Raw genomic sequence first — 72,089 nt, 5'->3', positions numbered from 1 at the left:
CTGAAACCCGGACGTTACAATTCTCTCCCCCTTAGGATGATTCCGTCCCGGAATCATGCATCAGCAAACAGATGTGGATAGCGACTCATCATGTCATCCTCTTTTTCCCAAATGAGATTCGGCCCATTATAATGTTTCCATCGGACTAGCACTAAGTCGACCATCTTGCGTCGTAACGTCTTAGTCTTACGGTCAACAATTGCCTCAGGCTCTTCGATCAGCCTTTTATTCTCATCCATCCTTAACTCTGAGATTGGAATTATGTCAAGAACTTCTCCCGTGAACTTCCTCAAATAACACACATGGAAGGTGTTATGAATACCATCTAGTTCTTTGGGTAATTCGAGCTTGTAAGCTTGGTTCCTAATCTTCTGAAGAACTTTGAATGTTTTAATAAACCTTGGACTCAACTTTCCTCGTTTCCCAAATCGTATAAGTTTCTTCCACAGTGAGACATTAAGCAAAACCGAATCCCCAACTTCAAAGTTCATCGGTCGTCTTTTCTTGTCAGCATAGATCTTCTGACGATCCTGAGCTGCTAACATCCTTTCCCTAATCACCTTTAACTTCTCAGCAGTCTCATGGACTATCCCGGGGCCCATAAACTGCTTCTCTCCGTCTTCAAGCCAACAAGACGACGTACGACACTTCTATCCATGCAAGGCTTGATAAGGTGCCATCTTGATGCTCGAGTGGAAACTGTTGTTGTAGGAGAATTCTACTAAAGGTAAGTGCTCATCCCAGTTCCCTTGGAACTCGAGGGTACATGCTCTCAACATATCTTCCAGTGTTTGAATCGTTCTTTCGCTCTGGCCATCAGTTTGCGGATGGTAGGCAGTACTAAAACACAACTTTGTACCCAACTCCTCTTGTAGACTCCTCCAAAACCTCGACGTGAAATGACTATCACGATCTGATACGATTCTAAGAGGAACACTGTGAAGTCTTACAATTTCCTTCACGTAAGCATTTGCGAGCTTATCCATAGACCACTTCTCGTTGGCTGCTATGAAGTGTGCACCTTTAGTGAAGCGATCCATGACCACCCAAATCATGTCGTGACCGTTCTTCGTCCTGGGTAGTTTAGTCACAAAATCCATGGTGATGTCCTCCCATTTACCCATGGGTACAGGCAAAGGTTCTAAACTCCCATATGGTTTCTGATGTTGTGCCTTAACTCTCGCACATGTTACACACTCAGCCACATACTTCGCAACATCGAGCTTCATCATCGGCCACCAGTATTAGGGTTTTTAGTCCCCATACATTTTAGTGCTACCGGGATGAATTAAGTACATGGTCTTGTGTGCTTCTTCCATCAGAAGATATCTTATTCCTCCCGTCTTAGGTACCCAAATCCGATCTTGGAATACCTTCAGGCCTCGACTGTTTGTACCGAACACTAACGTTTTTCCCAAACGTTCTTCCTTTCGTTCGTTCTTCTCTAAAGCTTCTACTTGAGCTTTCCTGATACTTTCCACAATCATCGAGACGACTTCAATCCTCAACGCTCATGGCCTTTTCCTTTCAAGGTTGACTTTCTGACTGAGAGCATCAGCAACAACGTTTGCTTTACCGGGGTGGTAAAGTATTTCACAGTCGTAGTCCTTGAGTAGTTCTAGCCAGCATCGTTTCCTCATGTTTAATTCTTTCTGATTAAAGAGATACTAGAGAGTCTTATGATCAGTGAAAAGCTTGCACTTTGTGCTGTAGAGGTAATGCCTCCATATCTTTAAGGCAAATACTACTGCTGCCAACTCCAGATGATGAGTGGGGTATTTCTTTTGGTGCTATTTCAATTGTCGAGATGCATATGCTATCACCTTTTCTCTTTGGGTCAGAACACAACCCAACCTGACTCCAAATGCATCACTGTAAACCACGAAGTCTTCAACCCCATCGGGTAGAGAAAGTATCGGTGCTTCACATAACTTCTTCTTTAGCTTCTCGAATGCCTCATCGTGTTTCTCACTCCACGTATATGTAGCTCCTTTGTGAGTCAAAGCTGTTAATGGAGAGGCTATCGAAGAAAAACCTTGGATAAATCGTCGGTAATATCCAGCTAATCCTAGAAAGCTTCGAATCTCCGTGGGACTCCTTGGACGTTCCCACTTCATTACCGCTTCGATTTTTGCGGGGTCAACCATTATTCCCTCTTGGTTAACCACATGACCCAATAATTGAACTTCTTGGATCCAAAAATCACACTTGGAGAACTTAGCATAATGTTTCTCCTTCCTTAACACTTCCAACACATCCCATAGATGCGTGCCATGCTCCTCTTGGCTCTTCGAGTAGATAAGAATGTCGTTGATGAACACTATCACAGATTTATCGAGGAATGGTTTGCAAACCCTATTCATTAAATCCATGAATGTTGGTGGAGCATTGGTTAGTCCAAACGACATAACCAAGAACTCGTAGTTTCCATATCTCGTTTTGAATGCAGTCTTCTCGATATCCTGATCTCTCACTTTCAGTTGATGATATCCCGACCTAAGATCGATCTTTGAGAAGTAGCTCGAACCTTGCAGCTGATTGAATAGGTCGTCAATCCTCGGCAATGGATACTTGTTCTTCACCGTTGCCTTGTTCAGCTCTCGTTAGTCTATACACCTTCTCATGCTTCCGTCCTTCTTCTTTACGAATAACACCAGAGCTCCCTAGGGTGATGAACTAGGTCGAATGAAACCATTATCCAACAGCTCCTGAAGTTGCATCATAAACTCCTTCATCTCCGTCGGTGCTAATCGGTAAGGTGCTTTTGCTATCGGTGTTGTACCTGGTAACAAGTCTATCCAAAACTCCACTTGCCTATCAGGTGGTAATCCAGGAAGATCGTCGGGAAATACTTTCGGATATTCGCACACAACCGGTATATTCTGCACCTCTTTCTTTTCCTTCTTATCATCGGTTACGAATGCCAAGTATGATGCACATCCTTTAGACAAACATTTCCTGGCTTTCATCAAGGAGATGATTCCAGAATTCACTCTGCGTTTGTCCCCGTACACCATAAATGATTCCTTTCCGAGTGGGCTTACCCTTATTATCTTCTTTCAGCATTGACTCTCAGCATTGTTGGCGCTAAGCCAATCCACACCCAAAACGATGTCGAAACCGTTTAGCTCTATGGGTAATAGCTCCTCATGGAATTTGTTTCCATTTAGGTCGATGACTACGTTCTTAAGACAATTACTAACAGGTACGAACTTGCCACTAGCAACTTCTACAATCAGGGCATTATCAAGTTTTTCTACAGGTAATGCTAGTTTTCTACCAAATTTACACGACACAAAGGAGTAGTTGGCTCCGGAATCAAATAGTATATTGGTAGGAAAAACATTTACAAGAAAGGTACCTGAAGCGACGTCTGCTGCCTCCTTTGCAGCCTCGAGCGTCATCTGGAAGGCTCTCACCTTCGGCTTCGGTGGAATGTTGGGCCTTCCCGTATCTTTCTTCTTTGGTTAATCCTTAGCAACATGCCTTTCTTCACGGCACTCGTAGCACACCCTCTTGTTGATGGTGCACTCATTGGCATAGTGCCCCGTTTTCCCACACTTGTAGCAGGTTACTTCCTCGCTACATTTTCTCGAGTGCTTCTTCTTGCACTTCTCACACCATTTAAATTCATTTCCTCCTCCCCCAAACTTCTTTGAACCAAACTTTCTCTTCTTTTTGGTTGGTTTAGCAGACCCTTCAAATTTCCTTTTCTCACCAACCTCGACTTTGCTGGCAGCTCTTCCCTTAATCATATCCTCCACAGACTTGGCAACCCAAATAGCTGCCTCCAGAGTAGGTGCCTGATGCACTGGCACCGCGTACTCCCATGGAAGTCCCTTTGCGTACTTATCGATTTTCATAAGCTCATCCGGAACAAGACGCAAGGCAAACTCCATCTGTTCTGTGAAGTTGTTCGTGTATTCATCGATTGACATGCTTCCATTCTTGAGGGTTAGAAACTGGTTCTCTAGCTCGGGCAGGTTTTGAGATGCGTAATACTTTCGTTTGAATTGCACCAGAAATTCTACCCATGTCAGTTGTAGGGACTCGTTGGGGCTTAAAGTCTTCCCTAAGGTATTCCACCAACATACATCGCCTCCTCGAAACTGACGCACTGCAAAGGTGGTTTGCATCTTGCCTCTGCAACCGCATGTCATGAAGGCTAACTCCATTTCTGAGATCCAATCCATGACACCGATCGGATCTTCGTTTCCCATGAAAGTCGATGGCTTGCAAGTCAGAAAATCCTTGTACTAGCATCCATTCCTCTCGACTTCGTCACCTTGGTTGTTTTGTTGAACTATTGGTGGGTTGGCTTGACCAACAGTCCCACTAAAGTTTCCCTCCTCAGTCCGCCCTTCGTTCAACTCGGGTTGTTCGATCTGAATAGTTGCTTCCTCTTGATTTTGTTGGAGCAAAAGTCTGGTTTCCTCCATTAGACGATCCAACATCGCCTGGATCATCGCTTTCACTCCGGCCATCGTTATTGGCTCAGCAACGGCTACCACAACCGGTATTTGTTCAATCACTGGGGGTTGGTTTCTGTTCCTATTTGCATTCACGTTTCCGCTACGAGTCCTTGCCATCTTGATCTATACACTGAATAAGGTGAATTTAGATCTTTATATAGGACTGATGTTCAAATCATCCTTATCTCTCCGAAACGTTTACATGCTAGTTCTAATATCATAGTCATACGTTTAGAATCCTAAACACATAAGGTTTCCAGATCCGGTCGGCAACAGACCATAGATTCGAATAATTAATAGCATATAAGGCACAAATCATTTAGCACATAAAAGCATTTTAGGTATAATTCATAAAATAAGCTAGTGCTGGCACCTCACAATCATCGCTTAGCATTCTAAGTTTAAGTCTAGAAATCCTACAAATTTCTAGTTCGCTTAAATTAATGCTCTGATACCAACTGTGACATCCCCAAAATCATGGCCAGAAAAGACTGGTTTTGTTTATACTTTATTTCAAAATCAGTTGCGGAATTTGTCCCAAAACAAAATATGATAAAGATTTATCAAAAGCATTTCCATAGAAATGTATTTCATTAAAAAGACTCGGGATGTCATGTTCGATACAGTACATAAGTATTAAAAAAATACAACATAGGCCTTACTACATTATTTCGTATTTACATGTCTAAAATCCATTAATCTCTCATCCCAAGACATCACATCTATGCTCATGCGCCACTACCTGTAATACAAGAAACTGAGTGGGTCAGGCTTGGGAGCCTGGTGAGCACATAGGGTTTTCAACCCACAATAAATAAGTTTATTAACTTTATCAAACCAAACAACCCAATTACCCGTTCCCGTTATCCTCACTTTACGTCCCTAAAACATCTAACACAATTGTAACACCCGAGAATTTGGAGTATATTTTTAACCCTTCCTCTTTTGCTAAATTGTCAAGTTTGACCCTTAAATGAGAATTGTCACAGATGAGTATGTTGGGCGTACAAGGGAGTACGCTGCGCGTACTCATGCGATTAAGTTGGACGCGGAAGCCACACGGTACGCTGGGCGTACCTTACACTACGCTGGGCGTAGTGAGCCCAGACTCAAAAACCCTAATTAAGAAAGGTGACTTATATATAGAATGAGAGGGTCTCATTTCCAGCCGCATACTTTAGTCAAAAACCCTCTCAAACCCTTATATACCCGTTCTTGAGCTGGTTATGGCCTTGTTGAGCTTATATGTGTTCTTGTGGACTCTTGGGAGTTAAGAAGGAGCATGGAAGAGACTGGAATTGAAGCCTAGGCTTTGGATCTGAGATTGCCCGGGGCTAGAGCACCATTTGAAGGTATAAAGTTCCAAGCTTTCCTTTTCTTTTGTGTTGTGCATATTAGGGTCCATTTTAGGGTTTTTGGTCCCAAAGTTTGAAGCTTTGTGAGTTGTTAAACTCCAGAGCCCTTTAACCGACCTTTTGAGTGTTTTTGATGGAGTAGTTTCATAAAAATAAGATCTTGAAGGTTAAGATCAAGTCATGCATGAATGGGGAGCTTAATGAGTAAAGAGAAGGAGTATTCTGTGTGTTGCGATCACTTCATCCATGCAAAGGCTAAAAGTTTATGACTTTATGGAATAAGGACTATTAGGAAGCCTAGATCCAAGAGATGTGCTAAGGTCTTAACGGGTTAAGACACAGAAAATGGATTTAGCAAAATCAAGGTTACGCATCGCGTAATTTCAGTACGCCCGCATACTGGGTTGAGGTCCCCGATCAATCCTTATGTGTTTGTGCGTACGCTGAGCGTACCAAGGAGGTACACCCTGCGTAACCCCTCTGTGGGATTTTGGACTAGACTTGATATTTGGGCTTTAAGTATTGGGCTTGAATCCTTGGGCCTGCGTAGTGGAGCATATGAGCAGAGAATTAATTGATGTCTTGGGCCTCATGTTGGGCTTATCTTGTAGGGTGAGGTTGGGACTTGGGGAAGCCCATTTATTATTGGGCCTTGGTGGACCCAATGGATTTAGGGCAAGAATGGGCCGGTAGATGGTCTGTCTTTAGACATGGTAAGCGAAAGGTTGGACTTAGTTCTAATCGGGTTAATTGTGGGTTTTGACAAAGAGTTAGAGATCGGTGTTTAGCAGCAAGGTGACTAGAGGTTGATTCTTCATGCAAGGTGAGTTTTCTCACTGTACTGTACCCGGAAGGGTTTTATTGTGTGACCAGAAGGTCGGATATGTTATGAGTTGTATGCATTGTATATGATAAATTAACCGTTTGTATGTGCTAAGTATGTTATGCTTGATATGGGCCTGAAGACATTATGTTATGGGCCGGAAGGCATATATGTTATGGGCCGGAAGGCGTTGTGATGTGGACCGTAAGGTTGAAGCGGGTAGGACCGGAAGGTTTACCGAGTCGGGACGGAAGTCCCCTAAGACACATGGACCGGAAGGTCATGGCTCGGAAGGGCGTATGTGCGTAAGTAGTATTTTGGGGAACTCACTAAGCATTTATGCTTATAGTCGTGTGTTATGTGTTTCAGGTACTAACAATGACCATGGGAAGGCGCCGACGTGATCTGTACACACTGACGGAAGAATTGTTTTATGATCTTGGGATGTATTTTTGTTACGATGACATTTGCTAAACATGGGATTTCAGAATATTAAATGATGGTTTATGTTGTTTGAAAAATGAAAAATTGTTTTGAAAATTTACGTTGTTACAAGTTGGTATCAGAGCCTTGGTTTGAGGGATTTGGGTACACCTTCGGGCGTAACTGAACTCAAACCGAGGATTTGAGAAAAAGATTTCCCAATAATAAAAGCATAAAATTTTATAAGAGGTTTTGAGATAACCAAAGAAGGAGCAGTGTGTACGGTCAGCCAGCGCCCGAATGGTAAAATCCCCAAAATACCCTTATGTTAAGTATTATCATATGTGATATGCTATGACATATGAGGAGTTATGTTATGCATGCTAGAGTAGGCTAGGTATTCATTATAGGACTAGAGTGTCCTGATTTGTGATGCCTTAGCCTAGGAGATTGTTGCTACTATGAGATGCCTGAGAGCGAGTGGGTAGCAGTGAGGAGCTTATGAGAGGTTTGCCAAAGGGTAGCCTATGATAGCGAGATGTAGAGTACTTGTGAGTTGGGATCCTGGGAGGAGGACTTGGGGTGAATGTTGATGCGGTGTAGGAGGTAGTATTGGGCCAGTACTTCCAAAAACACAGGATCAATGCGCAGTCCAAGTAAGAATCGTTAGGGTACCAAGGAACAAGTAGGATTGGATGTTCGAGTGCGAGTATACTCGAACGAGTCTCTAGTATCTTGTGTGTTGTGTATCAGAGACATCATGGTGGGTATATGTCACCCAGAGAACAGAGGAGCTAGCGATGACAAGATTCACGGGATGATTCATGAGGAGGTGGATGCAGCCATGCGGGAAAGTTATACCCGAGATATTTGGGTCTATTGAGACCACATTGATCGAGACGTTCGATGAACGGTATGCTGTGGATTTAGATCGTGATGTTGTTGCAGCCATCGTAGCTGCTAGGCCACAGGGGGAGGTGCCTCGTCGCTATACCGATAGTTCAGTAGCACGAAGCCACCATAATTGATGGTACTCAGGGTCCGATAGCAGATTAAGGAGTGATTTCATGGTTCGAGTACCATGCATCGTAACATATTGAGAAGTAATGTTATGGTTCGAGTACCATGTTGCAGCAGATTGAGAGGGGATGTTATGGGTTGAGTGCCATGATTTGTAGCAAATGATGCTTGTGGTTCCCCCGTTATCCAGTCAAGGTGGATTAGGTGGAGTTCGAATGAGATAGGGCATTAGGCCAGAAGGCCATGTTGAACGAGTTTCAATGAAGCATCCCTTGAGAGGGAGGTCGAGGTAATTCCAAGTAGTTGGATGAGATGTCAAATGTAGTCGCAAGACTCAAGGATGAGTAGGAATGATTGTTTTATGCCGGATGAGCCACCGGTGGTTGGGATTCGGTGTTCTAAGTGGGGAGAATTGGAAAATTCTCAGGAGGATCGACAAGAATTAGAGGTTGATTAGCTATTGGGATTTAGCAGTGTTTTAGTTAGCCAAGAGTAAGGGTTGGTATGAGTAAGTGACAAACAAATAGGGCAGGGAGCAGACCACGGTTTTCAAAGAACGTAGTGGTCGATGTGAGGCCTGGGTCTAGGCCATGGAAGGGATTCTGGGAACGGAACGGGAGTTCGGAACCCCAAGGGGGCTAAAACAATATGTATGGGAGAGATTCCTGGGAAGGATGGTTCAGGATGATGTAAGAGAGTTTTGAGCGGTCCGAACAGACTGAAGGCCGGAAGGCATACCAGTCAGACCGAAGGCTCGGGAACGGTCCAGACATGCTGAAGGTTCTGTGAGTGGTCTAGATAGGCTGAAGGCCTGGTAAGGCGGTCCAATCATGCCGAAGACTCTGTATGTGTTAGTGGATCGGTATGAAGAGAATGAAGGAATATGTAGCCAGGAAATGGTAACTGATATGGTCTGGCCCCAAGTATTAATCATGTTTATGGAAAGTAATGCATGCACCCGAGATTCCTTGCAAGCAGATTCAGAGTATATGGAAGTTCGAGGACAACAATTGTTCTATATGGATAAGTAGAGTGAAGTTTAGCTCAGTGGCACGTGCAGGTGCGGTAAGAGTTGTTGAGTGGATTTCCTGGAAAGGAAGGGTGTGTAGCTTCGGAAGGAGTGAGGGTCCTCCGGAAGGGGAGGAAGTGGAGTAAATGGATGACCGACATGCTTTTGTTATTGGTGGTAAGTACAGAGCTTGTACCAGATGTATGGAAGCACCTACGAGTTGGCCGCTCGTGGAGGTAGTGGCAATGTTGTGTGATGCGCAGGCATGTTTTCAGTTCCCTCGGAAGAGGAGGAGGATAGTGGTTCCAGAGTAGAGACTGGAACAGAGGAAGACGAGACAGCGGGTTTACAGACTCGGGGGTAGTCTGGACCGGTGCTAAGGACCATAGGAGGATATTACGATCGGAGGTCAAGGACCTAGAAACAATGATAGGGAGGTGTGAGTGATGCTTGCGAGAGTTGAAGGATGCAGTATTCTGCCCCCGTGCAAAAGATTGATTCATAGGGGGAAACAGGATTAGTTCCAGGTTGCAAGATATCAGAGTTATCGCCAATTCTGGGGCGAAAGGAGATGGATTAGTGTCTTAGCAGAGCTTAGTGGGGGAGTGTGGTATCTAGCGATTCGCAGGTTGCGATAATGTATCCCTGAATTGGAGGGAAGGTATCTTTGGGTGATACGTGGACGAGATGTGGTGCATCGAGGTATCCGAGTTTAATGCCTTGGGTTTTGGATAATTTTGAGTCTTGAGTAGAGACGTAAAGTTATGTGTCTAGCATCTATGGGTCCAGTGGGAGCTCTTCGGCTAATAGCATCAAATGAGAATATTTAGAAATAAGGATTGCAGCAGGGAAAAGTGTTTTGGTTCTGGCGGTTGTTGCTAGAAATATTGATGCATGGTTTGGATGAGTGTGGGCATCTATTTATGTCGGATCGAAGAGCGTGACTTAATGGACGTAGTGTGGTGATGCTACAGGGAGTCGTAGTATTCTCTAGTCAGCGAGAGGTGGTTAGGAGGGAATACTCTTTGATCATAACACGACACATGAGAATTTTAGGGTTGGTTAGCCTTAATGGTTGACTTGTGGGAGCCTGGCGGTCGAACCAGGGGCGAGACTGGGGTCTCCATACTTGTCGGAAATCGCAATATTTCGAATTAAGTTGTCGCTGTCGCATCCAAAGGGATTTAAAGAGGTGGTTTGTACGCAGGGTGCGAGTCATGAGTTATGTGATGGGTGTTTTGTTGGAACGAGTAATTCCGACTTTGGGGCAGCCCCAAACTCCCAAGATGAGTTAGGCTGTGGTGATGCGTCAGGTACGCGGTGTGAGTTTTGGATGTAGAGGTGAATCCCGTGTTAAGAGGGGGGTTATTGCTGTCGCCCAATATTTTTGACCTGAGCAGGGTCAGTCCGTTAGTATGGGATATACCATGGGATACATGAGATGATTCTAATTGAGAAGATAGTAACCGTTTGAAGTAAAGAGAACTTTGTGACTTGTGCATCACTGGGCAAGGAGAGATGATATGAGAGGGAATTTCGTGAGGCGTTGGATCAAGGGATGGATAACCATGAAGGTTCATTGTGTGGGTTGAGGTCATACCTCGTGTGGTGTCAAAAAGGGATATGGGGTCTGAAGCTGAGGCTTATGAGAGTGATGTGTGAGGAAACTTCTGATCGATCATGGTTATTATTTTGTTCTAAGGGAAAAGTGTTAGGGGTTCCTTTCAGATGGGTGCAAAAAGCAGTTAGTGGGTGTATGAGCCCTAGTCAGGGGTGGACCTTTCTGTACTTGGGGCGAGAGTCGGATCATTTAGCAGGGTTGGTATGAGGGAGCGGTAGCTGATTTTGGGTTTCAGTCTCATCAAAGTCAGAGGATCAGTGAGTTATCAGGGTTTGACATTCGAGGATCGAGTATCATGGTGATCGTTGGAGTAGGCAGTCCGGCGGTGGGTCAGGCCAATAGAGTTCCCAGATATTGGGATTGAGTATATCAGCATTAGAGTGGTTGGATTAGTTTTGATTTTCGGAGTTCTGTGTGGATTCAGTTGTCCATGGAAGAAGTTTTCGGTGTGGTATGAGATTCATTCGGTAGGTGCCTTCCATAGATTTAAAATATGTGGTTAAGAAGTGATTTCGAGGGCGAAATCTAACTCAAGTCGGGGAGAATTGTAACACCCAGGAATTTGGAGTATATTTTTAACCCTTCTTCTTCTGCTAAATTGTCAAGTTTGACCCTTAAATGAGAATTGTCACAGATGACTACGTTGGGCGTACAAGGCAGTGCGTTGCGCGTACTCATGCGATTAAGTTGGACGCGGAAGCCACACGGTACGCTGGGCGTAACTTACACTACGCTGGGTGTAGTGAGCCCAAACTCAAAAACCCTAAATAAGAAAGGTGCCTTATATATAGAATGAGAGGGTCTCATTTCCAGCCGCATACTTCAGTCAAAAACCCTCTCAAACCCTTATATACCCGTTCTTGAGCTGGTTATGGCCTTGTTGAGATTATATGTGTTCTTGTGGACTCTTGGGAGTTAAGAAGGAGCATGGAAGAGAATGTAATTGAAGTCTAGGCTTTGGATCTAAGCTTTCCCGGGGCTAGAGCACCATTTAAAGGTATAAAGTTCCAAGCTTTCCCTTTCTTTTGTGTTGTGCATATTAGGGTCCATTTTAGGGTTTTTGGTCCCAAAGTTTGAAGCTTTGTGATTTGTTAAACTCCATAGCCCTTTAGTCGTCCTTTTGAGTGTTTTTGATGGAGTAGTTTAATAAAAATAAGATCTTGAAGGTTAAGATCAAGTCATGCATGAATGGGGAGCTTAATGAGTAAAGAGAAGGAGTATTGTGTGTGTTGCGATCACTTCAGCCATGAAAAGGCTAAAAGTTTATGACTTTATGGAATAAGGACTGTTAGGAAGCTTAGATATACTGGGTTGAGGTCCCCGATCAGTCCTTGGGCGTTTGTGCGTACGCTGAGCGTACCAAGGAGGTACCCCCCGCGTAACCCCTCTATGGGATTTTGGACTAGACTTGATATTTGGGCTTTAAGTATTGGGCTTGAATCCTTGGGCCTGCGTAGTTGAGCATATGAGCAGAGAATTAATTGATGTCTTGGGCCTCATGTTGGGCTTATCTGGTAGGGTGAGGTTGGGCCTTGGGGAAGCCCATTTATTATTGGGCCTTAGTGGGCCCAATGGATTTAGGGCAAGAATGGGCCGGTAGATGGTCTGTCTTTAGACATGGTAAGAGTAAGGTAGGACTTAGTTCTAATCAGGTTAATTGTGGGTTTTGACACAAAGTTAGAGATCAGTCCTTAACAGCAACGTGACTAGAGGTTGATTCTTCATGCAAGGTGAGTTTTCTCACTATACTGTACCCGGAAGGGTTTTATTGTGTGACCGGAAGGTCGGATATGTTATGAGTTGTATGCATTGTATATGATAAGTTAACCGTTTGTATGTGCTATGTATGCTATGCTTGATATGGGCCGGAAGTCATATATGTTATGGGCCGGAAGGCGTTGTGATTTGGACCGTAAGGTTGAAGCGGGTAGGACCGGAAGGTTTACCGAGTCGGGACGGAAGTCCCCTGAGACACATGGACCGGAAGGTCAGGGCCCGGAAGGGCGTATGTGCGTAAGTAGTATTTTGGGGAACTCACTAAGCATTTATGCATACAGTCGTGTGTTATGTGTTTCAGGTACTAGCGATGACCGTGGGAAGGCGCCGATGTGATCTGTACACACTGACGGAAGAATTGTTTTATGATCTTGGGATGTATTTTTGTTACGATGACATTTGCTAAACATGGGATTTCAGAATATTAAATGATGGTTTATGTTGTTTGAAAAATGAAAAATTGTTTTGAAAATTTACATTGTTACAACAAGGGACCTAGTCTAAGGACTTTCATCGGGATGGACACTACTGCTAAGAGGGTTCCTCAGCAATAAATATCCTTAAGGCAACCATGTGGGGGATGGAGTACACCTGGTGAGCACACAGTTCAATTAAACACACAGTTCAAATAAACACCTACAGGTTGCGAGCCTGCTAGTGTTCCACTGGACTGTCTAGAATAGTCTGTGGTCGTCAACTATACTCCACTAGATGACTGGATCATCAATAGCATCTATAACGAGGCCTCTCATTATTTCATTTTATCACACAACAACTAATACATCTACCCATGTTTTACCCCAACATTTTCGTAGATATAAAATACATATACAGTTTAAATCATTGAAAACATGTATAAAAATGCTCATCCAACATAGATAGCAAGTATTCAGGTAATATGCACACATAGCACGTAATTTATATAAAATACTTCATATATATGTAAGCTGAAAGTAACTATGCACTCACCTGAAAGGTGGTGACTCAGCACTCGGACAACGCTTCGATACTCTCAAAACAATTTTCCTTCGATACAACCTAGTACCAATACCACTAGGGTTTAGTCTAACAATAACCGCGACTAATTAATAGTCTAGCTATTATTATTATTATATAAGCGTTAAATAAGACTCAATATAACTCATAATAATAGACCAAATAATTATTTTAAGGACCTAATAACATTACTATAAATATTTGAAAGCTATATTAAAAATTGCATAAGCGTAGCTCACTTACAACAGATTTTAAAGAAAATCGGGCTTTATTTGGAGCAGCGTTTCGAAACCGAAAGACTCTTTTTCTCGGGACTCCGGGAGCCTCGGGGCTTCCTTAGGGTGCTAGGGGATCACCTAGGCTTAGGGGAGGGTTAAAACCCTTAGAGAGAGAAAGAAATCTAGAGAGAGAAAGAAAATGGTGTGAAAAGTTCGGAAATCCTCGCAGCTATTTATAGGCTGCGAAGCTTGGATCTATGTAGTGTGTCGGAGGGGCCACGCTGGGCGTAGTCTCGGATAAGGTTGCCACCCCGGATCCAGCTGTCTTGCACTCGTCGGAAGGATAAGGCCGAAGTACGCGGGGCATTCTGGATCTTGTACGCGGGGTGTAGGGCGAAGGCGAGACGACGTGGCGTTGATAGCGAGCCTTGTCATCGGTATCGGACGGTTGTGGCGCTGCCATGTCAGCTACTTCGCACTAGGTCTCACAAATTGCACACTCAACTTTAAAAATTCATAACTTTCGCGTACGAGCTAAGTTTTCGACATTCTTTATATCCACGTGAAGGTGGGAACGTACTCTACAACTTTCGTTTAGACTCCGTTGGCTAATTTTGACTCTATTTTAAAAGTAATATAATTAACAGGCCGTGACACGATTGGTCCGTTAAAAATTCATAACTTCTTCATCTGACGTCCGTTTTCGCCCATCTTTTTCTCTTTACACTACTCTTAATGAGATCTTCGATTCTCGTTTAGGTCGTGTCGGCTAAAAACAACTCGTTCTATTATTCGAATTTCGGGTTGTACACTGTTAATCCGAAACTTCGAAAAATCATAACTTCCTCATACGAAGTCAGATTTGGGCATTCTTTTTATCGATGCTCTTAGTTTAACATACACTACGACTTTCGTTTATATCGCTAAGGCTAAATCTCGCTCTATCGTAAATTCACTATTTACGCTTCCCGGTATCGTGCCGGTTCCGTCGCGAAACTTCAATAGGTCATAACTTCTTTGTTATAACTCGGATTTCGGCGTTCTTTATATCCCTAGAATCCTTGTTTTGACCACTAAAATGTTATTTAAAAATATCAGACTTATCTCATACTTTAATTTTGATGCTTATTTTTATTCTGTATTAATTATACATTTATAATTAAATAATAAGCACATAAATACACATAATTCACATAATACTCAAATATTTCATCTTTATTACTTCAAAAAGAGTTACAATAGTTGACATAGACTATTAGATTGTCAAAAATGCTTAGCCTGAAACCCGGGCGTTACAGTTTTCCACATCTGGGACAACGAGGTCAAAGGTTAAGGTGTTTGTGTTGCTTCGGATGGATGTCAGTTGATTGTGATAGGCTTTTGATTTGATCGTTTCCGCTAGTAGGTGTAACAACCATAAAATTCGAGCCAATTTTAAAACTTTCAAAACATTTAAAATCAATAGTTAATACAAAATTGTTTTCAAAAATAGTCTAACATCAGAGTTTTCCCAGAAACATAAACAAATCATGAGGGGCTGTACGATCACGCCTTCGCCTTGCCGTGATCCCCTGATGTACCTGAAACAATAATATGAAATTGTAAGCCCGAGGCTTAGTGAGTCCCCCAAAATACCAATACATTGTACATAACACATATACAAATAATAACATGAACTGGGTCTACAACTTTGCAGTGTGGATTACCCCTGGGCGCACAGTGTGAGTCTGGATTGCCTTCCAGGTCCACAACTCACATCTGGATTGCCACCGAGCCCATAATACGAGTCTATCATGCCCCACCTGGCCCTCAACTAGTATCTGGAATGCTTTGGGTTTGTTGGTTATCGCACGAAGCAATATCTTCACCCCACCCCACATAATATGTCGACATATAACCCAACTAATGTGCATACATATAAGCACATAGTAACACAGGTAGTCCTATAGATCTACCTAATTGCCATAGCAACTATCATATAATACTAAATCATACTCAACATAATACCAAGTGCTGGGATATCATATCCAATAGACCAACCTTTGTGCCTTAGACCCCTTAGCATAGTGAGGAAACTCACCTCGCAAGTAGTGCTGATATACTGCAAATCTCTAGCTGCTGTCTCACCGGAAATCCCGAACTGTTACATAATGAAATTACTTGGTTAATACCGAACATTATTTCCTTAACTAAGTGTCCTCATTACTTATTAAGTCTATTCCTTTTTGTTGGGCCGAAGAACCACACCAAATCCCTAACTTGATGGTCCATGACATAACCCACTATATGGCCCAATTTACTATATTAGGCCCAACCTCCTTATTGGGCCTAAACCCACGATCCACTACCACAAAATGGACCATAACATCCTATTTACTAATCCCAGCAAGGCCCAAACCCCCCTTTAGTCCACAAGACAGCCCAAAACCTGAAGCCCAAATGTCAATGGCCCAACAGAGGTCGTATGTGGGGCATACTCGACCAGAGGTTGACCACCATCGGGGTGGTTGACCCAGTACACTGGGCGTATTCTGTTTCTTGACAAAACCTTATTAAGTGCTTAGTTGCTTAAGCACTTAAGTTCTAATCTCAGATCCAGAGGCCTAACGTGCCCATGGTCCATAAAGTCACGACCTTTTTCACTTTGGACGTCCATAAAGTCCTAAATGCTTGGTCTTCATCCATTAAGACCTTATTCCTCTTGCATGGGACACATATAGCTAATGGGACCTGGTTTTTATCACTCAAAGTCCTTTCAAGAGCCTGGAATGACAGGTCTTTACGTCCATAACCCAAAATACACCACTTTATGGCTTTTGGGTCAAGAGATGCTTCTAAGAAAGTAAAATGATTAGATCTAAGCATATGTGCATAAAATTGAGAACTTTATACCTTTAGGAGCTTCTTGAGCACAAACTAACTTTAGATCTATGAACTTGATCTTCTTCTCCAACACTTGGATGCAATGTTCTTCTCTTGAAACACTCCAAAACACACACCAATCAATCTTACACCCACAAAGAAGAGCTAGGGTTTGCGGAGGACGAATGTAGGCTGTGGAGGCTGAGGATAATCAAATGAAATGATCCATAAGGGTTTTTATATAGTCCCCAAACCCTAAATATTAGTGTATTCTCCAGAAATTAGTACGCCCGACGTACATGAGTGTACGCCCAGCGTACTAGGACGCGCCTAGTATGCTTAGCGTACCCTTAAGTACGCTCAGCGTATTCCCTCCTGGCTCAAAGTGGCAACTTCAGTCCTTATACTTCTCATGTCCTAACTCAAACATCCCAGGGGATACAATTGGAAACTTGAAAAATTGGAAAGATTTGAAATATACCTGCGAAGTTTAGGATGTTACAGTAGGGTAGGAGCGGTAGTGAGTGGGTGATGATATTGGTCACATGGGTTTGTTCAGACGTGTCACACCCGCGAACTAGGATGGCGGAAACGTCTGGGGGCGGATGACTTCATTTTGTAATATCATAACAATAGAATATGAATGAAATGTAGCAGCCAAACATCATACATTATAAGATACCAACATGCATTGTTACAAATTGTATTTGTTCACAAATTTTACACAAAAGTGACAAAATGTAGTATGTAAACTGTATCAAAATATCCAACACCCATAGTACCTGCTCACTGAGTCCCTGAGAATGCAAGTTGTTTTGAAAAGCGTCAACATAGAATGTTGGTGAGTTTATAAGCATGTTTGTATGAAAAATATTTGTAACATCTTTGTTTGTAATAATTTGTAAAACTCTAGAAAATCCAATATTTTCTGTAAAAAATGGTTTGTGACTCTCGTTCTAAAACTGTGAATAATTGCATGCACGTCTTTTGTTTTTTGTTGTTTGTAATTCTGAAAAATGTGTTCCCAGAAAATCCAATATATTCTGTTGTATGAAAACTTGCAATCTTAAAACCCTAAGAGTGGAGTGGTGATAAAGAAGTACTGGAAAATGGAGTGTAGTTTTATATTTAATAAAACTAGTGAAGTGTATATTTTTCTGTAAATCCAAAATAATGTTGTCAATCCCTATGTGAGTCGTTACAACCATGCTTGATGTGACTGATATGCCTGTCATGACATTCTTCATACGTCGGTTTAGGTAAGATATTTTTCACCCTAGACTGGCCCCGTCTAGCTATAGTGAACAACTCAGATGTGGGGGTGTCAACCCCGTATAAATCTATACACAATTATCTCACTCTCCCTCTAGGGGACTTTGGTTATAACTACAAGTCTTAGAGTCTACACTAGGTAGGTATGGTGAGGGAAAGTATTACAAGTGCCTTAACGGATTTACGCGAAATTTGACTCCCATTATTGAATAATGAAAATAATATTACTATTGTAAAATCATGACTACAGTTTTATAACACACGTTTTACAGCTTTTTGACATACAACTTATAACTTGTTCTTTTAACAGCTTTATGATGGGTAGATTATAACACATGAAATTTTCTGTCATAATAATTTTGTTTTGTATGTTATTTCGGTGTGATTATTTATAACACTTTTTTTCAAATAATCTTTAATTAACATGTCATATTGCATACTTTCTTAAGTTTTTAAGCCATCCATCCTTATTATCGACATAGTATAAATCTTTTTCTAATAAGATTAATAATAGCAAAATATTAAATCTTGTAACTTGATTAAAACACCAAAAATTAGTTTGAGAGTTTGTACCATAAAACATTCTAGTTTGTTATGACTTTTAGCAACTCACGACTTCTTTTACTAAACACATATATGGCCATGAAACTTATTACATGCAATATTTGTGTAAATATGGTGTTATATATATATATATATATATATATATATATATATATATATATATATATATATATATATATATATATATATATATATATATATATATATATATGTTCAGTACAACACTCATTTTCTTGCCATTTTTGAATGCAAAAACCATATCCATAAGATTTCATGCAACATATATGTCAACAAACACTTTTCTCATGATTTTTGTAAATAAATATGAGATAAAATCCATGTTCAAGAAAATATCCAAAGGTTAAACACATAACACATTGGTCCGTGCAATTATTCAACGGTGAAACGAAAACTTGACTTGTATTCCCCCCCCCCCCCACCCCACCCCTCAAAAAAAAGGTGTGAAAAACTCGAAAATAGTGGTGTATGAAGCTCACCTTGAAGATTCTCGTGTGGAAGGAATAAGAAGAAGGAAATTTTGAGCCTAGATTTGTCTTGGAGAGGTCACTCAGAATGGTGGTGTTCTAAGAGGCTCCACACAAAAATGGTGTGTAAACATGAGCTTTAGTTTGAAGTGATGCAAAAAATACTTGAGGCTTACCAAGTTCTTGAGATTGCTTGAAGAAAACTTCACAAATGGCATACACCCACAAAAATTTTGAGAGAATGAGGGGGGAACTTGAGAGGAAAATGAGTTGAGAGAAAAGTTTGGAATGAGTGTGGGAGGAGGGGGGTCGGCCGAGAGATAAAAGGGAGAGAGGGAAAGAGAGTTGCTTGTGGAAATAAGATGGGATACCTGCCTTGATGCATGGAGGATTATAGCCTAGATGCATTTTGGGTATAAAATGATGTGGAACCCTCATTATTCAGCCCTTTTTTTAAAAGTTTCAACCGAACCCTAGGGTTCTCGGCCCAAAGGGTGGCCCAAAAATAGTGGTGTTCAGTTTTGAATTGGCCTAATGGGAGTTTTTCGCCCAATAGGAGGGTCCAATAGAGGTTTTAGACCTAACAAGGTCCATTGAAGTGTTTTCGGCCCAATGGAAGGCCCAATAGTGGTTTTTGGCCCATTAATGCTAAATAAAAGATTTTTGGTCAAAAGAGCCCAAAGATAGGAGTTCTCGGCCCATTATGGCATAAGGGAGGGTTTTTGGCCCAATTTAAAGCCCAATAGAATTTTTCAGCCTATTAGGGCCCAAAGAAAGGTTTTCAGCCCAATAAGACCAAATGGGGAAGTTATCGGCCTAATGGGGCCCAATGAAGAAGTCTTGGTCCAATTGGGGTTTTAGGATGAAAATTCTTGGGCAAAGGCCCAAAATTGATTAGACTTAGCTATTGGATCGAGTTTTAAACTGCATGAGGTTGTTTCGACTTGAATCACAATGTATAAACGTATGAACTTAAATATCATTGTAGTTTGTATTTCACTAAATGTAATGTTGCAAGGTTACATGGAGGAAATTGTCTTGTACAAGGATCACAATCTTAACCCTAGTTTTCTAGTTTTGAGAAGACGCTAGGAGTGTCAATGAAATTTCATATTGTATCTGTTAAAGATTTTTTGAATGCATGAATCCTTCAGAAAGTAGGTTGTTGGGTTGGTGACCCGTCAGTTCCAGTAAAAAAGGGGTTCATAGTAAGATTGGCATGGCGTAGTTAAATCCAAGTGGGGGACAATTGTTTGGATTTTTGGGGATTGTTTCAGGTGCGGAACAAGGAGGAGTTCCACATCTTAGTCGAGAGGAAGACCAATTCAAGTGGCAGTCTGGATAGAGCTTGCATAAGGTTGGGGATTCAGATCCTTGCATTGATTGGGTGATACATTCATAGTAATTCTTGGCAGATATATGATTAGATTCAGGTTGAGGGTTGTGTGAGAGCCTCTCTTCCAATTCATGTCTGATGAAGGTTTTGGGGTTCGAAGCATGAACCGAACACCTGGTTGGCATACAATCGATGTGTTTTTGACCCATATGTAAGGTCCTGAAAACGGATCTTAGCCAATGATCAAGCAATCAATCAATCAATATTACAAGAATTGAGTAGATGAAGAATAAAAACAAGATTGCACACGTTTATATATCAAAAACATCTGGTACAACTTGAATGCTCTTTTCCATGAACTCTAAAACAAAAAACAACCCTATAAATGAACTAGACAAGCCCTATTTATAGAAGACATTGGTCGTAAATAGGGTTTACGACCGTAAACACTAGCCCTGGCCGTAAACACCCAAACACCCCCCAAAAAACATAAAATGACTCAATAGACCTTATACATTGGAAAGCCTAGACCAAACCACAGACTGGACCCTTCAATCTCCCCCTTGGTTTGGGACTAGCTTGACTTAGTCCTTGTCGACAAGAAGAACATCTGACTCACCCATCTCCCTGTTCCAAACCTTTTTGTTAATGATATCGGTAACCATAAACGTATACTCTTTAGCAGCTGGCTCAAAAATGTCTTCTGCAACCTTGATCTAATAAAGGTTCAACTGATGAATATCTCATTTCCCGAACTAAAACAGATCTCTTTTTTCATATAAACGAATGCATCCATCTTTAAGCTTTATGACAGCGGAGGCTGTAGTTTCATCAAAAACCCAGTAAAGCATGGACGACAATGATCCATTTGGATATTTCTGAAGTACAGGAATTTATTTTACTTGACTGGTAGCAGGCCACATCACATTTCAAAGAGGAAGATTAGTTTTGGGATCAAGTACACTTGGGTATAGTTTGATGATTAACTCTGCAGTCTTCATTGAAGGAAAACCCTTTACCACTTGATCTTCCAAAAAGAACTTGAATTGTGTTGCCTTGGGATTTTGTGAAGGATTTGCAAAAGGAGCTTTCGATGATTCTGAAAGATCAACCCTGCTCTAGGAATGGAAATCATGAATATCATTATAGAATTCTGTGTTACCACTCTTGCGTCTCATGAGCCACATGTTTAGTGTATCATGAAAGCCCCATGAGACAATTCCTAATCTATCACCATATATATATCTCTAAAATGTTTTTCTTGAAGATCTGTGATGGTGATTTTGGGCTGATCTCCAGGAGCATTTTGATCTGAGCTCCTTTTAAACAAGAGTTGACCTTTCTCAGCTGCTTTGGCCAATTTGGCACATTTCAGAGTTATGCCATTTGGATCTTGAACTGGTTCCACTTCAAAACGATCCACAACTCGTGATGTTTGTACAGGTGGTGGCACAACCGAGGGAGCTTGAGAAGGCAGATACATCTTTAACTCACCAACAGAGGATTTGAACTTGTCTCCAAGTTCCTCTTCCAACTTCTTCTTCAAATCAAAGTAGCTAGCTATGAGTATACCAAAGTGAGTCTAAAGATCAGTGATCTGTTTAGTCTTTAGAGTCTTGTCCTCTTTAAGATCAGTAACTTGAATCTTGAGCTTGGTATTTTCATTCATATGATTAGCTACTTGAATTTTAAGCTCAATATTTTTCTGACTAAGCACATTTATCTCCTTTTGAAGCTCAAGGATAGAAGAATTATCTTCTCCATAGTGTCCTTCTCCAATAGAAATTCCTTTAGCTTTGGTAAAAGGCACTGAGCTTTGTTCTTTAGCTAAAAATTTAGCAAGCCTCATAGAGGCAACATCATGATCAGGCCTAGGAGGAGAAAATTTTGTTGGTACAGAAGAACCACCAACATTAAAGGTTGTGCTTGGTCCTTCAAGAGATGGTCCATATGGGTCAGCGGTAAGAACAGGTCTTGGATGAATGGGGAGAACTTGAGATAGTTCAGAAATTTGTACACCAGGTCTTAGATCGAGTCTTCTTCTTTTAACCGGAGGCGAGGAGGTTAGAGTCATCATAGGATTACTCTCAGGAGGCTCCGAGGTAGGAAGAACATTAACAAGGGGAGGAATCCCTGAAACTATCTCCTTAGTAATTGAATCATCAGCCATCTGCTTGGAGGTAGGAGGCATATTCTCGAGAACATTTGTAGTTTCCCATATCCCTGTGTTGGATGAGCAACATCATTGATACTGTCAAAGAACAAGTCGAGGTTTTCATTGGATAAAAGATTCTCATTGCTTCCGATATTTAGTGGAATGTCATCCTTGTCATAGCCAGTAAGATCGAGATCTTTGAAAGAATCTTCAGCATTTGCAGATGCAGTTTTCTTTGTTCCTTCGTTGTAGTCACTTTGAACAGGAACATATGTCATATCATGTTCTTCTGCCACAAATACACTAGGAGTAGCTTCCTTTTCATGATCTGATACAATTATGACATCGTCATCTGAATATACTTGCTCTGAAGAAACATGCTCAGAAGATATTTTGTCAGAAGACCCATGAGATTTGGATGCTTCATTCAGCTCAAAAAAACTTTCCAAATTTCACCAAAGGAAACTTTCCTTGAAAGACAACTTTACCCTTGAGATTTTGTTTAATCAGTCCAACATTGTGTGGACCAAGAGACTTCATATCTAGGGTCTCTCCTTTGGCCATTTCTGGGATTTGTAAATCGACAAACACCTGAATAAACCTATGATACATCAAAAAAGTATCTCTAGTCTTCACTTTGATGTTTACAATGAATTCATCCAGAATAAACCTTGAAAAGTTGAATTTTATTCCTTCAGCAAGCGCGACGATAACTCCTATGTTTCTTCATCAACAACAATCTCAGCAGGGTAGGTTGATTGATCATCAATTTGTAATGCATCTTTGATGGTTTGCTTTGTGATGATAAATTTGAATCCTTTCACCTCAGCCTCAACGGACACAGATCTGTCATCTCCTCGTTTCATCTTGGCAAACATCCAAAATTCTTTAATGATTCCTTGATACACAACAGGACTCACGGTGAGAGCAGTGGACAAACAACACTCTTTTAGCCCATGAATCATTGATCTGAATTGTCCATGAGCAACAGGAGGTTCCACTAGTAGAATTGCAAGATTATGACTGTTAGCGAAGTTGAGGGTTGCCATTTAAACTGCACAAACATGCCAAGTGAGAAAACAAAGTAATTAAACGATATAAAGTTTATGGTTTTCCCAATCAAACAATTTAATTTTTGGCCTTCAGATAAAAAAATCAACAGTTTATTGACCAAAATAAGTTTATTAACAAAATAGAGTTTTTAGCCGTAAACAGCCTGGCCATACACGACTGGGCCGTAAACGCCGACAATCGATATTCTTCGATTAAGCCCTAAAAAACCATCGATTTGATGTAAAAATCACATATCACCGGTCGATTTTAGCATACCTACAAGAATCACGAGTCAATTTCATGAAAGAAATCGATTTTTTTTAGAGGGAGAGAGAGTTTGGAGGAGTGTATGATCGTATTCATGAAAATGAGGAGTGAAGTTGTGATTTCAGCTGTAAGCTTCTCTTTTATACCTTGTTCGAGTTTAGATGTTTTCCACACGGTGTAAGATGAAGTCCAAATCCCAAAAATTTTCAAAAAATAAAACATTTTGTGAATAAAAATTAAAATTTTAAAAATAAAATAATAAAAATTTCTAAAGTTTAAATTTTTTAAAAGAAATTAAAATTTACACAATTAAAATAAAAATAAAAATAATAAAAATTTAAAATAAGATAAAGCTAATAAAAGAAATAAAAAATAAAAATAAAAATAAAAATAAAAATAAAAATAAAAGTGAAAATGAAATTAAATGTTAAGAATTAAAAATTAAAAAATTAAAACAAACTTAATTCATCTCAACTAATACTGAACATAATTCTGTGATACTGAGATCAAAGTTATTAGACAATTTTAATCCACTTATCGGTACCTTTACCTTTATATCTATGTCTGGTCGATCGCTGGTATTATGGTCCACTTAAACATAAAGGATTTGTGATAAAATTTAGCACAAGTTAATATTGACAAGACATTAAATTTTGTAAACTTGGATACTTTTCTTAAACGACCATTCAGCTGACGACAACCAAGGATATTGTTGTCCACCTAAATCAAGTAGTGAGATCTACAAAGCACCTCTAAATGGTTCGATTTTAGTTGCACTAGAACGTGTTCCCCACTTCCCGATATACCCTGGTTATCAAGAACTTCCAGAGAACTCCTTACTTTAGGTGAGTAAACAATTATTAAGGAGGAAATCAGATTTAGAAATAGGTGCATATGTTGTGTCCCAGGTCGGATATATTTCAATCATGCAGAAGGGACAACATATGGCTAACTATGATAGAGGGATTGAGAGGTAGAATGTTGCATATGTTGTGTTCCAGGTCAGATCTTCCAATCATGCAGAAGGGACAACATATGGCTAACAGATGTAGATAGATAAGAAGGTGTGTAGAGATAGAGTTGCATATGTTGCATTCCAAGTCGGATCTTCCGATCATGCAGAGAGACAACATATGACTGACAGAAAGAAAGAAAGAAAATAATTTCCTACATACCTACTTTATCAGAACCCCCGGTCACCCTATTAGAACCAGAATTAAGAACATAATTCCGTACATCAAGGAAAAATTGAGCCACAGTTCTAGATGCATATTAATATAGTGTATCCGCAGATTCCCATGTATATCTCTATGCTCAACCTATCCAAGCGTCATATTGTCAGACTCAATGGAACTATCTAGGTTAAAGTTTTGTCAGGTCTCTAAACTTCTCAAGTTCATTTGATCCTAGTCAAGTCCATTAAAAGATCCTTCATGTCTACCAGTGCATCAAACATAGAGCACACACAATTCGACTTAGTCACCTTACACAGATTCAGATTATCTGTTATCACATGATTATATCACCTCCCAGTAGATAAAACTAACAAAAACACATAATTTTTATTTTCTGATTTCTAATGTTTTTGGATTTTTAAGTATTTTTTGAAAAAAAATAAAACATAAATAACACAATTTTGGATTTTTGATTTTCTAATTTTTTTTGTTTGGTTTCTGTTTATTTCTCCCCCTAAATTTGTTCATGGGTGAGAATGAAATTAAAATGCGCAAATTTAAACTAACCTAAAACAAAAAATTAATCCTCAAAACGAATCATTTTCAAAAAGCTCACAAGCACATCGAATCGAGCTTTGTTAAAAGGCTTTCTGAATAGATCCGCCACATTATTAGTAGTGGGGAGCTATTCCAGCCGAATGAGTGAACGCTCATAGTAGTCTCTGATAAAATGAATTTTGATATCAATGTGTTTGGTTTTGGAATGTTGGACATGATTTTTAGTAATCTGAATGGCAGCCTCATTATCACAAAAGATAGGGGTTTCTAGATAGTTCAAACCGTAATCCAACAGCTGATGTTGGATCCATATAACTTGAGAACAATAAGCAGAGGCAACAACATATTTTGCTTCTGCTGTTGAGGTTGAGACAGTGTGTTGTTTTTTGCACTGCCATGATACCAGCCGATAACCAAGGAATTGACACCCTCCTGATGTAGATTTCATGTCAAGCTCACAACCTCCATAATTACTTTCAGCAAATGCATATAAATCAAATTCAGAACTTTTTGGGTACCAAAGACCCAATTTTGGGTTGCCTTTGATATACCAAAAGATTCTTTTGACAACAATAAGATGTGAGAGTTTAGGATTAGCCTGCTAACGTGCACATTGACAAACTGCAAACATGATGTCTGGCGGCTAGTAGTTAGATACATCAACGATCTGATCATCGATCTGTAGTGTGTCTGATCTACGGATTCGCCATCAGTATCTAGATTAAGAAGGGGTCTTTCGGCCATCGGTGCCGATGTAGGTTTTGCGTCTTGAAACCCGAACTTCTCAAGTATATCCTCCACATACTTTGCTTGATGGAGCAAGATTCCGGTTGACTTCTGTTGGACCTGAATCTCCAAAAACATGGTCATTTCCCCTAACGAACTCATCTCAAACCTCTTTTTCATCACGCCTTCAAACTCTTTACATAGTTGCATACTGGTAGACCCGAAGATAATGTCGTCAACATAAACCTAGACTAGAATTTGATCATTACTCATATGCTTGATGAATAAAGTTTGGTCGATAGTGCCATGAGAGTATCCATGCTCAATAATGTTCTTTGTAATAGTCGCATACCATGCTCGAGGAGCTTGATGTAACCCATAACGCCTTGTCTAACTTGTAGACATGATTAGGAAACTTTGAGTTAACAAACCCAGGGGTTGATCAACATAAATTTCTTCGTTCACCTTGTCATACAAGAAAGCTATCTTAATATCCATCTGATAAACTGTGAAGTTCATGTATGAAGCATATTCAAGGAAGATACGGATAGCCTCCACGCGAGCTATTGCATCATAAATCTCAGTGTAGTCAAGACCCTCAATCTGTCTAAACCTGCGAACCACCAATCTTGCCTTATTGCACACTATGAATCCAGAATCATCCTGCTTATTGCGGTATACCCAACATGTGTCAAGAGATTCTTTGCCCTTAGGTAATTCAACCAGTGTCCAAACCCCGAGGTTTTCAAATTGATTCATCTCTTCGTGCATAACATCTACACAGTTGGGCTCATTCAAAGCCATTTCAACGTTCTTTGGCTCTATTTGAGAGATAAAGCAAGAATAGAGACATGTGTTTACATCTCCACTCTGACTTCTAGTTTTAACACCATCACCCATCTGGCCAATGACATTCTCAATCGGATGATCGCGTTAAATACATGAAGGAATCTCCTGGCTGATGTCATTGAGGGAGACGGGAAGATTGTGAATGTTGATACCTCCATCATTCTCTGAATGTTCCTCATCAGATGAACCTATCTCATTAGATGGATCCGCTACAAACTCATTAGCAATTTGTTCAGGAAAGAGTAGTTCCATGAAAGTTGGAGTAACAGCGGAAGCGTCTCTAGACATAAACTCTCTTTTAACAAGAGTAAGAGGTGTAGCATTAACATCTGGAGCATCATGTTGAGCGTGAGATTCTGGACTAGTAAGCAGAACAGATGACTCCCCCTGAGGAATTAAAGAGGATACTAGTGGAGGTCTGTAAACAACTTCTTTGTCTTCATCTTCAGGAGTAATCTTCGAACCTGAGGAAGAACCAGATGAACCATCTGAATACATATCGAGCGATTTAAACAATCTGCTTTGTCTTCTTGTTGTAAACCCTATATGCAATGCGAGCAGCATACCCCACAAAGTAACAATCATCGGCTTTGGCATTAAATTTTGGGTTGAACTCCAGGTGAAGAAGGGTGCAAGGGCAGCCAAATACACATAAGTGACTGACTAAAGGCTTATGACCATAAAGAATTTTGTATGGAGTCTTATCTGGTCTTTGTTGATCAAAACATGATTCTGAACGTAGCAAGTAGTGTTAATCTCCTCAGCCCAAAAGAAAACAGGTAACTTGGAGTCACAAATCATCGTCCTTGCAACGTCTTTTAATGTTCGATTTCTCTACTCAACAACACTATTTTGTTAAGGTGTGTGAATAGAGCTGTATTGACACATACTTCCCTTTTCTGCGCAAAAGAGATCAAGAACTGCATTCTTGAATTTTGTTCCATTATCAGTGCGAACCGCCTTCACCGAGTTATTATTTTGGTTCTCAATCATCACAACGAACTTCTTTATCAGATCAACAATCCCGGCTTTGTGGATAAGAAGAAAACCCACGTAAAATGAGAGAAATCATCGCTCACAACCAGACAATACGAGTTTCTATTGATGCTTAGGATATTGACCGGACCAAATAAGTCCATGTGCAATAATAGGAGACTGAATTGACCTGTTTTGGCAGGTCTGGTTTTCTATGATGCTTTCCCTGAGCACATGACACACAATTCTCAAATGTTATAAAGTATATGATAGGTAAGCCATGTACGATCTCATTTTTAGCAAGACGATTCAGATTCTCAGCATTCGCATGACCGAGTCATTGATGCCACAACATTGCATTTTGTTCTGATACCTTCGAAAAGAGGCAGGTGACTTGTTCAGGAATGTTATTGTTCATATTTATGATATATGCATTGCCATCCCATTTTGATTTGACAAGGATCCACTCTTCTGGGATGACAATACATGGCTTAAGGATCATGCACTCTTTATCAGTAAAATGCGTTAAATATCCTTTATCGCAAATCTGAGAAACACTCAACAAGCTATGCTTTAACTCGGGAGCAAAGTTGACGTTCTCGAAACTCAGCACTCCATTTGTTACGGTTCCTCTCTGAGTGATCTTTCCACCTTCTCTACCCGCAAAGGAAACATATCCCCCATTAAAATATTGAATGTTTCTCAGTTGGGAGATGTCTCCTGTCATATGTCGGGAGCAGCCGCTGTCGACATACCAAGGTCTGACGACATTCCTCCGCAACTCTCCCTACAAAATGAGCGGGATCATTTAGATTTGGGAGCCCAGGTCATCACTTTCTCGGGTTGACCCTTTGCTGACTCAGATGTGTCTTTTGAAACCTTTAATTTTGAATTGTCATTTACAACCCTTTCAGAGGATGGCGATGATTGGTTGGGAGTTAATTTGGGCATCCACTGATATTTAGGTTTCTTAACAATCACATGTTGTTTTGAAACATTTTTCTTTTCAATTTGCATTGAGCATCTGGATTTTCTACCATAAGTGGTTGGAGACCCAGATCCACTATTTGAAGAAACCAATCTTGGCAAAACCTTGTTCGATTTTGGCAAACTGTTTGTGACTTTGTTATTAAAAACCCGTTTATTCTTTTAAAAAACTGCCCTTTTCTTACTTTAATCATCCTTCCAATCATCATCTCAAGAGTGAGTTCTTGAGGACTTTCTAATTAAAGACCTTCCTCTAGACTCATTCCCTCCTCTTGGTGATAGAAAATGTACAAAATCCCTATTGGGACAATTCCTAGCAATATGACCACCAGTACCACAATTGAAACAAATATGTTTGTTATTATTGAAACTAGTACTGCGTTTTTTAGATTTATTTTCTTTAATGACACCCTTACTTTTCCCACAAGAGCAAGTGCAAGAACCAAATTATGCGATAAGTAAGGGTGCATTAGATTGTGTGACTTGTTGAGTGGGTGTGCTTGTAATAGAATCATCAGAAGTATCAGGATTAGAAAACAAATCATCAAATATGTCAAAAAAAAAATTAACCCAACATGATCCGATGCAGTATCATCAATTTTAAAATTAGAAACATTAAAGTTTTCATTCAAAATAGAAGCAGCAGGCTCAGACACATTTTTATTATCAAGTCCAGACATAGTTTTATTATCAGAAGCATATCATTTAACTTCATTCTTTGACTGATCTAAGGATTGATCTGCAGGATAAGTAGAAACATTAGTACTTTCCGCACATGATATCTTTGGGGATTATAGTCTGATATGGTTTTGATATAATATGTTTTGATTATTGACACTTTAGTTTGACATGAGATATTATTATGAATGTTTGGCACATAGCACCTTAGCAAGACTATGTTTGGGACATAGCACCTTACTTGATTATGGATATGTATGGCTCTTGGTTATGTATTGTATGTATGGACCGATTGGTATGTATTGTATGTGGTATCTGGGGAACTCACTAAGTTTCTTGCTTACAATTTTCAGTTTTGGTTTCAGGTACCTTGTTTTCAACGAAGGGAGTCGGCTCGGTCACAGCGCATCACACTATGATTTCTGCACATGATATCTTTGGGGATTATAGTCTGATATGGTTTTGTGATAATATGTTTTGATTATTGACACTTTGGTTTGAAATGAGATATTATTATGAATGTTTCTATACTTTTGGTTTCATATAATAACTCAATTAAAACGAATTTTTTGGTCTTGAATTTTAGAATGTTATATATATATATATATATATATATATATATATATATATATATATATATATATATATATATATATATATATATATATATATATATATATATATATATATATATAGGCAAAAGTACAACAAGGAACCATTTTAAACCATAGAACCATTATTTTTTCAAGTTTTAGATCTTATTATTTATCGAAAAAAAATCTAAAAATATAGAAATTCATAACTTTTTGTCTTCTTTCCATCAATATCAAATTTAATATATATTTTTGTTTTTACTTTTTTTATCTGTTCAGATTTACATTGTGAATTTGCACTATGAATCACTGATTTTATATAAATTCACAATATGAATCTGCATAAATTCACAGTGTGAATCTGCACCAATTCACAGTGTGAATCTATACAATGGATCTCAGCAAATTCACAATGTGAATCTGAACAAATCATTTTTTTATATCATTTTGATACCAATGGATGAAGGATAAAAAGTTATGAATATCTATATTATTAGTTTTTTTTTTTGATGAAAAAATTTGCTCTAAACATTGAGAAAATATTGGTTCCTTGATTCTAAGGTTTAAAATGGTTCCTTGTTGAACAGAATCATATGTGTGTGTGTGTGTATATATATATATATATATATATATATATATATATATATATATATATATATATATATATCTAGTGGTTAAGATTAAATGCGAATGATATATATTGTGTGAGTGCATGATAAGTTTTAGACCACTAGATTTAGATGTGTATATGGCTAAGATTATATGGTATACCATAATTACAATGGAAGATAACACACATAAACATTTCTTTTTAATAAGAAATTAAAAATAATTATTATAAAGACATAATTTATATTTTGATTAATTCTCAATAAGGAATGTATTGAATGAATTTCTGTAACCGATTGCAACCACATTTAATTTTTGTAAAAAGAGAAGTTTAATATTATCTGTGCGTTCTTTAAAATATACGATATAATATATTCTACATATTTAAATTCTTTAAGAATAACTTCATCATTTAGCATGATTAAATTTTTTAATACCATCAATTGGAGTATATTCTTTTAGAATGAGTGATACCTTCGTTATTGTATTTCAATTTTGTTTATTATTGTTTGTGTATTCTTTAAAAATATGGTATAGTACAATATATATTAACGAAAATAATAGTTTGAATAAAAAAGTCTGTAACATGATTAAATTGTTATAATTGAAGAATTCTTTGAGAATTCAATAATTCTTGAAGAATACAGGGCCTAAAATTCTTTATGTTTCAACTTTTTTGGATCAATATCCATTAACAGTGATCACAACTAATATTATTTAAGAATAATATTAACATTCTAAAAAAAATTAACTGCAAATGGTTTGAAGAATAATTTAACATGGTCTATACAATAAAAAACAGTAGTTAATAAATAACAAAAAAGTAATTAGTATTCTTGCATGTTTGTAACCGAAACCATGATTTAAGAAAAATATACGACTTCATTTTTTTGTTAGTAAATAATTATATTTAAACTTTTAAAATTACCTTTTACTTATTTAATTAATCATTTATTGTTTTTCTAAATTCTCATTGGTTTACACATTTACACAATAATTAATGTTTATATATGAACCTAACTCTCTCTCTCTCTATATATATATATATATTTTGATTGATTGATTGATTTTCAAATATAAAAGTAAAAACATATCGCAAAAAACTTAATTGAGAGTTACCAAAAAATTTATGTTCATGGATCTACGTAAGTTCAAGAGGAAGTCATATGATATAAACATATCATTTTAACAAAGTTCTTATAAACTTAAGTATGTATATTCCACAATATTACTAATTGGCCTACAATTATTGATAAGTGATAACGACAAGATTTCAGCAAAGACATTTAACCTAAAACAGAACAATTAAATAATTAGCTAAAATGTTTAAATCGATGTATCCACCACTTCCCAATAATTCATAAAACATGTCACAAGCTTCGACACTTTTAATACTAAGAATTCATAAACTATTTCGAAAGCGACGCACAATTCTTCATTCTGTACGATAAAGAGAAACTTTTAATTTATTTTATTGTATTTCTTTGTTTATAAGAAAACTGAATTAATACTTCATTTTCTTTTCTATATTTGATATCCATATCCATCTAACACCTGTAAGATAAAGACATAGTGAGGTCATATTTGCACATACAAAAAATATTATTACAATTTCATCTAGAACGTTGGTTATAAATCAATGAGAAATCTTTGATAAAATATCAATATTTTGGATTAGTTTATAGTTTAATTTTATTATTTATTTTTTGAATATAAAAATCTTGATTATGGAATTTTATAAAATAATCTATCTTTTTTTTTTGAAAAAAAATAAATAAAAGCTATTTCATTAATTGGACGAAATATAAAATATTCTGGAATTTTTTGTTCAAAAAATAAAAATTAGAATTAAACCAAAAACTGAGCCATAACACTAAGACTTTATCGGTGAATTCCCTAAATCAAATATGCTTTCAACTTCATTTAATCGTTCAATCTTTCTAAAATATTCATCTTTTAGTTATTTTTTTCTTTCAATTTTAATTAATTTTTAATCCTTTATTAAATACAACCTATATATTCATCCACTTTATTCAAAGTATTTTAATACAAATTTACTTATCGTCATTATAAAACATTGTTATCACTATAAACCTTTTGGCTTTTATCCCCGTTTATTAAGTAGACAGTCTGACATATATACTGCATCTGACATGCATTGAACTCATGCCAAGAAAAATGTAGGACATGACCAATCTGGGTCTCTCTTGCGTGTGTGGCATATTTTCATTTCTTTCCATTATAACATTGTACTTATAATGCTATAATTGGGTAGATTTTTAACAACTGATATAATAGAAAAAAAAGAAAAAAAAAGTATAATGCTATAATAAACAAATAAAAAAAATAAATTGCTATTTCCCAAATATACCCCTATGCAAAAATACGATTGTGGCATGTTTTATCACAGGGATAAGGACAATCAATTTCTTGAAATGGGTCCCGGTCATAAAACCAATCGCCAACTGCTTCTCCGATTCTCTGCGGTAAGGTATGGACCGGTCAGTGTTCAAGGGTAAAAACGGAAATAAGAAAAAATAGGAGAGAGTGGGGCCCGGTTTACCTTGTTAGCCAACATGGGCGATTTGGTCATTAACCATGTTTCTTGTATTTCGGTTTGGCAATGAGCATAGCATGAGTTTATGAACATTCCTCTTGATGAATTGAGGCTTAAAAATCCATCTAATGCATTCAAGAATTGCAACCTGAATTCTGTCGAAGTGAAATATAAATTCTTTTGAGAGATAAAACAACGGAATAAGAATTTCACGAATTTTAGTTGAATTAAAATTTATTTTGTATTAGTTGCTAGATTGTTTTTAATAAACTTATTTCGTTTTTGATGGGATTTTATTATGTGTATATATATATTTTTTTGTTTTGTGAATAATAAAATTCTGTAATGAGTATAGTTTTAAGAGGATCAATGTAGAGTTTTGAGTTTTTATTATATTTTATATAATTAATGAAACTATTATTTACAAAAATAAAAATTAAACATAATTACAACTCATTACAAAACCAAATAGTTTGTCGTTATCTTCACAAAATAAAAGTGTAATTCAATTACAAGTTTACAACCATGAAAATTTTAAAAACTAATTTGCGTCACATTAAAAGTTAAATAAATAAAAGTCCAAAAACCTTCGTTTTAGAAATTCCTAACATTTTTTCAATAAACCAAACATTGAAATGAAAAAGAATGAAAACGATTAAACTTTATTATATGATTATATTATATTATATTTATATGAAGTTAATAAAAGAGTGACCTTGAATAATCTGAATTTGATTAGATGAACACATTTCAATATCATGTTTGCAATTATGCCACGTGCCATGTGGATCAGAAATCCCTGGAGCCAATACATTCTTTATCTGTAAAAAACGTAATACAAAATTTTAATTTTTTTAAATAACCAAAACTTCAAAAAAAAAAAAAATTTAAAAATATATTCTCAACTTTTTTGCCTAACCTGCCATGAATCATAGGCTGCATTCGTTAAAAAAATCGGTGTTTTTATATATCGTACCATGTTTTCAGGGAAAAAACACTGCAAAAATTAAAAACCACAATTTTTTTTAGTTTAAATTTTAAAATCAGAAGTATATTTTTAAAAAAAAAAAGTTATGAAGATCAGAAGATAAGTCTTTCTTACTAAACTATCTTTCATCTTAGAAGTGCAAGATCGAGGCAAATGCTTAGCCGATCCCTAAACCACAACAAGGGTAAAATGGTAATTTTGAATAGAAAGAAAAAAATTAAGATTAAAAAAAAAAAAAAAAAAAAAAGGTTTTTGAGATAATAAAATACATGTGTCTTGACCACATCATCATAAAAGGCTTCAAGGCGTCTTCTTCCAGAAAGATCTTGTCTGTTTATGAAGAATGAATTTTACATTGTGAATAAGAAAAGAAAATTAAGATTAAAAATAAAAAAAAGGTTTTTGAGATAATAAATAAATAAAATCTTACGAATTAATAAAATATCCAGCATCTGAAAGGCATTTGACTTTTGCAGTTTTAGGTAAGAGTGATTTGAATTTATCACAGTGTAATATTGAAGTCAATCCGCCAGCTGAACAGCCTGACAGAATGGCCTGAATATAACAGAACAGAAAAGGTTGTACTGTGTTTGTAATGGAAAAAGACGAAAATACCCTCGAACAAGTAAAGGAATGATGGTATTATGGGAACATACATTTTGTGCATTACTCATTCCTTTTGATAACAAATCTTCAATAACAGCACGGAATATTCTTGCTCCTCTAAAATGGAGATTAGTTTTCTGAAGAAATTTATAAAAATAAAAAGAAAAAGAAAAATGGTGATCCATTATTGAAAAATATAGGAGTTGTAATATTTTTTTAAATATTTTTAGCAACATATTTATTTGGACTTACTGAGTTGACTTTTTCCACGTCACCAGTAAAAGATGCTCCATCACAGTATCTCACCTTAATCTTATTCCAATTATAAAAATCTGGAAGGAAAAATAGAAAAAAAAATGACAAATAATGAAAATGTTTTAAAATATTACTATATCGTAGGGTTAATTACATAAGAAACCCTATATATTGGTTTTTTTTCTGGATTAAACCTCAACTTTTTTCTTTTTTTTTTAAATCTCACATTTTTCCATTTTTTTTTCTTTCCAATTTGGCCATTTTAGCAAGTTTTCCAGTAATCTTCTGGTTTTACACAATTTTTTTTAAATGGAAAAATGGAAGGGCCTTTTTTAGGAAAAAAAAACCCCGATATATAGGGTCTCTAATGTAATTAACGATAAATTAAACGAACAAAATTGAAAAAAATGGAAAATGTAAGGTTTTTTTTAGAGAAAATAAATAAAATTGAGGTTTTATCCAAAAAACCCAATATATAGGGTCTGTAATGTAATTAACCCAAAATTAAATGTACCAAACTGAAAAAAATGGAAAATGTAAGGGTTTTTTGGAAAAAGAAAATAAATAAAGCGGAGAATGTCAGGGTATTTTTAGAAAATATAAATAAAGTGGAGGTTTAATAAAAAAACGGTCTTTAAATTTTTAATGTATAACCCTATATCTTATTAAAGAAAGTAAATTACACGAATGGTCCCTATGGTTTGGAGTAATTTACACGTTTGGTCCCTAACTTATTTTTTAACTCGGAAGGTTCCTACAGTTTGTTTTTGTTGTGCGTTTGGCCCTTCTTTTAACTAAAAAGACTATTTTGCCCTTGTTTTTTTTTTTAATTTATTTAGGTAAAACAAGCACCAACTACGTAACAAAAACAAACAGTAGAGACTTCCTGAGTTAAAAAAATAAGTTAAGGACCAAACGTGCAAATTACCTCAAACCATAGGGACCATTCGTGTAATTTACTCTATTTAAACATTAAACAAGTTTCTTAGAGTACTTACCAGGGTTGTATTGAGGCTCATTATGTAAAATCCCTGAAAAAGCAACTTCTTCCACCATTTGCTTAGAGGATCCTAATCGAGTTTTGCTTCGATCAACACAAGTTGTGACATTGTTGCACCATCCTCCTCCCTAATAATAAAACAATAATAATAATAATATAAACCACATGAAGTATTTAATTAACTCAAATTCTATCCTAATTTTGTGTATCATAGCCAATGAGAGACAAACCTCAATGTGTATTAACCAGTTGTCAATCCCTGTATCATATCCCATGTCCCAATGGTATGCAGGTGGGCTTCCATCCAAACAAACTATGAAAAAAAAATCATAATTTGTTAACCAAAATATGAAAATAATATGTTCAATTGTTCAATTTTTGAGATGATAGAAGAGGTGAAGTATGAATTTGGGATTCAGTTAAGTTTAATTTACCAGCTCCTTTTTCCAATGCACTTTCAAGATAAGTGATATCTACATAAAAGCCATATGTTTCCAGCACTTTGAGTAAACACACCATTATTACACATAGCCATTGACATGCCTTTTCATTCATACTGCAAATTGAAGAAGAAATATGAGAGTAAAGTGTAGATGAGTCATAGATTGCACAAATTAAAGTATAAGATCAATAGATTTGTAGAGACGATATGCAAATTTGGGTCCAAAGTTGAAAGATTTTGCTTCGTGTTGAAGATAATACCAATTATATCCCTAAAGTGTACACCAACTGAATAAATTAAAGGTGTTGTACATTATGATAAGATTAGAAAAAGTTTGCTGCTAGCTACATTTGTCAGCTAGTATCTTTATCTCCCCTAATTGATAACAGATTGAGTAAAATCTCATGGATAGATCCACACGCAAGCTATGTTTTTGGTATATCTATGATAAATCTATATTTAGATCTTGGATATAAATCGATTAATCACAAATGTAACTTCATGTTCAAATGTGAAGACAACCACATACGATGCGTGATTACAGACTCAAATTTGCAGCAATGAGCGAACTATTAATACATCTAAAATGTACATGTTTCCTTGATAAAGCTTGCTTAATGAACTCGATAAAAAGCCGATTTACATGAACAGACAGCGAAAATTGATTCGATCAACAGTTTTAACGAGGCGAGCGATGAAAAAAAGCAGGTTGACACGATTTTACAGCGCAAATGTGGTGGAATTGATACCTGTGAGAGACGAGAGAAAATGCAGACGATGATATCTGTAGCTGTGAGCCTCTTATTTAGAGAAACTGAAGCGAATTTTCCAAAAGGGAAACAAATTGTCGACTGTTGTTCTTTTTCATTTGGAAAGCTAGTAGTGAAAGGAAGGAAAGCAACAGTAATGGCGGAGTATTTATACTCTACATTTTGCTTCCACCCTTTCCCTTTCAAAGAAAAACAATTAAAATATTAAATTTGAAATAATATCGTCCTTTTGTAAGTATTTTGTATTTCTTTTTATAATTTTCACCATGATTTAAAATGTTAATATATTTTTTGATTCGTATATATTTGGTCATTAGAGTTTTTTTTTGTTCATTTACCCCTTCAACTTGTTAAATTGTATACATTCAGTTCTTACGATCGGTTATTACAGGTTAGCTAGAAAAATTACTTAATAGGGTAATATATTTTTCATTCTGCACACATTTAGTCCTTAATATATTTTGTTGCAAAATAAGTCATTTTTGTTTTGTACTCATTCAGTATTTATGAATGATTTCTTTAGGTTTTTCTCACGATATTTTACGTGAGACAATCATGTAAGACCCCATTCATTAAAATTACCATAAAACCAAACATGCTACATGCATGTTCATAATTATAATTCACACTAGTAGTCTAAATACAAAAGCATGGATACAAACCAACTAAAAGGGTTTTTACAAAGTTTCATAACTAGTTGTATAAATACATAACTACCCAGGAATTTATAATCCATATACGTATATGTATACCAAGTAAAAACGTAGCAGTGTCAACTACTCTAAGTCCTCCAACAAAGCCTGTTTACTCTGGATGCTTATCACCTAAAATAGTTAAACACTAAAAATTGCATAACTTTTCGCTCGAAACTCCGTTTTCGATGAGGTTTTCGCATGTACGTTTCTAACGAGATAATTTACAACTTCCAATAAAAATATCCCAGAAAAGATCTTCCAATAAAATCAGATTTAATTATTTTCAACTTAGACGTTATACTTTCGTTAATTCCGATAGTTGACTTTTTGATCGGAATCACATAAGACTTCCCTATCACCTCTAATACATTCCAAATGATTCTAAACTTAGTTTAACTTCAAATATTATAAACCTATTTCGTTAGAAATCAACGCTTAAAACCATACCGAAAATAATATTTTTTTTTAAACGCTTACAATTCTATTTTACTATAACTACCTACTTTAAACGTTTAAAACAACATAATATATAATAATATTCATTTTTAAACTAACAATCATATGAAACATGATAATTAAACAAGGTTACTAAAGTGTATGTTACAAATACCTCCTCCTTTTGAGGATTTCGTCCCCGAAATCACGACGATTTAAACAAGCGGGGATATTTTTCTCTTATGTCATTCTTATTTTCCCAAGTATAATTTGGGCCTCGATGATGTTTCCACTTGACAAACACTAACTCCACTTCTTTATTACGCAGATCAACCGTTCTCTCATTTATAATCTCTTCTGGTTCTTCTACATATCTTAATTTATTATCCAATTTCACCTCGGATAATGGAACTGTCTCATCATAGATGTTCAAGCATTTGCGTAGATAGCTCACATGAAACACATCATGAATACCTACCAAATCTTCCGGCAATTCCAAGCGGTATGCTTGTTTACCAACTCTCTGGATGATTTTGAAAGGACCAACAAATCTAGGGCTTAGTTTTCCTTTCTTTCCAAATCGCATAATGCCTTTCCACGGGGATACTTTTAGCATTACGAAATCACCCACCTGGAATTCTATGGGTCGTCTCCTCTTTTCTGTATAGGAATTCTGTCGATCCTGGGCCGCTTTCATTCTTTCTCGTACAATTTGAATCTTGTCGGTGGTGTCTTGAATCATTTCAGGGCCTCTAAGGATCTTTTGTCCTATGTCTCGCCAACACAATGGCGTACGACATTTGCGACCATATAATGCTTCATATGGTGGCATTTTGATTGAAGCGTGGTAACTGTTATTAGAAGAAAATTCGACAAGAGGTAAGTATTTATCCCAGTTACCACCGAACTCCAAAACACATGCACGAAGCATATCTTCTACGGTTTGGATTGTTCTTTCAGTCTGACCATCTATCTGGGGATGATAAGCTGTGCTGAGAGCAACTCGAGATCCCATTTCACGTTGCATACTTGCCCAAAAGTGAGAAGTGAAGCGAGTATCACGATCGGAAATGATCTTTAATGGCACACCGTGTCTTGCAACAATTTCATCCAAGTATACTTGTGCGTATTTCTCCATTGGAGCCGTTTCACGCATGGCAAGAAAATGAGCGCTTTTAGTCAGGCGATCGACAATTACCCAAATGCTATCATGCTGTCTAGCAGTCTTTGGCAATTTGGTAATAAAATCCACGGACAGTTCTTCCCATTTCCATATGGGAACACTAAGACTTTCTGGGGTTCCATAAGGCTTTTGGTGCTCTGCTTTGACTTGTAAGCATACTAAGCATTCCTGTACATATCTTCCAATGTCTCTCTTTAATCCAGGCCACCAATAATCAGCTCTTACATCATAGTACATTTTACTTGTACCAGGATGTATTGAAAGTTTAGATTTATGGGCTTCATCTAAAATCTTCTGTCTTAATCCACCAATCTTTGGAATCCATAGCCGATTCTTGAATACTTTTAATCCTCGCGGATCATCAAGTAAAGCATCATTATAATGTATCATCCCTTCTTTCTTCACATTTTCTGGCTTTAGGGCCTCTTCTTGCCGTTTCTCTAGTTCATCTAGAATAGTGAATTTTACTGTGGTATGAGTAATAGCATAACACATACTATTACGATAAATTTTTCTGCTAAGTGCATCGGTAACTACATTGGCTTTTCCAGGATGATATAGGATTTCACAGTCATAATCTTTGATCAGCTCCATGGCTCGTTGTTGCCTCATATTCAAAGTTTGCTGACTGAATATGTACTTGAGACTTTTGTGGTCAGTAAATAATTGGCATTTTGTACCAAAAAGATAATGCCTCCAAAGTTTTAGGGCAAATACCACTGCAGCGAGTTCGAGATCATGAGTGGGATAATTCTTTTCATAATCTTTCAGTTGTCTTGAGGCATAGGCTATCACTTTGCCATGTTGCATCAACACACAACCGAGTCCCAATCTTGAAGCATCGTTGTATACGGAGAAATCATCATCACCTTCTGGGAGTGATAAGATTGGAGCATGAGTCAAAAGATCTTTTAGAGTTGAGAAAGCTTTTTCTTGGGCTTCACCCCATTCAAACTTTACTTCCTTCCTTGTAAGACTCGTGAGCGGTACGGCTATACGAGAAAAGTCTTTAATGAATCTCCGGTAATATCCCGCGAGACCCAAGAAACTACGAATTTCGGAAGCATTACGGGGCACTTCCCAATTTTGAATGGCTTCGATTTTGATAGGATCTACAGATACACCATCACTAGAAATAACATGGCCAAGAAATTGAACTTGGCGAAGCCAGAATTCACATTTCGAGAATTTAGCATATAGTTTCTCCTTTCGAAGAAGTTCTAACACTACACGAATATGAATGGCATGATCAGCTTCAGACTTGGAATAGATTAGAATATCGTCAATGAATACGATGACTGATTTATCGAGCATTAGGCGACATACCCGATTCATCATATCCATGAATACAGCAGGAGCATTTGTTAAACTAAACGGCATAACAAGGAATTCATAATGCCCATATCGAGTACGAAAAGCAGTCTTCGGTACATCCTGCTCGTGAACTTTCAAATGATGATATCCAGATCTCAAATCAATCTTCGAGAAATAGCTAACACCCTGAAGTTGATCAAATAAATCATCAATGCGAGGTAGTGGGTACTTGTTTTTGATAGTCACCTTATTCAGCTCACGATAATCAATGCACATCCGCATCGATCTGTCCTTCTTCTTGACAAACAATACTGGAGCACCCCAGGGAGAAGTACTCGATCGGATAAAGCCTTTGTCAAGTAATTCCTGCAGTTGGATCATCATTTCTTTCATCTCTGTTGGCGCGAGACGATAAGGAGTCTTTGCAATCAGAGCAGCACCAGGCACAAGGTCAATTCAGAATTCTACTTGCCTATCCAGAGGAAGGCCAGGCAAGTCATCGGGGAAAACATCAGGATATTCGTTAACAACATGAACATCATTGACCGTTTTCTTCTCCTCTTTTGAGACATCAACTGAGTAGGCCAGATAGATAGAACACCCCTTCGATATGAATTTACGAGCTTTAAGGAAAGAGATTATTTTGAAGATTCTTTGTTCACCATAGACATAAATAGGATTCTCCCCTTCAATAGGAATGCATACTATCTTTTCATAGCACAAGAGTTCTGCACAGTTCTTTGACAACCAGTCCATGCCGAGAATGATATCAAAGTTGGGTAGGGAGATAGGAATCAAATTGGCAAGAAAATTATAACCTTCAATTTCTATGACACAATCTCTATAGACTTTATCAACAAGTAATGATACACTTCCCGCGGTATCTACATGAAATGGTTGGGCGAGTGCATAATAAGCAATTTGAAAAGAACGCGCAAATTCACGAGACACAAAAGAATCTGAGGCACCAGAATCAAATAAGATGTGAGCAGGTCTAGAATTGATGAGAAATGTACCAGTCACAACATTCGGGTCCTCGCGTGCCTCCTCTGGGGTAATCTGGAATGCACGACCTTTAGCCTTTGGCACATCCTCCTTTTTGGTTGAAGTACCCACCGGTTGTTGAACGGAAGCTTGACTTCCCACCATTTGGCTGGTAAGAGATGGGCAGAAACGCTTTCTGTGACCAGTAACACCGCAAGCATAACATGTAACATTCCTCATCGGGCAAACGGGCTTCATATGACCTGTTTCTCCGCATCCATAGCAAATCACCGGTCCTTTTCCTGCCCTGCATTGACCCTGGTGGCTCTTTCCACATTTCTGGCATGGTGGTGGAGCTCTCGACTGAAGAGAAAAAGATTGTGGCCGACCGCGACCATGAAAGACGCTCTGAGATTGTACTTTTGTGCTAAGATCATATCGAGCAGATCGACCCGATGGATTAGTTGGAACAGAAACATTTCTATCAACACGTGGATGCTTCGGGACAGAAAGAGTGGCACCACGTATCTCTAAGTCATGCTCGCGCTTTCGGGCATACTCAACAGCTTTATCGAATGATAGAATATCCCGATTGATCACGAAATCACGGATTTCATACCATAACCCTTTCATGAATAACTGACTTTTATCGTCTTCGGTCGGGATATACTTCGCAGCAAACCGTGCCTTTTGATTGAATTGAGTTTCATATTTGGTCACAGTCATTCCTCCTTGCTTAAGTTCGAGGAACTCCTTCTCCAATCTTCTCCTCATATCTAGAGGACAATATTTTCCTAGAAAGCGGATTTTAAACATCTCCCAAGATAAATTCTCCTGGTCATACTCGTTAAGAGCTTCAAATGTCGCTTCCCACCAGACTAAGGCTTCTCCAATGAGCATTGCAGAAGCATAGTTAACCTTGTCTTCATTAACCACATGGGAGATACGAAATACTTTTTCTGTGTTCTGGATCCAGGTAAGAACAACAATGGGATCAAGGACACCTAAAAACTCTGTAGCACCACTACTCTTGAAAGTTTTGAATGAGGGACGTTTCGCTTTCTCTCTTGAAGACTCTCCGGTGGCTTTCTCTTTACCCTTATCACTATCCCTTTTGTGTTGTTCGAGAGTTTGTCGAATAACACCAGTAAGTTTATCCAAAAGTCGCTCCTCACGAGGGGATATTGGAGTATCTCCCTCATTAAGATGAAGATCTCCACCCACATCTGGTGTATGACTACCCTCCTGCTCAACCATTGCTCTGAAAAATTTGGAGTAACATAACACGTAAGAATATAAGGATTTATCATTACCCAACACCCCACTTAAGTTTTTCCTATGGTTTGTATCCATATACGGACAATAAATCTGTTCATATATTGAACTTCCAACAGTTTAAGTCTAAATACCAATTCGTGGTATTTAGTTCGCTTAAACCAGTGCTCTGATACCATAATTATAAGACCCCATTCACTAAAATTACCATAAAGCCAAACATGCTACATGCATATTCATAATTATAATTCACACTAGTGGTCTAAATACAAAAGCATGGATACAAACCAACTAAAAGGGTTTTTACAAAGTTTCATAACTAGTTGTATAAATACATAACTACCCAGGAATTTATAATCCATATACGTATATGTATACCAAGTAAAAATGTAGTAGTGTCAACTACTCTAAGTCCTCCAACAAAGCCTGTTTACTCTGGATGCTTATCACCTAAAATAGTTAAACACTAAAAATTGCATAACTTTTCGCTCGAAACTCCGTTTTCGATGAGGTTTTCGCCTGTACGTTTCTAACGAGATAATTTACAACTTCCAATAAAAATATCCCAGAAAAGATCTTCCAATAAAATCAGATTTAATTATTTTCAACTTAGACGTTATACTTTCGTTAATTCCGATAGTTGACTTTTTGATCGGAATCACATAAGACTTCCCTATCACCTCTAATACATTCCAAATGATTCTAAACTTAGTTTAACTTCAAATATTATAAACCTATTTCGTTAGAAATCAACGCTTAAAACCATACCGAAAATAATATATTTTTTTTAAACGCTTACAATTCTATTTTACTATAACTACCTACTTTAAACGTTTAAAACAACATAATATATAATAATATTCATTTTTAAACTAACAATCATATGAAACATGATAATTAAACAAGGTTACTAAAGTGTATGTTACAAATCATTATTGAGATGTTTGGGGGCTTTTGATGTTTATGTCCATCGCGATCTCGACTACTTGGTTGTTTATGTCATGTGCTCTGAACGTTATAACTTCTTCATACGATCCCGAGTTTTAATGATCTTTATATCCATGCGTTCGTATTTTAGTCTAGTACAACTTTCATTTAGATTACACCTGGTTAAAAGTAATATATTTTTACTTACGATCTTTATATCCATACGTTTTTTATGAATACATGTATGAATTTTTTTATTTTATAAAATCGTAAGTAAAAATATATTATATTTTAACGGGGGTAATCTTAACGAAAGTTATAGTTTACTCAAAAAACGAACATGTGAATATAAATATCGTTAAAATATGATATTGTATGAAGAAGTTACAATGTTCATAACACAATACCTAAGTCAAACCATAAGACCTACGCAACTAAACAATCGAGATCGCGATGGACATAAGTATCAAAAACCCCAAACACCTCATCAATGATTGTCACACGTAAGATATCGTGAGAAAAACTTAAAAAAATCATTCATAAGTATTGAATGAGTACGAAAACAAAAATGAATTATTTTGAAACAAAAAATATTGAAGACGAAATGTGTAAAAAAAAATGAAAAATATATTACCTTATTAAGTAATTTTTCCGGCTAACCTAGAGTACCCGGTCATAAAGACTGGATGTGTACAGTTTAACAAGTTGAAGGGATAAAAGATATCGTGAGAAAAACTTAAAAAAAATCATTCATAAGTATTGAATGAGTACGAAAACAAAAATGAATTGTTTTGAAACAAAAAATATTAAAGACTAAATGTGTAAAAAAAATGAAAAATATATTACCTTATTAAGTAATTTTTTCCGGTTAACCTAGAGTATCCGGTCATAAAGAGTAGATGTATACAGTTTAACAAGTTGAATAGATAAATGTGAATGAAAAAAAAAAAAAAAAAAAAAAAAAAAACTGACCAAATATGTGCAAATAAAAAAATTTATTACTCTTTTAAGTTATTATCCCTAAAATACAAACCTATGGTTAATTGTTATTTTGAAAAGAGAACTAATTCACTTTAAATATTTTTTATATTATATTTTAAAGATGACATAAAAATCATTATTTAAAAATTTTGGATCAATGTTATAAAAATACATAAGCAAGCAATCTTTTCTTTCGTAAGTAATTAAATGAGTTTTATTCAGAAAAGTCTTATTACTCTATCCGTCTCAAAATTATAGTCTATCTTTTCTTTTTGATTTGTTCTAAAATAATAATTCACTTCTAAAAATAAATAACATTTTTATCAAAATATCCCATCATTATTACTTAACAAACTAAGCATTTAATCAAACATTAAATGCAAAGTAAGGATAAAATTATCATTTTATTATATAAAGTTAGTGGTGATTAATGTTTCCTTAATCTGTGTGTTTTTTATCTGTGGACAATAATTTTGGAACGAAAAGAGTATTATTTTGGAATTTTTTTTGATAGAGTCTTAAATATTTTTTTTAACAGAATAATCTAATTAGTTTGGAAAAATCACATAATTTGTTTTGCTAAAATAAAATTAAAAAAACTTTCATTAATTTAGACAAAGTGTTAAATAATCATGATTTTTCTGTTCAAAATCTTATAATTAATTGCAAATTAATTACTCCACATCTTACCTACTAAATAAAGATCTTTTTGCCACATGTCCCTTCTTCTTCAATTTGACACATATCATTTTCTAGTTATTTTTTTTTCCACAAGTCATTTTATGGGTTTTCTATTTAGACAAAATTACAAAAATGGTCCCTGTGATATGCATTTTTTGGGGGTTTTAATCCAAACCACGACTTTTTTGGATTGATAGTCCTTTTAAGCTAGTTTACATGCAGTTTTGGTCCCTGTCCAAACTAAAAAGACCATTATACCCTTAATGAATTTATTTTTCATTTTTCTTTCACTTTTTAAAATTATTATTATTATTAAATATAAAACCGGGCCCATCTCTCTCTCTCTCTCTCTCTCTCTCTCTCTCTTTCTCTCTCTCTTTCTCTCTCTCTCTCTCCCTCTCCACCATCAACATCCTTTTCCTTCAAAAGAAAAACCCGAAACTTCAAAATCGATTCAATTGTTAACCATAATGTATAATCAAATAAACTTAGTTTTCACCAAATCCTTCACCACCACTCCATCTCCCTTGAAGATCAAACATCAATTTAAAGGGATAAGATGAGAATCTGGTGTTTCTAGAATGATGACGAAAGATGTGCAAACGAGAACAATGAAAGAGGATACAGAGAGTAAAAGTGTATTGCAACCTGCAACCAAATACAATTTAAAAATTATAGCCTCACCGTCTCAGCCTCTTTTCTCAATGAAAGTTGTGTTGGACTTCACTGTGGAGGAGAATGATAAGAAATTGAGAATATCATGTAAGATCTAGGGCTCGAAAGCAAGTCAATTTCTGTTACCATATTGTTCATATGATCATTAGAGAACCAAAAATAATGTGACATCCCCATTTTCACGGTCAGAAAAGACCGATTTTGTTTATGCTTTATAAAAATCAAAGTACTTCTTTTCATAAAAATGTTACGGAATTTGTTCCTAGAAAAATACGATAAACACGTTATCAAAACATTTTTGAAGAAACGTATTTTTATTTATGTTAAAATGTTTGAGATGTCATCGTCAATACAGAAACATAAGCATAAACGGAACTTACATTTATTTACACTAGTGATCTATATCTCTTTAATCTCTCAGTGTAATGTGACTTCATATCAATACCTGTGATGTAAATAAACTGAGTGGGTCAGGTTGGGAAACCTGGTGAGTACATAGGGTTTTCAACCTACAATAATATAAATTATTATGTTTAAATATTTAAGCAATCAATCCAATTATCCATCCCCATTCTCTTCTTTATTCTACTCTAAGAATTCAGCTATTCCTCATTTATTTATTCCTAAGGGTTATCCTAAGGAATAGGCACGAAATCCATCGTTGCCAAGGTTTACTCAACGGGCACTAAATCCATTGTTCCCAAGGTTTATCTCGTTTATTGACAGTATCATTTCCGAGACTCCTCTCGCAATACAGGTCAATGGGTTTTATCTCGTTTATCGACGGTATCGTTTCCAAGACTCTACTCGCAATACATGTCGATGGGTTTTTAGAGTACACCTGGTGAATACACAATTCAAAACACCTACAGGTTGCGAGTCTGCTAGTGTCCACTAGACTGTCTAGAATAGTCCGTGGTTGTCATCCATACTCTGCTGGATGACAGGGCCATCAATTGGGAAAAAGGCTTCTATCATGGTTCACCTCTCACCCTTACCTCATGGTCTATATTACCTCTTCCTCTTTTTATTTTTGTCACACAGAAACTATTTCATCTACTCATGTTTTATCCCAACATATTTGTAGATATAAAATACATATACAGTTTAAATCATTTAAAACATGTATAAAAACGTTCACCCAGCATAGATATCAAGTATTCGGATAATATGCATACATAGCACGTAATTTATATAAAATACTTCATATCTATGCGTAAGCTGAAAGTAACTATGCACTCACCTGAAAAGGTGGTGACTCGGTACTCGGACAACGCTTCGTTTACTTTAAAATAATTTCCTTCGATGAAACCTAGTATTATCACCACTAGATTTTAGTCTAATATTACCGTGACTAACTATTAGTCTTATTATTATTATTATTATTATTATTATTATTACTATTATTATTATTATTATTATTATTATTATTATTATTATTATATAAGCGTTTAAACAATACTTTCCAACCACTATGTACAGACAGGGGCCAGACATAAAACACCGGAGGGCAGGACCATTTTGGCGTATAACACTTCTGAAATCCAAACAACCCTATGCGTCCCTTTAAACCAGATTCCCCGTACTGCGAGTAGTTAAAAAGATATTATAACGACACTTATATAAGTCATAATAATAGCTCAAATATTTATTATAAATTTATAATAACAATACTAATTTTAAATATAAACTATATTTAAAATAGGGTAAGCATAACTTACTTACAAGGGGATTTTAGCTAGGAGTCGGGCTCTGCAGGGGCAGAACTTCGTCACTGAATCTTTCTAAGAAAGATTCGTGCAGCGCTTCAGCGCTCACCTTACTATACTAAAACTACAGAAAGAGAAGTCGAATCACGAGGGACCGAAATGCTCGGGGGGATAAGGAGAGAAAGACTCTTGAATCAAGAGAATGGTGCAAGAAATATGAGAGCCCAAGCCTCTTATTTATAGTAATTGAATTTACAAAAACTACCCTCCATAATTACTTAATGACCTTATAGTTATATAAACAACTAAACACCCCTTCATAATACTATTTTAAATAGATTTAACGATATTTGCACTAAACTAATGTCGAAAGAACTCAACATTAGTCTTATAATGACCGCGTCTTCGATACCTTTCTAATGATATATACATATGTATATATATGTGTGTACGTATATATGATTTATACTTTATTTTAATACGTAAATATGCTATTATAATTTGTAACTCGTTCATACGAACTCCATTTTTGACGTTATTTATATCCACGCGTAGGTGGAGACGTACTCTACAACTTTCGTTTAGACTCCATCGGCTAATTTTGACTTTGTTTTTAAAGTTATATTTTTAACAGACCGGGACAGGATTGGTCCGTTAAAATCTCATAACTTCTTTATCCGACGTCCATTTTCGTCTGTCTTTTTATCGTTGCGCTACTAATAACGAGATCTTCGATTCTCATTTAGGTTGTGTCGGCTAAAAACCGCTTGATCTAATACTCGAACTTCGGGTTGTACACCGCTAAGCCGAAACTTCGAAAAATCATAACTTCCTCATAAGAAGTCAGATTTGCGCGTTCTTTTTATGGACGCTCTCATGTTAACATATTCTACGACTTTGATTTAGATTACTAAGGCTAAAAGAAGCTCTATCATAAATTTACTATTTACGTCTCCTGGTGTCGTGCCGGTTTTGCCGTAAAACTTCGACGGGCCATAACTTCTTCGTTATAACTCAGATTTCGACGCTCTTTATATGTACGGAAACCTTGTAACATATACTAAAACTTGGTTGAGATTATTTATTCTTAATAAAATTTTATCGAAAAGTCATTTTTGACCCCTATTGCGTCTAAATTGACTAGCCCGGATCTACGGGCATTACAAATTGTCACAACTAGAAATTTTGTGTCTTGTAATCACTATACTCAAGTAAATGTTGAATTCAAAAACTCAAGAGCATGTATGATGCTTACACAATGGAAAACTAAACCCCAATTCACTACATCAAGCAATTGGAAACCCTAGAAGTTCTTGATTAGGTCCATTTTGGACTAGGACTTCCTTATTGGACCTAAATAGACCAATAAGCTTCCAATTTGACTATCATGGGCTTAGAACCCTTAAATGGGCTCTAATTGGACCCAAATCTATTTATTTCAATATTTTGGGCCATATTGGGCCTAGAATGAAAGGAATTAAAAGCTTAGATCCACGAATAACCTAAACTAGTCCAACAAAAATGCAAAAATCCTACCACATTCTTTTAGGCTTAAAACATACCCAAACAAACTCTCATATTGGGCTTAGGGGCAAAAAAAGCCCAAATTTTTCCTTTTCCCTTCCAAACTCTCGGCCCAAGGCCCAAGTCCAAGAAGAAATGGAAGAGTTGACTATTTGCTTGCCACCTCACTAGTAACCAAAGGACTTCCATGCAAGAGACCCATACTTCCATGCACCATCCTTTCATGCATCTCTCTTCTTCTCCCTCTCTCTCTTGCTCTCGGCCATATTCAAACACACACACAAAATTCACTCATTCTTCTCTCAAAGATACTCTCTCATTCCTCCTCCATAATTTCGAGATTTAAGGAGCTTTCAAGGAGAATCCATCACCAAAATCATCATCTAAGGTAAGTTGACGACTAATCCATGATCTAGCTACTTCATTTCATCAAAAATCTCTTCTAAATCTATTCCAACTTGTGATCATGCACCTTAGAAGTCACCAAACTCGAGATCTTCAAGAAAAGGGTGCTAAGGCCAAAAATCACTTCATTTCTTCCATTCTTTCTTCAAAAACCGAATCAACACCCAAGGTGAGCTTCATACACCCTTATTTTCGGTTTTTATAAGTTTTTGTGGGGGAGAATACAAGCAAAGGTGTAGATCCATCATTATGTGTATGTTTTGGTTGATTTCTATGCTTATATGTATGTTTTGTATGATTTTGATGCTAGATCTAGTTATGAATTGCTAAAAACCGAGATATATTTTATACTAGCATAAAATATACTACTACATGCAAAGTATACCAAGAAAAATAGCCAAATGGCTTGACAACACTTATTTTGGGCTAAAAACTCATTTTTTTGACACAAAATGTTAAAAATACAAAGTTGAAGGGCCTAAAATGAAATATTTCGAACTCTGATGGGTGAGATGAGTCAAAACAGTTTCCATAATGTATTTTCTGAAAATATACTATTTGGAGGATTAAAAGTATAAATTTCAAGCTTAATGGGCTAAAAATGACAATTTCGGCCCAATAGAGCCCATTATGCAAAATTTTCTGTTTTGGAGGGCCAAAACTGTGTTTTTCTGTAAAACAATGGACCACTAGTGTCACAAGTACTTTTCAAAGGTTTAAAATGCTTTTCAAATTTAAAAAGGACCAAAGTTGCAAAAATTTTCCAATTTGGGCCAAAAATGTAAAAATTGCGAAAAAGAGGGGTTACAACCGAGAAAACTGCAATTTCAGGGACTTAAACTGTTTTCAATGAAAAATATGCTGAAAAATATTAATTTCAATAATTTTTGGTGTTAACATGTCAAGAAAAATGGTTTAAGGACTAAACCGGAAATTATTTTACCTAAAGGGGTGAAAAAGTAAATTTACAAAATAAAGAGGGGTTGTAAACAGAAAATTTTCAATAATAATTCAATACACTCATTGTGAACAAAGGTTGACACTATGACTCTCGATGGATTACAATACACAATATCACCAACAATCGTTACCAAACGAATTGATTCGGTCTCGAATCAATAACAAATCCAAAACTACTAACACTACAACGCTCAATACACATATGGAACTCTTGGAACTCTTTACTCTCGTGGAATTACTCAATACGTCGACGTACACTCGTTAGGCCCAAAAGTTGCAAATCATGCTTGTCGAGCCTAGCTAGCCCGATGACATGATCTTTAGGCCCAAAGGACACTTGCTTACATGTAGTTGGGTTTAATACGACTCGACCGCGTGTAAAAGGACTTTCAATGGCAAACATGCTGCTGGTCCCCAAGGGTCCTTCAGTGCTGCTAGTAAAGTCGGGAACTCACGATTGTGGGTTGGGCTCCGGGCCCTTCGCAATTGCAATGGTCTTGAACGACGTAGGGAAATACCGAGGGTTTCGCACCTTCACTTTTTCTCCTCGGTCGTGGGACTACACAAGTCTGGGAGGATTGAGTTGTGTGAATAACTGCGAGTAACGCCTAAGGGATCGCTAGCACGGTTGTCAACTGGACGTTTTCATTAACGTACGTTACAACAATTCTGTCACACCCCCGAACCAGACGGCGGAAACGTCCGAGGGCTATCGTGACTCATTGAATACCATCACAATGCATATACATGAAACATAACATTATACATCACCAACATTTAGAATGATACAACTGGTAACGTTACATTCATTACATTGTTCGGAACATTACATTCTCAAAAAAAATAACTGTTTGATACTACTTAAACCACAGCAAAACGTCATAGAGTACAAATCATCCTTCACCTTATCTGTTACCTGAGAATACAAGTATTTTGAAAACGTCAACATATGAAATGTTGGTGAGTTCATAAGTAGTGTTTGAAATCCAATGTATTGTTTGAAAACCATCAGAAAATCCGATATTTTCTAAAAATAGAATAATGTAAAAATATGTGATGATCCATGAGTATGCTTGTTTGAATTCTATAGATGTAAGCGTAAGAGTTGTGAAATTCGACCGGTAATTCATAATTGTAATTGTTGAAAACCCTAGGAAAACCCGACGTTTTCCTATCACTTTGCTTTACTTAGTTTGTGTACCGTTGTTTCGTTGCGTTAGAGGAAACCGTTGAGCTCCGGAGGCATTGAGAATACAGTGGGTGGTGAAGTGCTGTGACGTGCGTTAATGAAAACGTCCAATCGACAACCTTACAAGCGATCCCTTAGGCGTCACTCGTAATTCTTCACACCGCTCAATCCTCCCGGACTTGTGTAGTCCCATGACCGGAGGGAAGAAGAGAAGGTGCGAAACCCTCGGTATTTCCCCGCATCGTTCAAGACCATTGCAATTGCGAAGGGCCCGAAGCCCAACCCGCAATCGTGAGTTACAGACTTTACTAGCAGCACTGAAGGACCCTTGGGGACCAGCAGCATGTTTGCCATTGAAAGTCCTTTTACGTTATGTCGGATCGGTAAAACCCAACACTTCGTAAGAGAGAGAGATCTTCGGGCCTTAAGATCAGGTCATTGGGCTAGCTAGGCTCAACAAACAAGATTTTACACTTTTGGGGCCCAAAGATGGTGCGTAGACGTCTGTGCACACTAGCATGTATAGTGACTTCCCAATCGTTATTAGTTATGAATCGTAATGTCATAATGTCATAGTGTCGTCGTGTTAGTAGTTTCGGATTGTTATTGGTTCGAGACCGAACCAATTCGTTTGACAACGACTTTTGGTATTGTAATGTATTGTATTTCGTCGATAGGCGTGGTACCATCATTTGGTCAAATTGCATGTATCGAACTAGCCTTGAGAATTTTCTGTTTTCAGTCCCTCCTTATTTGTAAAATTTACCCTTTTCACCCCTTTATTTAAAAACTTTCCGGTTTGGTCCTTAAATCAATTTTCTTGACATTTTAACACCAAAAATTATTGAAATAAGTATTTTCCAGCATATTTTTCATAGAAAACAGCTTAAGTCCTTGAAATTGCAGTTTTCTCGGTTATAACCCCTCATTTTCGCATTTTTTACATTTTTGGCCCAATTTGGAAATTTTTTGCAACTTTGGTCCTTTTTAAATTTGAAAAGCATTTTAAACCTTTGAGAAGTACATGGAACACTTATAGTCCACTGTTTTACAGAAAAATGCAGTTTTGGTCCTTCAAAATAGAAAATTTCGCTTATTGGGCCTCATTGGGCCGAAAATGTCATATTTAGCCCAATAAGCTTGGAATTTATGTTTTTAACCCTCCAAATAGTATATTTTCAGAAAATACATTATGTAAACTGTTTTGACTCATCTCACCCATCAGATTTCGAAATATTTCATTTTAGGCCCTTCAACTTTGTATTTTCAACATTTTATGTCAAAGAAATGAGTTTTTAGCCCAAATTAAGTGTTGTCAAGCCATTTGGCTATTTTTCTTAGTATACTTTGCATGTAATAGTATATTTTATGCTAGAATAAAATATATATCTCGGTTTTTAGTATTTCATCACTAGATCTAGCATCAAAATCATACAAAACATACATATAAGCATAAAAATCAACCACAACATACACATAATGATGGATCTACACCTTTTCTTGTATTCTCCCCCACAAAAACTTATAAAAACCGAAAATAAGGGGGTATGAAACTCACCTTAGGATGTAGTTTCGGTTTTTGAAGAGAATATGGAAGAACACTTGGTGATTTTTGGCCTTAGCACTCTTTCCTTGAAGATCTCGAGTTTGAGTGTTTCTAGGGTGTAAGATCATGATTTTTGCATGGATTAGGAAAAGATTTTGATAACAAAAAGAATCTAATTCATAGATCCAAGCATAATCTTACCTTAGATGAAGAATTTGTGGAAATTCCTTCTTGAATGCTTCCTAATTTTCGAGATTTTGAGGGGAGAGGAAGGGATGTTCTTGAGAGAGCTTGAGAGATTTTTGTGAGTGTGTGTGTGTGAGGGTTACTCTCGATCGAAACAAGAAGGGGGAGGGAGAGAGAGAAGAAAAGACCTTGAGGTGATGTTTGCATGGAAGAATGAGAATGCATGGATTTTTGAAGGGTAATGCTTAGATATCCTCCATACAAAGATGATGTGTCATGCAAGAAGTCAACTCCACCCTTTTATTTGGACTTGGGCCGAGAATGGTGGGGGAAAAGAGAATGTTTGGGCCTTAAATGCTTAAGCCCAATTTTCATGGTTAAGTTGAGTGATTTTTGGTCCAAATAAATATAAACGTGATTTTTATGACTTGTTAGGGTTATGGTTCATAGTCATTAATTTATTTCATTCTAGGCCCAATATGGCCCAAAATGTTGAAATAAATAGATGTGGGTCCAATTAGAGCCCATTTAAGGGTTCTAAACCCATGATAGTCAAATTGGAAGCTTATTGGTCCATAGAGTCCAATAAGGAAGTCCTAGTCCAAAATGGACCTAATCAAGAACTTCTAGGGTTTCCAATTGCTTGATGTAGTGAATTGGGGTTTAGTTTTCCATTGAGTAAGCATCATACATGCTCTTGAGTTTTTGAATTCAACATTTACTTGAGTATAGTGATTACAAGACACAAAATTTCTAGTTGTGACAAATTCACCACTCTCTGTATACTCAATGCCTCCGGAGCTCAACGAACACCTCTAACGTAACGAAATAACAGTACACAAACTAAGTAAAGCAAAGTGATAGGAAAACATCGGGTTTTCCTAGGGTTGTTAGCAAGTACACTTATGAACTACATGTCGAATTTCACAACTCTTACGCTTACATCTATAGAATTCAAACAAGCATACTCACGGATCTTCACATATTTTTACGCTGTTCTATTTTCAGAAAATATCGGATTTTCTGGTGGTTTTTCAAAACATTACAAACTTTGGATTTCAAACATTACTTATGAACTCACCAACATTTCACGTGTTGACGTTTTTCAAAATACTTGTATTCTCAGGTAACAGATAAGTGAAGAAAGGACTGTACTCTATGATTGTTTTGCGGTTGTTTAAGTAACAATGAACCATGTATTTTGGAATGTAATATTTTGAAACAATGTAATGGATGTAAACGCTACCAGTTGTATCATTCCAATGCTTGGTGATGTATAATGTTATGTTTCATGTATATTCATTGTGATGGTATTCAATTGAGTCACAACAGCCCCCGGACGTTTCCGCCGTCTGGTTCGGGGGTGTGACACAAATAACCATGAAGGATCTATGAAAGGAGTTGTGAGTTTCCAGTGATGGTGGTGAAGGCGGCGGTGGTGCTTGTGTGTATGTGTGTGTGTGTGTGGTTAGAGAGAAGATGAACCAAAAATCCAAATGCACTTGTGTTTGTTCTTAAGACCTATTGTGAAGAAATCTATGGTTGGGGAGAGAGAGAGAGAGAGAGAGAGAGAGAGACTAATAGTCGATCGTTGTTTGTTCTTTTTGCAGGTTCTATGTAAGATTTACGAAGGAGACCTGAAAGATGAACTCAAATGTGAAATAGTCACTTCCTTCAATGATTTTGCAAGCTCTATGTAAGATTTGCGATTTTAGAAGTTTTAATCTTGAAGTCCCAGCAACATTTCTTCTTTTTGTCTTAATCATATGGGTTACAATCTTCGAGAGAGGGAGGCTAGATGCATAGATCGAAGAATGAACCCAAATTGTTTGGTCTTGAGGTGTATTGTAAATAGACAAAGAAAACCCGAAAATTGTTTGTGGGTTTTTTCTTCATCTGGGTTTCGAGTTTTAGGTATTCTGATTCCATTTTTGACAAGAATATTTTTTGGATAAAGAAGTGTGAAGAAGATGAAGATAGGTCCTGCAAATGATTTGTAAGAGAGAGAGAGAGAGAGGTGGGCCCCATAATTTTTATTAATAAAACTTTAAATTAAATAGTAAAAACCATAAAAAAAAATGTATCATAAGGGCATTTTAGTCTTTTTAGTTTTCCGAAGGACCAAAAACACGATGAAACTAGCTCAAAAGGACCACCAATCCAAAAAAGTTGTGGTTTAGACTAAAACCCCAAAAAAATGCTTACCACAGGGACCATTTACGCAATTTTGTCTTCTATTTATTATATTCCACATAATATTTTAATGTAATTATTGCAATAAATTTAGTAATAAATGGATATCAATTTCATTAATAAACTTATTTTTTAATTTCAAAATTCTCAAATTAAAGTTCATTAGTTTTTTATGTTTATTTTATGTTTATTTGTTTAAATTTAATGTAATTATTGCAATAAATTTACATGGTTTGTAATTTTTCTGTTTATAGAATTATAAGTTGTCGGTTTCAATGTCGTGCTGAAGTTTAGAATATTATCCTTTGTCTATTTGATTTTATGTATTTGTGGTTCTTGTTTTCTAAAAGCAACTTTATATCTTTCCATTTCTCCAATAATTATATGCATACATAGAAGTCCACGTAAACACATACCATGGCATGATGACACTAGTCGCGACACACTTTTAACGCCTATAACACTCTTTTTTACACCGGTGGGTATGACTCGACAGTGGCCTCGACATCTTCGGCGCACACCGGCCTGATCTCTCGGCTTGTCGAGCTCGACTCGATATCTCGGCTAGGTTTCACCGATGAGAGGGATTGGAATGTGTTTGATTTTTACTTTTTTTCCCATTATAATTCAATTTCCATTTTTCAAAAAAATATCATTTTTCCCAAAAAAAAAAAATACCTAATTTCAAAAATATAACCATTTTTTTAAGTTTTAAATTTCAAAGCCTTAATCTTTAGCTATAAATATTCTTATTCTTATTCGCTCTTCACCCCTTTCAATACTCTTTAATTATGTTCTCTTAACTTTCTTATTTTTTCCATCATTTTCTACACTTTATTACTTGAAACGACCATTGTTTGGTCGACTGAACAAGAGATCTTATTCGTTCGTTCATAGATTGATGTAACAGAAGATCCAAACCACAATGAAAACCCAACGACTACTTTTTTGGAGTAGAGTTTCCGACATATACAACCTCCAATCCCTTCAACCTCGATGAAAAGATCTACTATATGCCAAATGGAGAAACGCACACGCACTCGCAACTCGGTTTACCATTGTGTTTCGTAGGGTGATGCATGAAGCCGAAAATTGTGAAAACGAAAATACTTTGCTAGAAAATGCACTTGAGGTTTACCGTGTTGAAACTGATAAAGATTTCAAACTTGTTGAGTTTTGGCAAATTGTAAGGCAGGGCGCCAAATGACATCAAATTTGAATGCTTTGTCTTCTAATTTTTAGTGGGTTGTGTGTTTAAATTTCTAATGTAGTGTTTCTAAATTTCTAGTGGTCTTGTGATGTTTTATTTTCAATGATTTTTTTTTTAATTTCTATGCTATTTTAATGGAATTTAAGTTTTTTTAAAAATAATATGTTTGCAATATTTATTTTCTAAATTAATTTAAAAAATAGCATGATAAATGTGGCAACCCAAACATGAAAATGACAAGTTTTGGTTAAAATATGACAAAAATGATGTGTTACCTAAATAGATCGTGCTCAACATTAGCCAAATTTACAACATTGGGTACGTATCATATATTCTTATTTTACTTGTATGTACTCTTCTAACGTTTTATTTATGCGTAATTATTTATGCTACGCGACATCTAAACATGATTTCGTTATTTGATAATAGAAGAAAGAGCAGGTCATACACAACCAATCTACAAATTTTAATAGTAGTAACTATATCATATTATAAGAAATCTACTAAAAAGTCATTATGTTTAGGTTTCATAATCGATTTAGTCCTTTTATATATATATATATATATATATATATATATATATATATATATATATATATATATATATATATATATATATATATATATATATATATATTGTTAATTAAGTCCCAATAACCAGAAATTATATTTAATTTAACTATTTTACATGGTTAACAGGTCATCCAAATTTCAAAAGTTATACTTTTGATATAGATTTTAAATTTTATCATAAATATGATCCAAAAACTTATGCTTTTAGTCCATATTTAAATTTTATTACCAATTTGGTTTAGATTTATTTAACCTAGATTCTAAAGTTTTCTTACAATTCATCATAAATTTAGCTTTTTACATCTTTTTTTTTTAAATTTGTTTCGATTATGTTTTTTTCTTTATAAAAACAATTTTATACAAAAAAAAACATATTTTTACATTAAAAACTCGTTTTTTTTATATAAATGCATTTATACACAACATATTTTACACATACACACACACATATATATATATATATATATATATATATATATATATATATATATATATATATATATATAAATGTATATTAACATGCTTTTAAAAAATGCATCAAAATAGGTAGCTGCATGCAAAAATGTTTTTTTTTTAATTATATAAAAACAAAAGGTTTTATAAACGAAAATATGTTTTTTTTGTATAAATATAATTTTATAAAGCTAAAAAAACATGTAGGAAAAAAACTTTGAACAAAAATATTCTACTTTGAACAAAAATGAAAATATGTTTTTTTGTATAAATATAATTTTGTTACTGCTTCTAAGTCACTATATTGTTTCCTGCAAATATCAAATATTGTACTCTCAATGTTAGTCATATGTTGTCCTCTCTACGTGATTGGTAGATCCGACTTGGGACACAAAGTATGCATTCCACAATGATTATCTACTCACCTGAAGTAAGGATTCTGAGGATATTTATTTGATTACTGGGGCATGTCATGAAGTGGTGAACATGTTCTAATGTACTAACATTAATTACACCCATAATGAAAAGGCTGACTGCTAAATTTTACTGGTTAAATTTAAGTGGAGAACAATATCCTTGGTCGTCGTCAGATAGAATGGTCTATCTAGGAACATAGTAGCTATATATCGTTACTCATGATCCGTCCATATACATGCCCTTTCTGTTTAAGTGGATCACAATATCAATGATTAACCAAGGTTTTTCATGAACGTGTGTGCTGATAAACCTCATCAATTTGTTCTATATTGATCCCAAAAGTTTTTATTCTCGATTACATTTTTATTTTATTTAAATTTGTATATATTTTCATTGTTATGCACAAATTTAGGGGGAAAAATAATAAAATAATAAAATATTAAAATAATTAATATATATATATATATATATAATAATAATAATAATAATAATAATAATATTTTAAAAATTTTAATGGTGTGTTTAATTTTTAATTCTTTTTTTGGTTTTTGAAACATAAAATCAAAGGATTTTTTTTAAAAAAAATTTGGGTTAACTTCGGTTGTCCTCTCTCCAAGCCTTTCAAAATTTTCTGAAAAATTTGCGTGTTTTCGGTGTTTGTGTTGCAAATTCTTCGGTGAATCAGGTAGATATGTGGTTTTCGATAATGGCAATGATGTTTAAAGTGTCTTTGGTGTACATGTTTCCATGGATTTGTAGGTTTCGAGTGGATTGTTCGAAGGTTTTCAAAATTCTGAATTCGAATAGGTTCCGAGGGTTTTCGGTCCAACCTGGATTCGACTGAAATCGATTCAGATCAGACCGAAATCGGGGTTCTCGACCGAAAACGTTTGGTCAAAAGTCTTTTGACCGAAATCGATCAATTTTGACTGCAATCAATGGAATCTTTGACTTTAACCGAAAACGTCTGAAGTCTTGCCTTTGACCGAAATCGATTAAATCTTTGACTTCAACCAAAATCAAAATTTAAACTTAATTTAATTAATTTTAAATCAATTCTCACTTGGCTAGTTTGGTGCAGATAAATGGCAGAATAGATTAAATTTGTAGACTCTCACAATGTTGATGGATATCTTATGGATCCACCTACTACTCATTAAGAATTCAAATCCATGATGGTGCGTTTGAACAACTGCAAGATTTCTCACGCTCTCCGTGCTAATCCAGTCATCCACAAAGACCTGATTATTGAATTCTAGAAAAATGCCTTAATCAACAAGTAGGGAGCAGATGGAGCCAACAAGTAGGGAGCAGATGGAGCTGGTACTGTTGAATAGATGGTGAAAGGAACTCAAGTAATTGTTTCTGAGCAATTTATCCGAGAATTACTTGAATTTGGTGATGAATATGCATTTCCAATTGAGTAGATGTGACAACCCGATACTTTCGAGTAAACAAAAGTCAAACCCAATAAATAAAATTTCAAATTTTATTCCATTCCGTTAAGTTCATAAGGGTTTGAAAATAATTTATTGTATATAGATAATATTCATATATGTTTTCTGAACCAAAAACACTCGAAAAACCCAAGATTTTTCCCTCGAAACAACAAAGCTCGTTCAACAATCTGTTTTCGGCCGAAAACCTCCGGACCACAAAAAGGCCAAGCCCCTTACCACTCTAACACAAAAAGGTGTGCCCTTCAACTGGATGGAAAAGCAAGGAGCTGCTTTCCAAACCTTGAAGCGAGCCCCCTGTAGTGCTCGAGTGTTGTCCTTATCGGAGGGAACCGAGGACTTCGTAGTATATTGCGGTGCTTTGAACCAAGGGTTAGGTTGTCTCCTTATGCAGTGTGGAAAGGTGATAGCTTACGGGTCCAGGCAATTGAAGACGCATGAAGTAAATTACACCACCCATGATCTTGAGCTGGGAGCCATGGTCTTCGCCCTAAAGATTTGGAGGCACTACAACAATGGTACAAAGTGCACCATCTTCACGGACCACAAAAGCCTCCAACACATTTTAAATCAAAAGGAGTTGAATATTAGGCAGCGGAGGTAGGTTGAGATGCTAAATGATTATGAATGCGAGATCAAGTACCACCCAGGTAAGTCCAACGTGGTAACCGATGCCCTAAGCAGGAAAGAAAACTTTATCGATAACCATCCACTCTCATCTAACTTCACAAATCAAGGAAGCACAATTGGAGGCATTGAAGCCGGAGAATGCCGCTAATGAAACACTGCGTGGAATAGATAAGAATCTAGAAGTCAAGGGAGACGAAGCCTACTACTTCATGGAACGTATGTGGATCCCAAAATATGGAGGATTCAGGGATGTAGTCATGTGCGAAGCACACAAAACATGATACTCCGTCCATCCAGGTTCCGACAAGATGTACCTGGACATTAAACAACATTATTGGTGGCCAAACATGAAAGCAGAAATTGCCACTTACGTGGGCAAGTGTCTCACTTGGGCTAAAGTAAAAGTGGAATATCAGAAGCCCTCGGGATTGTTACAAAAGCTAGTAATGCCCGAGTGGAAATAGGAAAGGATCACCATGGATTTCATAACCAAATTACCTAAGACAACGGATGGATTGGATGCTATCTAGGTAATCGTCGATAGGTTAACTAAATCCGACCATTTCCTACCAATAAAGGAGACGTACAAAATGGAGAGGTTAACACGAATCTATATAAAAGACATTGTGAGACTCCATGGAGTGCTGATATCTATTATTTCAGATCGAGATAGTATATTACATCATGATTTTGGCAATCGCTCCAAAAGGCAATGGGAACACAACTAGACATGAGCACTACTTACCACCCTCAAACCGACGGCCAAAGCGAGTGAACCATTCAAATGCTTGAAAATATGCTTTGAGCCTGTGTGATTGATTTTGGCAGGGCATGGGATACCCACTTTCCCTTAATTGAGTTTTCGTACAATAACAACTATCACACGAGCATTAAGGTTGCTCCTTTCGAGGCCCTATATGGCAGGAAATGCAGGTCACTTCTTTGTTGGGCTGAGGTGGGTGACACCCAGTTGGAAAAGGGACAAACACCAAATAACACTCTTACAGGAATCGATATTATTCGAGAAACTATAGAGAAAATAATTCAAATCAAGGCACGACTCCAAGCATCCCGAGACCGACAAAAGAGCTACGCTGACAAACGACGAAAGCCTCTGGAGTTTCAAGTCGGAGATCGGGTGTTATTAAAAGTCTCTCCCTGAAAGGGGATGCTCCGTTTTGGGAAGCGGGGAAAACTTAATCTGCAATACATCAAGCCATTTGAGATTCTTGTCTGGATTGGTCTGGTGGCATATAGGTTGCAGCTACATGCGGAGCTCAGCAACGTGTACCTCGTGTTCCACATGACGAATCTGAAAAAGTGCTTATCAAACTCTCGTTGTTCCCATGGATGAGAGCGAAGTAAATGATAATTTCCTGCTCGTCAAAGATCCAGTTGAAATAATGGACAGGGAAGTGAAGCGTACAAAACAAAGTTGCATTCCGATTGTGAAGGTTCAATGGAACGCTAAGCGTGGACCAGAATTCACATGGGAACGTGAAGACCAAATGAGGCAAAAGTACCATCACCTTTTCTCTAGTTCCTAAGAACTGTTGGGTTATGAGCATTCTAACACTCCTAAGTGTACATGCAACCCTAAATACCTTGGATCTATGTTTTCTCTATTATACATGCAAATATGAACATCCAAGGTATTATCCTAATCTAGCATACAAAATAATGAATATAACAAGATAGAATACATACCTCGTTGTTGCTTGTGTTCCTTGAAACCTTGTGAGCCTAGCACCTCAAGTGGTGATGCCTCAAATGGTTCACACAACACCAAATACACTTGGAATAACTTGAGAGAAACTAGAACACTTCATGAAATCGGTTAGCCCTCTCTAGAATAATCTAGTTACGATTTATTGAGCCATGGGTTTCTTTTATATGGTGGTTATTAGGGTTACACCATGTAGCTCATGACTTTACCCATTCCTTATGCTCCATGGGTTTTAACCTCCATGGAGTATCCATGGGTCACCCCATGGACTTAGTCCAACATAAGGAATCTTGGATCACAAGCCCACATATATAAGAATGAATGATTTACACAATCAACCCATATATTTAATTAGTCTTCTTTTGATCACTTAATTAATTCTAGATTAATTCTTGATCAATACTAATTAAATAATCTCATTATTCTTATTATTAATATACTAGAACTTATAATATATTAATAACCGTAAGTGTCTTATTTCTCTCATTATAGTCTATCCAAGTGCATGATGCCATGCAACCCAAATGGACCATGCCGGGTCGGGTCAAGTCTTACCAATTATAGTTATGGACTTAGACATTAATCCAACAGTCTCTCACTTGGATAAGTCTAAAACTATTATTGCGTATGACTTCAGGAACCAACTAGCAATCGTAGCTCTCAAAAGCTTCTGTCGAACTCTGACCTTGTAGATGAACTCTGATCTTTGTCAACGACTTGTCCATTAGATAAAGGATCATATATTCCTCCATTCTAGATATCATATGGACTGAGACATGGATTATAATCATTCTCTCTGTCCATTTGTTGTTTCCCGATTTCCGATTTATGACGACTGACTAATTGAACAACTCAAATCAGTCCTGGCCCGGCCGAGCACTTCCATTTGTCATCATCAAATCATCGAGGGGCCCACAGATATCGCTTTCATCCCGAAGGTAAAAGGAATGGATAAACTTCGACTCATATGGCTTGTTCTACTACTTGTTGAATCATACATAAAGACACGTTTTATAGCACCGAGTTACCAAATGCAGTTTCGTGCAATCAATGTACAACCAACTCATAGTAACAACTCATATCTCTAGGTTTGAAGAATATAAGATATTATCGTCTCATGATCACTCGTGATAAAATCCATGAAGTGATTCCAATGAGCGCGGGTTGAATCCAATACTCAGAACTTATGAGCACTCATGAGTGTTGTAGCCATTTGTCCAACAACTTAGACCTCTACAAGCCAACCCATGACAGTCTTAATTCATATCTACTTCCAACATATGACCGACTGTGGATGGTTTGAATAACTTAGTCATTCCGGAAGAATAACCTAGTTTATTCGGGAAGTCAAAACATGCAAAGTGAAACACAATAATAATCGAATCCAATATGGTCTCAGAACTTATGAATATAAATAAAACTCCTTTTATTTATCACCATATGATTACACATTATTCATTGTATATTGTTTCAGCTATCAACATTATTCTTGAATTTAAAACAATAGTTGTCCCATGCTCCAAGCATGCACACTATGTTTTTCTAAACAATAGTCATGCCATACACCAAGTATGCATAATATGTTTGTCTATGATCTTTATTTTGTGAACTAGATCAAATGAACATAACTTCAATGATTCTCTTTTCACACTCCCAAATCCTTACTGCAAATGCAAGAATTCCAAATTCATGTCATTTACTGAAATTTGTTAGATTCTAAACTTATATGCATCAATCCTCTTGTAATGATTATGCACAAAGTCAGAAAGACTTTGAAACAATCATTACAGAGTATTCCAAAGGAGATCAATTCCTTGGAAACATCCTTCTTGCATTAAGTTTCCTTAATCTTAAACAGATTGGAAAAATTCTAACTTTGAAACATTTCCAGATTCCATTTTGACTATCACTTCTGAACAAGAGTTGCCTCCTTACAGATTATGTCAATATGGTCCTTCCAGAATTATCACTATACTTCCAATTGTCCTTGAGAAACCAATCTTTGGTAAACCTTAGATTGTACTCGACAATTGTTTAATCCTTTTAGTCATATCCAGTTCTAAACCTTTTCCCTTCTTAATGCCCTAGGCATTTGGAAAATTTTAGAAAGGATGAATATAGCACATGTAATCGATCCTATATCCGAAGCATATGGAACACGATTCATGATGTCTTACATAAAGACTAAACCAGTCTTTTGCTATAACATTTCCATTTCAATTTGCCAAGTTCTCATAATTCAGATTATGAAAAGGGATGCCGTAATCATAATCGAATTTAAGAACGCAAATAATGGACCCATATACAGAATTTCCTTATGTTGAGCCATTCCAACATGAAATTCATATATATCCTTGACTAAATGATTAAAACCTCACGATCTAAGCTTATAGATTTGAGATGAAGTATAATTTCCTCTCCCTTAATTATAGCAAAACAACTTTTTCCCAATTGAAACCCTTTGTTTTCTATAATTAACATTGCTAGCTTGCAATACTTATTGTAATTATCATGCTCCCACTAACATGATGATTTTTAGCATAACACTTATGCTCCCACTAGCTTTGACATGTACTCAGAAATCAGCTGAACTTCTAGAAATCAATACTTTATTGACTTTCTTACCAAAGTTCAGATTTCTGATACTAGATTGTTTTGATAAGACTTTATCAAAAAACATACACCTTCCCTTAGATAGCTCATGGGTGTGTCAAAACAATTTTAAGAACTATGAAAAGGGATGTCGTAATCATAGTCTTGATCGTTTTGACCTTTGCCACTTCTCACAAGTCCAAGTTAGTGTGCCGGTAAACCACACACGCTCCACTAACAACTTTGAGATCACAATTGCTATCTAGCTAAAATCTACTTAGTGGAAGTGTTTCCTCACCATCATTTTCATGAATCGGAGAGAAACCTTATGACACTTAGATTTAATGGTGTATGAGTTCTTATCCATGTGAATTGTCATAACCATAGTCACAAGACAAGAATTATGACAAACCCAAACTCATATGGATTGAACTCAATCTTAACTTCTTGCCACCTGGCAGCTCAAGGGCCTACCATTGCTTCCAAGTTGTTGTGCAACACATTGAGAACTCTAAGAACTCATATGCGAAGCCAACTTCAACTAGAATGGGCACAGAATATGTCAACACGATAGGTTATAAACCTTAAGTCGTGTGCTAGTGAAGAACTTTAGGTTTTATTCTTGATTAGTTCTTGAGAATTTCAAGACCTTTAAGACTCCCACTATCCTCTTGACATATAAGACTCTCTTGTCAGATATTCAAGAGATAGTGTGGATTCTAATCAAGACAAACACTTCACACAATTGGCCGAAGTTGGTCTTTGTTTTATCCAAAACATCACAACTTACCAATTTCAAATGTACAAGAGTAGAGAACTTTTATTCTTACATTTGTCAAGTGTTTTAAACCTTCTTTAAGACATGTCACTCAAATTACAATCTTGGAGTATGACTCTAAGACTTGTATTGGAACGAAGTATGACTCATCTTCTTGATTTAACCATTTCAACAATTCAAGATCCCTTCTTCTTAGTCATAAGAATGAACTAAGACTTCCTTAGAGAACTAATTTTGATATGGTTTCTTAATCATTAAGATGATCACAAAGCTGATACTAAAGTACTCTCCCATCTTTTCAGATTTGAGAAACTTTCATCCTTCTGCCTAATTTGATTCTTCTTATTCGCTCTGCCTTACATTGGAACCTTTTCCAATGTCTCAGAGTTACACTTACGCTTGTAAGTATAATCATATTTACTGAGCTTTAGTAAACTATGACGAATAGCCTTATATCTTTTGTGGTGGACTTAATCAGTGAACATGACAATGTACTCGATCCCTTAGTCCATTACTTGACTCACACATCCATGTGAACAAGTAATTAGTCTTAATTTTTCCAATACTTGAAAGTTCTCATTCATCATGCTATACAACTCGCATGATTCCAAGTCCCGGTCCAATTGGGACTTGGGTGATGAGAATCTTTCCTTATTTGGTAAATTTAGACGTTACCACAAATGAAGGAATCAATTTCATATTTCCACTCTTGCTATTAATGGAATCAAATAAGCAACAATTTTTCCTCAAATGCCATTGTAAGGATATTTAAAATAAATAAAATCAAAAATTTCTTTTATTTTAAAACTATGCGGAAAAACTTATCCTTACAACCCATATGAAAACTTGTTGTTATCTATTCCTAAACAATATCTCATAACTCCTAAGAATTAGCTCAAGAATCCGATTTTTTTTCTTCCAAACTACGCGATAGAAATCCATCTACGCGATCAGATTCAGCATATTCTTTCTTTAAGTTCCTTTACTTTTCTTTGATTCTTAAAACATCACCATGTGACCCAGTCACATCATGCATCAAGAATCTCAGAATAGAAACTTAACAGAGTTAGAGTAGTGGACTTTACCTGAAGTAGAGTCAATCTAATTGACTTTAACACCCTTAGGTAAATTTGGCAGCTTCGCAAATAATGACCCTTTCTTTGGCAATATAAACATATGGACCCTTTGATAATGGTACACGGGACTATCACAGACTTAGTTTTTCTCTTTACCATTTGTTCAACCGAGTTGACTATGGCCGATCCCTTTCCATTGGGAAGAGAATGCTTTTCCTGTATTTCCTGTGTCACATTGTCAATGTCCATCAAGTTTCAGGAAGTTGATCTTAACAATAGATAAGATCATTAAGGGTCTTGTCATAGTCTATTTCATAGGTGTCCCAAAGGAACTCACTATGTGACTTAGAAAGTGATTGAACCACCAACTTTCTCAAGACATTGACACCCAACTCTCCCGGCTTGTCAATATGTGACTACATCTCCAAGATGTGACCACACCAAGACCTTGCCTTGCCAATAGGGCTCGAGTGACTTTAAACTTTTCAAGAACTTGTGGGTTAGGGAGAATAATTGGAGGAGGAGAGAGAAGTATGATATCCATGGGACATCATCTTCATTTAGGAAAGCTTGTTTCAAGAGATTTGGGAAGATCATAAATGTCTAAACCAGACATGTTATGGGAGATATTCAAGATAGTTGATCTTTGAGTCCTTAATATGACACCCAATATGAAATATTAAGGCTAGGACCCAACAAACTATTTTATAACTTAGAAGAGGTATGCCGTAATCCAAGCTAAAAAACAATTTGAAGGTAGGTGAATGACGATTCACCAATTTCCACCAAGATAAACGAAATGTATTATTAGGTTTTAATTGGTTTTGAAACTCCTAGATCTTTTGAGATTCATTGAACTGTTCAATGGCATGTTTCAATCTCGAGTGTGCCCTTCAGGTTTTGTGACTGGGATGCCGAGGATCACAAAACAAGGTGTGAAGTAACCATGCAAATTACTTGGTACCCTTAAGTGTTTACCCCTCAATCGATGTGCCGGTTAACCACACACGCTCCATCGATACTATGATAAACATTAAGTTACCCTTTACCTACCTTGTTAAATACGAGTTAGTGTGCCGGTTAACCACACGCGCTCCACTAACCGACTCAAACAAAGTGCAAAGTGTAATTTCGTGGATTAGCACCTTATTCACATTTTTCTAAGTAACTAAGATTGGGTATTATTAAAAGTTTAGTTACTTAGTATTTATCATTAATACTTTTAATGAAGGGAGAATTATAGTCATGTCAAACCCGTTCGGCTAACGACCCTCCACCAGTCAAGCGAGCGGTGGGTGAGAGTGAACACCCATTAAGTTGCCATTTTATAGGCAACAACCTTATACCCACCTTATAGACCGGCTTCGTGAATGAGGCGTACTAGCGGTAAGACCGACTTTACTCTTATACATATATATATTATTAACTTATAATATTATAAAGTATAAGGGTTGAATTTTAACTTTTAAAATTCTAAGGGCTAACTTGGAATTAAAGTATTCATAAGAGAAAACTTTATAAATTCCAAAACTTGAGGGCAAGTTTTGAAACTATTCAAAACTAATTAATTCCATAACTTATGTATTTAAAGTAGTTTTAATCCAAAAACTCTTCAAGTTCCATAACTTGTGGACAAATTATGGAAGACTTTAAATTAATAAAGAATTAATCTTTTCTTTATTTTATAACTTATGGAATTAATTAAGGTTACATATTTTATTTATTTATTTTTAATGAAGTGACTCTTGAACCTCCATAACTTAAGGACAAGACTCTTCATCTTTTTGTAACCTTTGCCAACTTTATGAGTTTTATGAGTCTTTAATGTGACTCTTCATGTAACTTAAGGATAAGTTACACAAACACATTTTATACTCAACTCTTAGACTAATTTGGATTGAAAACAACTTTTTCACTCAACTTTTTCTATTAATCTAAGCAACTCATAAGAGCAAGATAATTCAAATCAAACTTTTTCATGTAATTAGTCTAACCTTTAAACTAATACAAAACATGAATCTATTGACAATTATCTTGAAAATGGATTAGCATGAACATTACCACATTTAAAAACAAGTTTATAAGTTCAAAACACCTTAGGGTAATGTTCCTAGTCCATTTCTAGCCAAAAACCTCGAGGATATGCTGTCTGGGGTCCAACTCGTCGAGTGCATGAACTCAACTCGGCGAGTTGGATGCATTTTGCCTTGGACTCGGCGAGTCCCTTCATGGACTCGGCGAGTCAGCTGGGCTGACAGCATCAAAACTCGATTTTTCAGCTTCTATTGCAGGTATAACAAGAAAACAAGCCTAGGCTCTGATACCACTGTTGGGTTATGAGCATTCAAACACTCCTAAGTGTACATGCAACCCTAAATACCTTGGATCTATGTTTTCTCTATTATACATGCAAATATGAACATCCAAGGTATTATCCTAATCTAGCATACAAAATAATGAATATAACAAGATAGAATACATACCTCGTTGTTGCTTGTGTTCCTTGAAACCTTGTGAGCCTAGCACCTCAAGTGGTGATGCCTCAAATGGTTCACACAACACCAAATACACTTGGAATAACTTGAGAGAAACTAGAACACTTCATGAAATCGGTTAGCCCTCTCTAGAATAATCTAGTTACGATTTCTTAAGCCATGGGTTTCTTTTATATGGTGGCTATTAGGGTTACACCATGTAACTCATGACTTTACCCATTCCTTATGCTCCATGGGTTTTAACCTCCATGGAGTATCCATGGGTCACCCCATGGACTTAGTCCAACATAAGGAATCTTGGATCACAAGCCCACATATATAAGAATGAATGATTTACACAATCAACCCATATATTTAATTAGTCTTCTTTTGATCACTTAATTAATTCTAGATTAATTCTTGATCAATACTAATTAAATAATCTCATTATTCTTATTATTAATATACTAGAACTTATAATATATTAATAACCGTAAGTGTCTTATTTCTCTCATTATAGTCTATCCAAGTGCATGATGCCATGCAACCCAAATGGACCATGCCGGGTCGGGTCAAGTCTTACCAATTATAGTTATGGACTTAGACATTAATCCAACAAGAACAACTTTCAAAAGAATTTCAGGATGAAATTCCCTCTAACGGGGGGATGATGTCATAACTAGCATTTTTGGCTAGGAAATTATGTCTATATATATAATCTACCCTTGTTGTAGCTTGTAACTCTAAGTTGAAATTATACATAATACTCATTCAAAAAAAATATTCGAATAAAAAATCATTCGTGAAGCCCTAAACCTAAGTCAATACATTTCGTACACTCAACTGTGGATTTGTAACCCTAATGTTCTGGTTTAAACTCAAATTGGACAGGATCCTTTTATTGGGCCCGTTGGGCCAATAAACCCACAACTTGATTATTTTTGGGCTAAGAATCTTCATTTCGGCCCTAAATAGACCCACATTCATTAAACTATAATATTTTGGGCCATAAGATTTTTTATGGACCTTATTGGACCTAAAATGTCTCACCTTGTCTACATGGGCCTTAATGGGCCATAAATGTTTTCTTGAACCTCATTGGGCTGAAAACCCATTGTTTATACCATCTTGGGCCGTAAACTCTCAAGTGGGCCCACCTAAATCGAAAATTCCTAATGGGCCCATGAAAAACTAATCCCAACATCTAAATTTCATCTCTTTCCCCCTCATTCTTGGTTTTGTGATAAAAAAAGAGAAGAAAAAAATTAATAAATCTATATAAGTGACACCTCATTTTTATTTAAAGGATTTCCATGCAATTAGTTCACAAACTTCTAAGCTTAAGCACTAAAAACCTTCATGTATTAACCAACCAATTCTCTCCCATATATTCTTAAAATTCTTGGCCACTCTCCATTTAAACTTCCACACCCTAAAACACCTCTTTAAATCTTCAATAAACTCCTCTACATTCCTTCAAGAAAACTGTGAGGTGGTGTGGGTGATTCAACAAGTTGTCAACAAACTTCATCCTCTTGGTAAGTTGCTTCATAATTAAGATGTTAAACTTCATCTTTATGCTAAGATCTTTCATCAAACATCATCAATCTCTTGTTCATGCTCCTAGAATCATATCATCTTCAAATATCTTCTCAAAAAGCAAGCTAGGCCGAAAAACAACCCTTCCTCTTCTCCAAAACCCGAACCCAACAACCCAATGTGAGTTCATACCCCTATTTTCGGTTTTATATTGTTTTTGGGGGGAGGATACAAGTTGCCTTGTGTTAGATCTATGTGTTTATGCATGTATATGTGTGTTTTATGTTATGTGATGTGATTTTTACTATGAAAACTTGTTGAAACATCACAAAACTCGAAATATTCACTAAACATGGTGATATTTGCAAACTAAAAGTATTACATATAACATACTATGAAGTAAAATGAGAAAACATGTTGAAGAACACTAGAAAACTAAATAAATTCGTGTAGAGGGCCATTTTTAACAAAACAAACAAAAAGGTGAGATTCTTATGTAACTTAGAGGCCCAAAATGGATCATTTTTAAATAAAAATTGATTTTTATGAAGTTCATAGTTTAAAAAGGGCCAAAAGTGTAAATTTTCACAAAATGGGTCTCAAATTGGGCCTTCACGGTTTCATGGACTAAACTTGTAAATTTTTGGCTTCTATGATTTAAATTGTCATTTTAAATAAATTTGAGCCAAAAATATAAATTTTCGGTTAAATGGGTTGAAATGAAAATTCTATTAAACTTGGGCTAAAAAAGTTAATTTTTGTGCATTTGGGCCGAAAATGTCAACTTTTATTAAATTGGGTCGAAAATGACAATTCTGACAAAAGTG

At 36.3% G+C, this 72,089-nt stretch overlaps 1 protein-coding gene across 1 annotated transcript; it reads right to left on the bottom strand.

Annotated features, from left to right (window-relative positions):
• Nucleotides 1–33,064: 33,064 nt before the first annotated feature.
• Nucleotides 33,065–37,601, bottom strand: LOC145001398 (pectin acetylesterase 8-like). Its single transcript, XM_078960772.1, has 13 exons — nucleotides 37,455–37,601; nucleotides 36,698–36,819; nucleotides 36,494–36,576; nucleotides 36,262–36,391; nucleotides 35,261–35,340; nucleotides 35,059–35,145; nucleotides 34,833–34,957; nucleotides 34,672–34,732; nucleotides 34,517–34,570; nucleotides 34,334–34,411; nucleotides 34,130–34,235; nucleotides 33,421–33,569; nucleotides 33,065–33,338 (listed from the first exon to the last, which is right to left on the bottom strand). The coding sequence occupies exons 2-13, from the start codon at nucleotides 36,816–36,818 to the stop codon at nucleotides 33,231–33,233; spliced, it is 1,182 nt and encodes a 393-aa protein (XP_078816898.1). The 5' UTR covers nucleotide 36,819; nucleotides 37,455–37,601; the 3' UTR covers nucleotides 33,065–33,230.
• Nucleotides 37,602–72,089: the final 34,488 nt, after the last annotated feature.

The sequence above is a fragment of the Lactuca saligna genome, chromosome 6 (genome assembly GCF_052625555.1).
Source record: "Lactuca saligna cultivar CGN05327 chromosome 6, ASM5262555v1, whole genome shotgun sequence".
Classification (NCBI taxonomy): Eukaryota; Viridiplantae; Streptophyta; class Magnoliopsida; order Asterales; family Asteraceae; genus Lactuca; species Lactuca saligna.
Note: the sequence above shows the minus strand (reverse complement) of the source record. Positions and strands in the feature narration are given on the sequence as shown.

Bases quoted from the DNA above. Each gene is read 5' to 3' on its own strand.
- LOC145001398 (XM_078960772.1), bottom strand. From the start codon at position 36,818: ATGAATGAAAAGGCATGTCAATGGCTATGTGTAATAATGGTGTGTTTA. The intron at 36,577-36,697 runs GTAAATTAAACT...TTTTTTTCATAG, and splicing joins TGCATTGGAAAAAGGAGCTG to TTTGTTTGGATGGAAGCCCA. The intron at 35,341-36,261 runs GTAAGTACTCTA...TTTTCCTTCCAG, and splicing joins TGAGCCTCAATACAACCCTG to ATTTTTATAATTGGAATAAG.